Source organism: Haemaphysalis longicornis, unplaced genomic scaffold (assembly GCF_048455015.1).
Source record: "Haemaphysalis longicornis isolate Haplotype H1 unplaced genomic scaffold, Haemaphysalis longicornis Haplotype H1 scaffold_16, whole genome shotgun sequence".
Taxonomy (NCBI): domain Eukaryota; kingdom Metazoa; phylum Arthropoda; class Arachnida; order Ixodida; family Ixodidae; genus Haemaphysalis; species Haemaphysalis longicornis.
The window spans coordinates 12,801,637-12,873,725 of record NW_027526266.1 but is presented as its reverse complement, the minus strand read 5'-3'; the positions used below and the strand labels follow the sequence as shown (position 1 = coordinate 12,873,725).

At 49.5% G+C, this 72,089-nt stretch overlaps 1 protein-coding gene, 1 long non-coding RNA gene and 2 pseudogenes across 2 annotated transcripts; 3 read left to right on the top strand and 1 right to left on the bottom strand.

Annotated features, from left to right (window-relative positions):
• Window positions 1-6,775: 6,775 nt before the first annotated feature.
• On the top strand, window positions 6,776-9,771 carry LOC144166227 (uncharacterized; annotated as a pseudogene).
• An 11,387-nt stretch (window positions 9,772-21,158) lies between these two features.
• Window positions 21,159-22,586, top strand: LOC144166226 (uncharacterized; annotated as a pseudogene).
• Window positions 22,587-42,353: 19,767 nt separating this feature from the next.
• On the top strand, window positions 42,354-44,635 carry LOC144166224 (uncharacterized). The gene has a single exon (XM_077695804.1). The coding sequence runs from the start codon at window positions 42,354-42,356 to the stop codon at window positions 44,283-44,285; it is 1,932 nt and encodes a 643-aa protein (XP_077551930.1). The 3' UTR covers window positions 44,286-44,635.
• A 9,473-nt stretch (window positions 44,636-54,108) lies between these two features.
• LOC144166109 (uncharacterized) lies at window positions 54,109-62,267 on the bottom strand. Its single transcript, XR_013321576.1, has 3 exons — window positions 61,238-62,267; window positions 60,661-61,012; window positions 54,109-55,388 (listed from the first exon to the last, which is right to left on the bottom strand). It is a non-coding gene; the product is annotated as an uncharacterized LOC144166109 (long non-coding RNA).
• Between the last annotated feature and the right edge of the window lie 9,822 nt (window positions 62,268-72,089).

The following is a 72,089-nucleotide window of genomic DNA, read 5'->3' as shown; positions in this document are numbered from 1 at the left end:
ACTTATCCTATGTGGACACATTTAAAGGTGTTTGGTACGTGCCACCTGGGATAACATATTAAATTGCAATACCTTTCAAGAGAATTCCACAACTTATTCTTTATTTTTTAGAAACATAATAAGCGGCAAAAAACGAGCTAAACAAAAGTCCCATAATCTCAGACCTGGGCAGCGATGCACGTGTCACCCATGAAAAAAAAGGGTCAGGAGGAGGTCACACCAGTAGTCTCATTCGGAAGACACTAGAGTGCTATACACGACTGCTCTGCAAGTTCGAAACTTGTTGAGGTTGCCAAATAACTTTTCTTGGGGTAACTGATTGATATTGTAACATGAACCATGCATAGAAAATACAAAACGGGAGTGCTTCTTGTCTCAACTAAGTAATATTATATTTTCTCAACGATGCCATCTTTACACGGGTGCTTGGCAAGCAAGGTGCGACTGCTGTAAGGGCAGTGGCACTTAGATGTGCCTATCACTACCGAGAGTGGTATTTAATCATACATTGCATCCTCATGAAGGACAGCTTTTATGGCGATTCACGCATACCACAATCTTTCACAAGCACACCTTTTAGCTCTCCTTACGCCTTTTTTGTACATACAGCGCCAAAGTTCATTTTGAAGATGGTTACAGATTGTCACCCAGGTGTGACATCATAATTAGATAAATTATCTGAGCCTTCTAATAGGGCATGCGTCGTTGCATAGGTGTAGCTTCAGCACATTAAACCCCCCCTTTCACTTTTCATTTCAAACTGCAGTGCTTTGAAGTGGTTTGCACTGAAGCAGAACAACAGCTTCTCTGCATGTTTTGAAGGAGCGTACAGGAAACTAGGCTATCATTTTACCCAAAGTTTATCACCACACATAGAGAGTAATGCGAATCTAAGCAATTCGATAACATTGTCTGAGGGCCTTCTAGCAACGACATGGTAAGCGCACATGACTAGGCCCGTTTTACCAAACAACCATAAATTCAAGCATATGTCCATACGAGATATGCGAACACACACCACCACATGTGCAGCGAATCTAGCGGCTGTGTGAATTACACATGCAGTGCCATCTCTGTGCCAGTTGCGGTACACAAAATGGAAAATTTATTTCTGCCATCCAATAAACCCTGGCCAAGATGGCTCAGTGATCAGACGTTGTTCTACTAAACTGATTTTTAATTAAAAAGAAAACAAATACCGCCAAAGTGCTGCGACTATACGGAGTATATTACTGATCCCACAGAGGTAAAAATCGTACCGTAACGTCCACCGTGGCCTGCATGAAATCCCAAGGTGATATGGGCACATAAAACTCAACTCCTGATTTGATTGATCCATTACAGCACTGTGTTGAGATTGCTTTCATTCAATCATATGGCCAGCACCATAAGAAATGCGTTTTGCCATTTTAGTGAACACATTGGCATAGAGAGTTCTTTATTGCCAACATAAAACTATCCTAAATAAGACAGAACATAGCGTACAAAGCCAGGAAAGAAGGAGCCATTCCTACATGTGCACGTGAGTATTTTATGGTGTATTTTTTGTTCCATGTCTCATCAAGTGTTTTTTACAAAGTGCCCTTGTCCCCCTTTCATGATTAAAACCAATTCCCTACTCACACTGCAAAATTTCACCCTTGACCACTGCTAATGTTCAATAGGAGAAAGGTTGTCTTGACTACAATGACTTCCAATGCTTTTTCCCGCTGTTTGCCTCATACCACCTTGAGCATATGTCCCACGTCCTGAGCAGTGGGTGGTGTTCCGTGAACGTGTGGGCATCCATAACGAGAGAGAGCTTTGGTGCCATCAGGAGGCTTCCACGCCACTGTGCCACACTGACATGGAACTCGTAGCGTGCACCCGGGCCGGGCCCTTCAAGGATGCTTGCTACACCTTGTAGCAAGATCAATGTCTCATCCACGCTTTGGAAGCCATCTAAAGAGTGCAGTGTGCAGCTGCTCGACCGGTCTCCGCAAGGGGCCGACTTCAACCCCTGAAATACATTTGGGAAGCAATAAGGTTGAATGGGGTTGTTCAGCAGGTAGACCTTAGAGCACTAACAGGACAACGCACGCCCTTCGGTGGAATGGTCGTATCTTCGATGCTCCTTGGGCACCTTCGCCTCGACTAATGAACGTAGAGGAAGATGTGTGCACCACCACCGCAACATTACAGGACCCTTTCTATCAGCGGTACACCTGTGAAGGACCTTGGACCTAGATGTTTCAAACACTATGTACCATCAGCACAGAAGTGCAGGTGCCCACAGTTGCACTGCAACAGAAAAGCGACTTTCTCACAGCTTCTAAGAAGGATGCAAGGCCATGCTCTGCAACCCAGCATGCTTCATGGACCCCCAAAAACTGGCGTAGATTAATTTTTTTAGACGAGTCTACGTTCTGCATAACAGGGCCCGTTTACTTATGAATTCACTGCCATCTAAGAAGTGTCGAGTATCTGAGGTATTTTTATCATGCAGGAAATATTGAGATAACATTCACCGTGTTTCCGCCTAGAGCAGCGTCAGTGCATAAAATGTGCTACCACAACATGGCCTTGGTCCTCTCAACCATGCTGCAGGCAGACTTCCATGCAGTGCTGTGATACCCATGGCGGTGTGCTGAAAACGTATGCCCTAGGCTTATTCCCCATTGGGAATTTTCTTCAAGCCCTCCAGCTGGTTCGTACCTACCACCGACAGATGATTACCTGTACAGGATTACCTGACAAATACAACTGTTTGCATGGCATCCAAAAGGCATGGACCTCAACATTAAAAATCTATCTAGCAGTCTGAAAGCAGCCACGGTGCGTAGGCTGATTGATTAGGCCAGTGCAGGCCGGGTCAGAATAAGTGCGATTAAAAGCTTCTCAAAAGCAATGAGGTTTTTCTTTTGGCCATCTTCCACTCATTATCATCTTGTGTTGAAGCAGTCACTGCCAGAGATGGGGAGACGCCCTGTTACTGGGAAGAATGCTGTCCTATATTAATATACACGCATGAAAAAAAGCCCTGAAATGCGTGAATTGCGTGCTTCCTCGTGCATTTAGAATGCTTACGGTACGCACTTGCAAAACAGAAATGTCACGATTTAGGCTCGCAATCGTGAACGTGGGAGGGTGGGGGTACCCTCCAGCCGAGTGACGACCCGCAGCGTGCTGGTGGTGACGGTGACTGACCGAAAGCAGCCGTGCTCGTCGGTGTTTATTGGTCAGCCGTGCACAATGTTTCCCACCCAGCCTGGTGGGGCCACTGAACTTAGCGGCCAACGAATATTAGGGTCGGGGGGCGCCACACACTTGTCACACCCCTCACCCCCAAGTTTGTTTTTCCAACACAAACACAAAAACTCCACCTGTCACCCTGGCGAGTAGCTATCCGGCAGTGTCCACAGTCTTTCACTCCGCCTGAACACAGGTGTCGAAGCAGGTGTGGCAGCATTGGGTGCCGCCTGTGTATTCTCACACCGTCCGTCAGCCTTGCAGGTGTCACCGGACTTGCACGTGGTGCCACAGTGGCGCGAGTAGCACCAGGACGGCTCCTACGCCGTACGGCGACGCATTTACGGTCAGGACGAGAGGCTTGGCCGGATCGAAGTGCACCAGCACCGGAGCCTCGGTGATGAGCTCCTTGCTGCGCTGGAAGGCCAAGTCTTGTTCCTTCTTGCAGGCCCACTGCTGTCCATCTTGAAGCAGAAGGTGGAACGACTCTAGATGCGACAACAGGTTTGGCAGGAAGCTCCTGTAGAAGTTTACGAGGCCGAGGTAGCTCTGCAGCTCCTTCTTGTTCTGGGGCTTGAGCGCCTTGAGCACAGCCTCAACTTTGCAGGGTGCTGGGGCCAGGCCAGCCTGGGAAATGACGTGGCCCAGGTACTCAACGCTGTGGGCCAAGAAAAGGCACTCCTCCAGCTCGAGCTTCAGCCCGGCATCCTGCCATCGTGCCAGGACGTTGTGCAAGTTCTGCAGGTGGTCCTCATCGTCGGTACCGGTCACCAGGATGTCGTCCAAGTACACCACCACGTGCCTCATGCCCCTGAAAAGGTTGTCCATCTCCCTCTGGAAAGTGGCAGGAGCTGAGGCCACGCCAAACGGTAGGCGCGTGTACTGGAAGAGTCCCAACGTAGTCGATATGGTGACATACTTCCGGGACGACTCCTGGAGCACCAGCTGCTGGTACGCATCTCTCAGGTCGAGTTTCGTGAACGCTGTCTCCCGGACAACACCGACAAGAGATGTTCAGTACGTGGCAGCGGGTACTTCTCCACGGTAGTGACGGGGTTGATGGTGATCTTGAAGTCCCCACAGATCGTTAGATTGCCGTCTTGCTTCAGGACTGGCACGATGGGAGCGGCCCACTCTGAAGACTTCACGGGCACCAGGCTGTCGTCTCGCTGCCACTCTTGCAGCTCTTGGGTGACCCCGTCCTTCAGGGAGAACGGCAGCCAGCGCGGATTGAAAAACCGGGGCTGAGCACCCTCTGGGACATGTATGCTTGCCGCCGCGTTGGTGAATGTGCCCACCCAGGGCTGGAACAGGGCCTTGATCTTGGTCAGGAGGGGTGGGACGTCTTCCACTGCATGTACTGCTTCCTGGTACTCCTGCAGCCGCACACCCAAAGCCTGGATCCAGTTCCGGTCAAGCAGCATCGGTGACGACCCCTTGGTCAAGTACAGGAGCAGGGTGGCCTCGCCGCACACCCAAAGCCTGGATCCAGTTCCGGCCGAGCAGCATTGGTGACGACCCCTTGGTCAAGTACAGGAGCAGGGTGGCCTCCCTGTCGCCAAGGCGAACGCTGACCTGGGCTTGACCCTCGACCTGGGCGAGCTGTACGGAGTAGCTGCGCAGCATGACGCCCGACGCCTCGATGGACACTCCAGGGAAGGTGCGTTTGAAGGCTTTCCCAGATATGAACGACACGCTGGCCTCTGTCCAGCTTCATGGAATGGAGATGTGAGGAGATGCAGACTTCGACGGTCAGCATATACGGTGGCACAGACGACTGAAGTATGTCCATGTGCCACATGTCCAAAATCTGCGGGTCTTCAGCACGACGTGAAGTATAGCCGTTGATGAACCCGAAGCTGCTGCGGCACGCCCCCGCCGCCTACCCTTGGCCGTGGGCTGGCGCGGAACATGTGCTCGACACCGGCTGCTGCTTTCATCCGTTCGCAGTCCCCCCTCGGTAGGCCCGAGCAAGGTCCCTAGTTCTCCCCCACGCGAAGCACTCCACCTAAATGAAATGGCACTGTGAGGGGGTGTGGTCACCACCGCAACGACTGCACCTGCCATGCCGTGTCGCCATCTTGTTCACTGCCGCCTACGTCGACGGTGAGCCGGCTGCACGCGCTATCTCGCCCTCGTCCTTGGCCACAGCATCCATCGCCAGCACTGCCTTCATGGCATCGTCCAACGAGGGGTCTGGAAGCTCCAGGATTCGCGTCTGCATGGTGGGGTCGTTGATGCCGCAGACGAAACGGTCCCGGAGCAGCGAGTCGAGCTGTTCCCGAAGGCGCCGCAGTTCGCTAACTATCGCAGCGCTGCAACGAACTGCCCGAGAGTCTCCCCTTCTCAGCGGCTCCGGTTGTTGAAGCTGAAGCGCTCCATTAACGTGGGCGGAGCCGGGCTGAAGTGCAACCGCAGCGTCGCAAGCAGCTCACCCAGCGACTTGTGATCTGGTGTGGCCGGATTGAGGAGGTCGAGCAGGAGAGCAAAGACGCGGGTCCCACAGCTGGCCAGCAAAATGTCGCGCTGTTTTGCCTCGGGTGTGTCGTTCACCTGGAAAAAGACGCCGACTTGTTCCTCGTAGACCGGCCAGGCGGACCCTTCACCCTCGTACGGCTCGAGGCTCCTGTACAGCGGCATGGTGTAATGGCGGCCGGCGTGAGGGGGCGCTCCTGGCGCTATCGGTGGCTTCGGCCGCCTCGCGGGCTTCTTTCCTCGTCGCCAGTGTCACAATTTAGCCCCGCATTCGTAAACGTGGAAGGGTCGGTGTACCCTCCAGCCGAGTGATGACCCGCAGCGTGCTAATGGTGACTGTGACTGACCGAGAGCAGCCGTGCTCGTCGGTGTTTGTTGATCAGCCGTGCACAATGTTTCCCACCAAGCCTGGTGACTGACCGAGAGCAGCCGTGCTCGTCGGTGTTTGTTGATCAGCCGTGCACAATGTTTCCCACCAAGCCTGGTGGGGCCACCAAACTTAGCGGGCAACGAATATTAGGGTCGGGGGGGCGCCACATACTTGTCAAAAAGAAACTTGCTGTTAAAATCTGCGCGATCTTTTTATTGAGTCTGCGTGAAGCAAAGTGTCAAGTTACGCTGCTGTGACAAATTCATTGCAATATACTTGGCTCAAATCATGAAGTTTTTTTTGCATATTCTAGTTTCCGTTCATTCATACCGTGGCTGATAGCTCCATCACTACAAGCAATATAAAAACAGCAGACAATGTGCAGACGCTCCGATTACACACACATGCGTGATGCTTTGCATAGCCTACAGTAGGCTGTTCCAAGAATACCGATGGCCGCGCACTCTCGTGTTCACTAAAAAAGCTCACCACTGTACCCCATATCAGTGGCCAAAAACAGCGGCAGTGCAACTACAGTTCCTCTGTGCCTCTCTGTGAAAACAATGAGTGGACATGGCCCACATAAAAGGCCATCAAGAGAAGCACGAGCGCTTTTTTTGTATTGCATTATTCAATTTGAAAGTGTGGTGCTCGAAAGCAGTACGTGCACAATTCCAAGACGTGAGGTGCATGTTCGCATACATGATTGCGTGCGAGGGCAGCCACGGAAATGCAGATCCACCCAGTGCTTCAACGGACGCTGTTGATGAAAGTCTCAACCTCGGCGTCGAGGTGGTCAGATCGCTGCTCGGGGAAGCGTGCACGACCTATGCAACCATGCAGGTGGCGAGCACGGTACCACTGAAAATAAACAGGTGTAACCTGCTCGTTATAGTAGACCAAAGGGAGAAAACGTTTTACAAAGCGTTTGTGGAAAAAACCGTAGAGATAGCTGAGATCGCGCCTTTAACCCGGGGCCCGGCTGCTGTAGACCAATTTGTTATATCTGCAGCCTTTAATGCTTCACAGCGTGTTGTGCTTTTTATATAAAATGGCACATTTTGTCGCAGATGGCACCAAGAGCAGAAGCACCGGATCACAAGCACAACGGCCCACCGCAACAAAACAAGGAGGAAAGCATTTGAAACGCTCACAAATGTACCCACTGCGCCGCACCTAATCTTGGCGCAACACAACTTACAGTAAAGATTCATGTATGGGCTCACAAGCATAAACATTTGCTCTATCCGTCCCTTCTACTCGCAGTAATTAAGGTTCATAAATGCACATGAATAAACTAAATTTCATGAAAGAGGTTAAAACTTTCTCACGTAGAAGCTCCTCAGTCCACATAAACACACTTCTTTTTTCTTTTTGCAGGCAGAACCACCGAAGCCGAAGACAGGAGGGAGCTGTCAATGGCCCTTGAACTCCCTATACATGAGGTAATCATTCCGCGCATTCCTCAACAAAATCTGAACTTGTCTTGCCTCCCTTTCCTCGGCTGGTTGGACTCGTTGTACATCCAGAGCAGCCGTGGCTGTGTGGCAGTCCCGATGGGCTCGTTATCACCGGTGAAACAACCCACATGGTCGAAATTAAGTGCCCATTCATTTTGCGAGACAGCACACTCACAGATTACGAGAAAGGCATCAGCCACGTAAAGTTCCTTCAATACGTTGACGACAAGCTGACACTTAAGAGCAGCCACGCATATTACACCCAGCTCATGGTGATGCTCTGCGCATTAAACCTCAGTTATGCCTTTTTTGTATATTCCAAAAAACAAAGCATCAACGTTGAAGTTAAGCGAAACGACAAATTCCTGGACGAATACATTCCAAAGCTGGAATGTTTTTATTTTACACACCATCTAAAGGCCCTTGCAAAGGAGTAAAACAAGATGCAGAGAGTAGATTATGACGTTTAACACACACAAGCTACACCTGGGCTAAGACGTGTGCCATCGCAGATGGCTCTGGATTATTCCCGACCACGTGGGGAAACCGTGCGGCAGGAAAACCGTGCCGAGAAACTGGCAAAAAAAAATACAAGCTGTCGAAGAAGACAGTCCGCCTCCCTGAGGAGACAAATGCCAGTCAAAAAGAACTGGTGGGAATAATGCGCCAGTACTTCGCAGGCCAGCAGGAGCGTCCGCCTGACCTCAGCGTCGACAACCTGGAATAAAACTGAATGTGGATACGTGCCCTTGTTCTGTTCATTGTTCATAATTGCATGCCTGAAACAGCTTTTCAGACTAGTCATGGCTTCAGTGACAAGATGTGCTTGGCCAAAGCCCGTCGACCGGTTTCACCTGATGAGCTCGCTGAGTTGCTCACACGAACAGGCTGCGGAAGCTCACGGGCTGCTGCTTCGGCGCTCCACTGTGTGTCGCACAGGTGATGCATGTGCTCGTACGCAGCAAGCTTGCACAATGCTGTTGACATCGTCAATTTCGCACTCAAGTCCCTTCAAGACCCTGAATCTAGCCTTCAATCGCCCAAAGGCATTTTCGAAGACACGCCTTGCTTTTGAGAGAGTGTAGTTGAACGTTTGCACTGTGGGGTTGTTTGCACTGCGATGACGGAACGGCTTCATCAGATGACGCTGCAACAGAAAGGCCTGGTCACAGAGGAGGACTGCTCCTATTGGAATTCCATCAATGACTTGGCTAGGTACAGTAAAGATACCAGTCCCTACTACTTTCGGTAGTATGGAGGCCCTCTACACTGCTGCGTCGTGATTCTGCCCTGGAGACCCTACATTAGTGAACATTACTTGTAGTTTTGGTCAACAGCGAGCAGAATAAAAAGAGCACAACGCAGACAGTCTTGGCATCCAAGCCAAGACTATGTGTTGTACCCTTTTCACCTTTTGCACTCTTATTTTGCTATTTCCCATGAGTATACATACTGGCAATAAATAGTGGAAACATACTTCCAGTTATTAGTTCAGCGCTGTCTTCTGTCTCATCTTGACTTTGTCCTCATCTTGTCGGCTGTTTTAAACCATAAAATATGCTCTGTATACGTAACAGTGCCTGCTTTCTAGGTGGACGTGCCCAAGCCATGCTGCCAGACAAGAGAGGGTCGTCTGAAAGCAGACAAGGCCAAGCAGCTGCAGGACGCACTTGACGCAGAGCAGCAGACTGTGGCCAAAAAGACGAGAGTTTACATTAGAATTGCCGACTGCAGTTCCCATCAAAACCATGGTATTGAGGACATGGAAGCTTTCAGCCAAAACATGGACAGGAGCATCGCTGAGCGAATTCAGATGTTGGCAAGAGAAGTAATTACATCTGTATCAGATGTGAAAAAGCGCCTGCACTATTATGTGCACGACATACTTTTTGCAAACAAGGAAAAGCATGATAGCAGCTGCAGGGCCTTTTTTCCAACACATCGTGATACCAGCAACCAGATCCAAGCTGTGCTTAAGAAAGACCGCTTCAGCACAGTTGATCAAGAGAATGCTAGAATCTTAATTGAACAGATCAGGGGTGAGCAACCCGAATCCTCTGTTGTCCATCGGCCGTATTCAGTACGCAGCTGCATGGGTAGCAGCAACTTGAACAACGTGGGTGTTGCCAGCGAGTCTGAAGACACGTTGCTGTTCTGCTTCCAGACAAAATTCATGAGAAACATGCTTAAAAAGTATGGAGGCTCAGTAGTTTGCCAGGACGCAACACACAAGACTAGTGAGTATGCCCTACCACTTTTCTTGCTTGCTGTGAAAACACCTGTGAGTTGTGAAAACATGGAAAGTGTCTGTAAGCACAGCCATCACCGTTCCGTTTCCGCGGCCGTTATGACGCGGCCGTTTCCGCGGCCGTTATGGCAGTCGACCGGACTGCGGGTACGCCGATCCTGAAAAGATCCTGCGTTCCAGCGGCAGTCGCCCGGACTGCGGGAGCGCTACCCCAAGCACTGCTCGTGTTCCCGCCGACCAGCTTCTCGGGCAGACCAACGGTAACGTCGTCATGGCGCGGTGACTGCGCTCGGATGCCGGGGCCACGTCGCGTCAACGACAACAGCCGCCAGTGGTAGCCGCCTTCGACGGGAGCTTCTACTTGCCGCCGCTCCCGCCGCCGCCAAAAACTGTGAGGCCCTTCAGCAATTTCGCGCGGCTTGGACTCGGACCCTTCTGGCAGCGACGGCGTATTCGCGCGCTACGCCAGACTTCACGGCATCTTTATTCATTTTTTTTTCTCCTTCCTTTTCTGCCTTTTATTTTTTTTAATAAATATTTCCGTTGTTTGAATTTGGTCACCTGCCTCGTCACTTGTGAGCCGCTCCCCCTACGGCCCTGAACCTGCCATAACATCAGACCTAAGGAAGCCCGCGCACCAGTGGCTGGGGGCACGCCTGTACTTTTTAACCGGTGGGTGTCCGGCGGTAGGGTTTGAACCAGCCACCTCCCGCAGCCGCTGCCGTTGCAGGTGACCCCCTTTTGTTAATCGTGATCTCACCATGTGTTTGGACAGTTTGCCATGGGCATTTTCTGCTCTCGTAGCTGCACCTGTCACTGCCATGTCCGCAGCTCGTTACCCCAAACACCTGAGTGTGATAAAGATGTGACACGTGATAAAGATGAACAGAAAAAACATTCGCGAGAGAAAGGATGGCTATTTTCAATTGGTGAACTATGGTGGATTGATCAAACGGGTCATCAAGGGCTAAGACAGAGAGGCTGTTGGTGTAGATGCGAACCGGAGAAGAAGGTGCATTATGAAGTAAAAACAGAAATAGTTTGCCCAGGGCTATTGCTTCTACGTCGAACAAAGAGTTTGGGGTAACGATCCGGTAACGCCGCACTGCTGTAATAGAATCAGGCCCAGGCATGATAACAAAGCCAGCACCAGCTGAAGTAGAGGTATGCGATCCATTTGTGTGGGCGTGTAGGCCAGGGATTCCTTATCTTTGGTTAGCGTCGGCAGCATTAAGCCTCCCGCTCCTAATTCGAATCAATCTGGCTGGATGAGTGAGAGAGTCAATGAGAAGGTCTACGTTGGAAGGTTCTGTAGTAGTAGTAGTGTAGTGTAGTGTAGTAGTAGTAGTCGTGGTAAATGCCTTCAAACTCATAGACCTAAAGGCGGTTCTTCAGTGCATAAGGCATGCCAAACTGGACTTCATTAGGAAGTACTTGGCCAAGGAAAAGACATGGCCATTAGTGAATATCGGGGAGAACACCAGTCGGTGCCTGAAGATGGCTCGTTTTCTCAAGGCAGAGCCCCAAAGTGTTCCCCACCAGAATAAGTGCAAGCGTTTTGACATGGCAGAAATGGATCACGTCACAGTCCTCCTGAACATGAAGTTTGATTGGCTTAAAAACTTCATACCGTACATCAAGGATAGCCCGATTTGCTCGGCCGGTCCTCTGTGGTGAAACAGTACCTTGCTGATGACCGCTCCCGCCCTGCTGACTGGAAGGACACACGACTTCTTCTGTTCCACCTCCTCAAACCCGAAAGCAAAACTGACCCCCTGCCCTACATGGCTGTATATAATGCAGGAGACTGGGAGCAGATAGCTAACTACCTCGTAATTCGGGTGGTGCCGAAGGAAAAGGAGCACAAGATTGTGACGAGGGGGTTTGGGTGCAAAACTGCGGAGGACCGAGTGAGAGGCATTGGCCAGGAGGAGTACGCAGGGCGATTTCTCAATGCTTATTCCGACGAGCATGTGATGATGCTTGGGGAGATCCAGTTGGCCAAAAAGCTACTAGGATTCCGGAACCCGATGTCAGTCGATTCTAGTAGCTAGAACAACCAGTTTCGCGCAACAACAGTTGCACCCGTGGCTGGTGCAGTTCTTGATCCGGTATTTAACGTCCACATATTCGAGAAAACGCACACGGCTTACCAGAGATCACTCATTTATGTTCCAGATGCTGATCGGGTTTTCTGGTGGGACGGACAAGAGTGGGGCATCGAAGGACTTAAAAAAGATACCTGGGTGTATGTTTACCTCCAGCAGATGAAGGTTCGTATGGAAGACCAACCATACCCTTCCTACCTGCTGTGCAAGTGGGATGACCCCCGCATTGCAATGATGGTGCCACCACAGGTTCCTTAAGTCACGTCGCTTGGCCCCATTAAGAACGAGGCCCTGTCTCGGAGAAGGGCAAAAAGTACGGGCATGTCATTAAAGTAGAGGACCCGTACGTTTCCGAGACATACTTTGCATACTCCAAAGAAGCGTACGTTAAGAACGTCGAACAGCCACAGTCTTTCTGGAAGGTTAAAAAATGCTACGGCGCCAACAACGCATTCATGACTACCATCGATGACTACATTGGTAGCTGATCCTGGACAATAACATGTACACGGAAAACCACGACAAAGGGAGAACAGACTGACACTTTGAGCCCACCGTACCCCACTCCCACCACCGGCCAAACACGTCCACACCCGTAGGGTGGCCCCACCCCATCATGACAATGTTGCAATCCTGCTCTCCCACTTTCTGCAGTGCACAAGAACCTTCCAAGCACCCAGCAGCATTGCGCCGTTGCAGCTGGAAAAGGACATTATACACCACAGTGAAGATGAATCCTTTAGGTACAAATGCATGGACCTCAAGAGGACCATGACAAAGCAACGGCACTTGCAGCACTCAAGGTGAACTTGTCGCACAATGGGCTGCGCCTTGCAGATGTTGTAGTTGCCTGTGATGCCATGGGGGAACACCGGGAGCAGTGGAGTAGTGCAGATATGTCTTGCGTGAGCCCTGCCACTATCCGAATTAATCGGCCTCGTTGTTGGTACATCATTTAAATTCCCTCGGCAATTTATTGCCAAACCTCCTCCTGCATGCCGGGATACAAGTATTTTGAGGACCCAGGATGAAGAAGATTCTTCTTTTAGATGAGAAGAAGGTTATTCCTGGCAGAGGTGGCTCGGCTAGCCCCCAACCTACGAGTGCACCGGCCCTGTCCGCGCCTTGAATTCCACGGTGCTGCAGCAGCCAGTCTACCAACCCCAGGGGAACCAAGGGACTTCACCAGCCACGAATGGCAGACCACCGTTGTTTTCTCAACATGTGCCAGCGTATGCTAAGCAGTAGAGCAACAACAATGGCAGCTGGGACCAGGCACTTCGTTTCTGCACGAAACAACGAATGAAGAAAGCCCAGGCGATCCTCGAGCAGAAAAGAACACCTGACAAACGAAGGAACAAGAAATAGAGTTCTCAAAATGAGGTGTGCACACTGCTAGCGTCGAAGCTTAGGCAGGCTACAGCACTGGATGAGTTCAAAACAGCACCATGGGTCGCCCCAGTCTATGTTGGACGTATGTGGTACCATTTCGAAGCTCATGAAAAACACACACACAAAGGCAAGAAAGTCAGTTTGAGAATAACCAGAGATTACTGAAGTCTAACTACCATATCTTCGTACTTATAACCCACGCCAAAAATGCGAAAATTTCAGGGTTAAAGTAGAGGTGCGGATTATATGCAAGGTATTTCCTTCGGTGCAGCTTCACGGCAATGTGCATTGTGCAGCGAGGCCCCTACAGCAGTAACAGAAACTAGGCCACTCTTATCCCACGGACCGCGTTCATTCTGCACACATACGGCTAACAATATAACGACCTGACCAAAAATATTGGACAAGTCAACTAGAGTTTTCCGCAAAAAGAAAGGTTCCTTCAAGAGTAAAGAGTGTGAGTGCCAATGCTCAAAAACACCACGAAAACACGGCTCCATGCAACGGCACGTGGGGGTGCTGCATATGACCTAATATTGGGCTTCTTCGATTTGCCAGTCTCGGATAGTTCAAGGTGAGTCCGAACACTTCCTGTTTGGACAGGAAGTGACGTCACAGTGACGTATGCATACAGTTTTGGCGGCGAAGTTCTGCGCTCTCCGCCAGGAGCCGCCCGGCAAAAAACGAGAGGCGGGAAAACATGGCTGCTCTCGAAGATGTCGGCGGAAGATGTTCGCGCTCTTGGCGCTGTGCTTAAATTACCGGAATCTGAGAGTTCAGATTCCGATGGAAGTGACTGCGACAGCGACGACGAATATTCCGCCGACCTCTACGTTGCGCTGCTGATATTAACGAACCTGGTGAGGGTGCCTGGATGCGCGCGCACCCGCCTCCCCATTCAGAGTGGTGCCATTCTTTGACGGAGCCGATGTCACCAGAACTGGTTTGCTCTCGACGCCACCGCCATGCCCATGCTCGATGACGCCATGTTCATGCCCAGCTAGCACGCCGGCCGGTGCTGGTAGTGGGAAGTTGCTGCCTGCGAGCGTAGTTCGCCAGTAGTCGTCGGCACAAAATGCCCTGCTGCTGCATGCCGCAGTGCAGTAACCACTCCAGGAATGGTTTGCGAATGCTTCAGTTCCCAAGAGATCCGAAAAGAAGAATTGTATGGACTGCCAGTATGGACTGCCATCAAGCGGGGCAAGTGGCAGACTACGAACACCTCGTGTTTATGCAGTGTGAGTACAGCGGCGCATCCTCGGAATTGTTTTTTTTCGCGTGAATTTTATTAAGCGGGAAAGATGATCACAGTAGATTGCGGATAATATAGTAATGATTGGGCCGGCAATTAGATTACAAATTATGCAAATTAGTAGGAGTAACGTCAAACTGTTAAAAAAAAAAAACTCAACCGTCTCCTTCACGCTATCAAAAGCTATGTGCACGTCTGTATTATTTGTAATACGGTGTTTTACGCATTTGTAAGTGTATTTCAACTTTTCGGTGCTGCGAAAAAATCGGTACGAGTTGTGTATTTCGACCTTCCAGATGGGGCAGCTAAACTAGGAGAAAGCTGTGCTGAAGGGAGTGCCCACAGTTTACCAGATAATGTTTTGGCACCCGATAGTACAACGAATGTTCATTCACGGCTCTTGGGTGTCACTCGCATCTGCGGAACAGCTTGCAAATCATAAAAGTCCGGTTTTAAACACAGCAACGTTGGTGTGCGAACACGGGTGATATCTCGCGAAGGAAATAAATTTGCGACCTTTCATGAACGCGCAGGCTCATTTTGAAGGGGACAGGTTCGAGCAAAACCGGGCGGATGGTTGGAAAAAGATAAAGCCAAATGCCGTGCCTACAGTGTTTTCCTTCAGACGTCAGTTATTACTTCCTTTTTTCCGCGTGCTTTTACAGAGAATTTAGCATAATTTGCAACTGCAATCTTATGACTTCATTGTGTGGCCGTGTACGCATGCAGCGCTTTTTCGTGTTGATAGCAGCGCTTATAATTCCAATTGTGCACTAAAAAAGCAGGTCGAACTTTGTTTTGTTTCCAGATGTTAGAGTTGCGGTGGCGGAACTTTGCCATTTGTTTTTGCTTTTAAATATAACGAACGTAAGCCCATAGGAGTTGATTTTTTTTCTTGGACGCTGTCGGATGTGACGTTGGATCACAGCTCTCTGGAAGAAGGGGGAGGGGCGGCATTCTTATGCTGTTTTTGCGGACGTAAACTAGTAAAAAAGGCGCCGGGAACGAAGTTTGTGACCTTGCCCAAAAATGACGTTTTGTCTCTTTGCAAAGTACTACAGGCGTTTTAAATGTGCAGCAAAGGTAGCGTGCGGATGTTCAGACATGGAAATGTAAAGACATTAGAAAGCCAGTCGCGGCATGCCTAATGCTGTTTATGGGATGCAGTTTGATGCTCTCCTTTGCTTTTGCAGCTTTTCCTCATCGCAGAAAGGCACCAAAGTAAAGAACTGGGACCGCTCTCGTCTCAGCTCTACATGGAGATCAGCACGACGTAATCACTGATGGTCATGCAGTTGCGATCGACGCAATGCCGTCGCCGGGCAGCCTTGGGCTGCCTGAAGGACAGAATTGCAGCTCACATGAAGCCTGCTCAACTGCACCGGTAGCGCACGAAACAGGTCTGCAAGGCTCAGCCAGTGGAATGAAGGCTGGGGTGTCTGACCCGCAGTCTGCTAATAAGCTGCTGGCAGACCTGACACGGAAATGCAGCAAACTTCAAGACTTGCATACCCAGGGAAACTCAATGATCCAAGGCCTCCGAAAAAAGGTTAAGAAGCTCGAAGGTAACATAGAAACCTTTGGAAAGAACATGAAATTTCTGAACGAGGACCAAATACATCCACTGTCGCGCGACAGCAACATAAGGTCTCCACAAACTGTAAAGCAAGCGCCTCAAAATTAAATTTTCATGCCGGACGTCCGGCTATGAAACCTTAAGGAAACTCCAGTACCCGCTGCCGGCTAACAGGATTCTTGCGCATCGAGTACAGGGTCTCAAGTTTCTGCCTGGGATACTCACAGACGTTAGAGCACTGCACGGGCCCGGGCCGGCCCGAAAGCCCGGGCCCGACCCGGCCCGCGGGCCGGGCCGGGCCGCCCGAAGTAGATTATCGGCGGGCCCGGGCCGGGCCCGGGCTGAGTGCCGCGGGCCCGGGCTGGGCTCGGGCTCAGTGCCGCGGGCCCGGACCGGGCTCGGGCTCGACGCCATGGGCCCGAGCCAGGCTCAGGCTTGAATTCATAGGCCCGGCCGTTATTAGTTTCGACTTGAAGTGTAGAAAAGAGCATAAAATTGAAGATTCTGAGTTTACTCTTACGGGCTTCTTCATGTTAGGTGCACACATTGTTTTAAAAACGTGTTTTGCTAGGGCTGATAGTCACTATACTGTAACTTTAATGACATTTCATGTACTGCATCAAGATTTTATATTTTGGTGTATAATAAATCAAAGATACGGTTACAAGGAATGCCCTAGCGGCGAAGGAATTAATTAAGCCACCCTGGAGCTGTGCACCTATGTCTATGTACGTGTGTTTTAGATGTCGAACCAATCTAAATGCGTCTGCCGTGGCTGGAAATCAAACTCGCGTGCTAGAGAAGCACCACCGCTTAACAACCACTCCAGGGAAAATATTTCAACGCACGCACATACTCGTGGATTCAAATGGAAAGCAAGAAATTTCATTACCGTAAAATTCCGAGCAAGCGCCCCCACCCGTGCAAGCGCCCCCCCACCACTTCAGGGCTAATTTCAAATTTCTGCGCCGTTCCGGGAAAGCGCCCCCCCCCCCCCCCCCCCTCCGCGCAGTTATCACGAACCGCGTGCAGGCAACACTGGCTTGCCGGAGCCAGTCTAAGAATCCAATCCAATCCAATCCTGCTTCAACTGAACGCTACGCGCCATTTGTTACTTTGTTTTGGCGGTGGTAGGTCATGCATTCCTACACAGTTGCAAAGAAAATCGAGGTGATCCGGTGGCACCGAGAGCACGGGAAAAACGTGCACCAGACCTCTCGACAGTTCAAGCTTGACCGAAAGCGCATACGGAAATGGGTGAAGAATTTCGACAATCTCCTTCAGCAAAACTTCGGAAAAGCAAAACTTCGACGGAAGCTAAGCAACAGCGTCCCAGTGTTCAGCGAGTACGTGGAAAATGCGCTGTTCGAGTTCTGAGAGGGCGAAAGAAGCGCGGGACGCGCCGTTAGCAACCGGCTGCTGTCTGAAGAGGCTGTGAAAATAGCAAGCAGCATGCAGTTGAGTAACTTTGTAGCTTCCAGCCACTACATAAGCAGGTGGAAGCAGCGGTTTGGCGTTGCAGTGCGCCGCGCCATGAACGAGGGCCAGAGGACGCCCGAGGAATCTGCGGAAGCAGTAAGCGCCTTCCGGACTGCCGCGACTCCCTGCGATGGCGAAACGACGCCAAAAGGCAACTTTAAGAAGCCGTCGTGGCAGCAGGTCCTTGATTTTGTTGCCGAGGCGTGGGCTGCTGTACCGGAGGAAACAGTGGCGCGCTGCTTCAAGGGGAAACGCACTCGAGCTCCGAGGACGGCGACCTGCACGCCGGGCTGGCAGATGTCGGAGCCGTGATGCCAGAAGACTGGGGCGGACTGGAAGACGAGTGCGCCGAACTTTTTTTTTTTTTTGCTACAGACTCTGAGGAGTCTTTCGATGGTTTCGAAAGTGACGAACAGCAGTAAGATCAAGCCGTGGCACCCGAAGACGGGCAGCAGAGTGCTGCGAACAATTTTTCTTTTTTTGCTGCTAAGTTTTGCAATGGTTTCCAAAGTAACTAACAGTAACATCTTTTGCGTAATAAAGTTAATCTTCCTAATGAAAGTTTAAAACCACGCGCACTGCGTTTTTTTTTTCGTAAAAGAATTGTCGCCGCCATCTTGAATTTCCGTGCCGTTCCGGGATAGCGCCCCCCCTCCACTTTGCCGGTAATTCCGACTTGCTGAGGGGGGGGCGCTTGCTCGGAATTTTACGGTAATACCAACTTTTGACCGAAACAACCACATGAAGTTGCCAAGAGTTTGGCCTTCAAAGGTGATGTTGTCTCTCGTGTAAGAATACGACCTCTTATTACGCCCATGTGGCGTGAACTGCAGACAGTGTGAGCTAAACTACATGTACTTTTAAACCCTTATTTTTTGCGTTACAATTCAGGGCGTGCTTGTACAGACAAGATGATCCGTCTGATTTCCCACTACGAAGACACTCGACCAAATATAATAAACAAATTTTCTTCAACGTCGAAGACCAGGCCTGGTCACACACATGCGGGCCCTCCCTAGGCTCAAAAAAAGAAAAGAAAGACCGTGCCCGGGCTGGGCGCGGGCTTGAGACGACGGGCCCGGGCCGGGCCTGGGATTGAGACGACGGGCCCAGGCCGGGCCTGGGCTTGAGATGACGGGCCCGGGCCGGGTCCGGGCTAGGCACACTTATGAATGCCCGGGCCCGGGCCGGGCCCGGGCTCGGTGTTACGGGCCCGGGTCGGGCTCGGGCTCCACAAAGTGGGCTCGGGCCGGGCTCGGGCCTTAAAATTAGGCCCGTGCAGTGCTCTAACAGACGTGGTAGACCTGCTGAAAAAGAAAGCAGAAGGCATGCAAGACATTGAAAGCGACTGTGTTATTTTACTAAATGAGATGAAGATCTCCCAGGGCTATGAGCTCGATCTCAACGCTCGAACTTCTTATGCAACGCGAATTTTTAGGGCTGCATAATAACCTGTTTACAAGCAATACAGGTTCATCGTGCAACTCTGGCCGAAGAACAGCAATGCTAGAAGCGAAGAAATTTTCTCACTCCTCTATACTAACGCTTGCGTTGAACGCGATATTTCTGGCTGGGAAAGAAAATCACCGAGCGCCGTACAACTGCATTTCTGTAGTTACATATGTTAAAAAAAAAAAAAACACACGCCACGCTGACCAGCATTTGTAACGCGTTTTAAACTGTTAATTTCAGGTGACAGCGTTGCATAATAGTGTGAGACAGCTAACCTTCAGGTATTGTTAAATTAAACGCCACCAAAAATATTGCCTACTTCACTGTAATGCCGCCGTAGTGCCCTTTGTGCAGTGTTATCGTCCGCACAAAGGCGCATCGCTTCCAACATACCGCTCGACACGCGAGCGCCACACGGAGTGGGCACGAGCACGGCGGCCGTCGTAGCAGACGACGCGGTTGTCTCCACCCTGAACGGGGAGGTGGGTGCGCGCATCCAGGCACCCTAAAGCTGCTGAGGGAGGAGCGCCACCGAGTGAGCCTGTACGTTAAGCGGGTCGTCTCCACGTACTTGGAGTTTGAATTTCGCAAAATGTTCAGGCTCTCACGGTCCACGGTCGCTCAGCTTGGTGCTGAATTTGAGAGTTCTGAATTCTACCCTGCTGGGCACCGTGGACGAAGAAAAATGAGCTCCGAGAAGACACTGCTCATCGCCCTCACGTACATCAGTACGCAGAGTGCGATGTACCGGATTGCGGACAAGTTCGACGTCGCCGAATCCAGCGTGCACCTTGCCATCAACCGGGTGTTGGCATTCCTCTATTCCATCAGCGCCCGAGAGATCCGGTGGCCGGACGCCGACGAGCACGGAAGGATGAAGCGGGCGTTTTTGTCACTCGGTCATCGTGGTGCCCTGCCGGGCGTCACTGGGGCCGTCGATGGATGCCACATCCGCATTTCCACACCATCTGAGTCGGAGGAAAGCTATTATAACAGAAAGAAGTTCCACTCGATCATCCTGCAGGGGATCTGTGATGTGGATATGCTGTTCACCGATGTGTTCGCCAGGTTTCCAGGGAGTGCCCACGACGCCCGTGTGTTGCAGGAAAGCTTCTTCTTCAAGAACGCGACGTCCAAATGCGAAGGTAAGGACTGGTGACCTAATAACTGCAAACTGTCTGCCGCAAATACAGAGCCATACATAGGTCACTTGTGAAGTGCTGATTAATAATTCCATGTAAACCATCTCCCTGTTTCGGGCCGATGCCATATCGGCGATAATGTGCACGTTTCGTTGGGCCAGATGTTCTAGCTGCCACGCATGCTGAGCTTAATACCTTTTGAGGTGGAAAAGCTCAAGGAAAGGTCATGATAGAGAAATGGTAATGAGGTAGGTAGATATTTACCCATTAAAGTATGTACTACAGTACGCAGCACTTCTATAAATTCGATTGAAATTTGCAATGTAATAATTTGCCAACAATGCAGTTCTGTGGTGATAGCGACTATACCGCGTATCATGAGCCTGTGTTATCTGCTGCTTTCGCCCCGACGCGCCACGTGCAGTTTGTACGTGACGTCACTGGTCACGTGTGTTTGTTAGATATTGTCACTGGACGTGGCGGACAATCCCCGTGGCGCCATGGCCCACCACCAAGGATGGTGACGACGAAGAAGAGTTGTGTGCGCCGCGCTGCCAGGCCGGGCTCCGTTTTTGGCATTATGTAAATAGTTCTTAAACCATTATGTAAATACATCGCTTCATCGCTACATAGTACGTGTCATCTGCCGCCACGTAACAATATGTACGCAGGTGGCATGGAATAAAGGCTGTCATTATCTCGCCCGCATCGTCGGCAGCTCTCTCCCTTTCCCGGTTATTGCGGCAGCCCAGCTGCACTCGGCAATACCTCTAGGCCGCAACACGACATGGTGTCAGAAGATGGCGTCTTCTGATATTCAAGGGGCGTTGCACCAATCTTCAAGCGCCGCCATGTCAGAAGACAACAGAGTCAAGCCATTCCACGACATGTTCACTGTTCCAGCTCCGCCAATGTTTGACTTCGACCGGACATCCGAATGGCCTTCTTGGATCCAGCTCTTCGATCACTACCGCTTTGCCTAGGGCTTAAACGAGCGAAGTGAAGAAGCACAAGTCCGGACTCTGCTTTATACAATGGGAAGGCAAGCCAGACAAATCTTCTCAACTTTCGCTTTATCTGAAGAGCAACAGAAGCAGTACGAAGTCGTCAAAAAGAAGTTCGACAACCACTTCGTGTCCGCACGGAACCTAGTTTATGAGAGCGCATGTTTTCACCGACGCATTCAACAACCTGGCGAATCAGTCGCCCAATTCATCACTGCATTGCACACGCCGGCGGACCGGTGCGACTACCAGGAAAAGGAACGCATGATCCGCGACACGTTTGTCGTCGGCCTCAGTGATGCGAATCTCTCCGAGTCTCTACAAATGGATGCAAATTTGACACTCGCTCGTGCTTTAGCAAAAGCTCACTTGAAGGAGACCGTCCAACAACAGCAGCAGCAGCTGCGAGAAACCAGCGATGAACCTTCGGCAGCGGCAGCCAGCAACCTGGACGCGGTCAGCAACCAAGGGCAGCCCCGGAAGAACACTTCAGGACAGCGTCCCGGCAGCTCGTCAAGGAACAGTGCACCTGGCATACAAGGTCAGCACACCAGAGAACAGCCCTACCGACCACGCACCCATGGTCCATGCCCCAATTGCGGTCAAGGAGCGCACCCCAGGACCTCCTGCCCGGCAAAAGCTGCGAAATGCAACTGCTGTGGTTGTTCCCGACATTTTGCAGTGGTATGTCAGAAAAGGGCTGCAGGCGACCGAAAGGAGGTACAACTTTCTTCTCTCCATATGGAAAAGGGGGCGTATTTTGTTGGCGCGGTGCACGGGGAGCACTCTAATTCTTGGTATGCTTAGGTCGTCATAAACGGCACTCTGGTGTGCGCTAAACTAGACTCGGGTGCAGAAGTTTCCGTGGTACCCTCAACGTTTTCTGGATTGCCTACCAGGTTAGACAAGTGCGACATAACCTTAACAGGACCCGCGAATGAGCCACTCCATGTTCTCGGAAAGTTTGTTGCCAATATCCAGTGGAAACAAAGCACGGTCCGACAAACTGTGTACGTTGTCTCACCCTTACGCTCCATACTTTTGGGTCTCCCAGCGCTCGAAGCTCTCGATCTTATTAAGTTCGCTGACTCGGTCAGTTGCGCGTCAGCCATCGAGGCTTCCTACCCAAGCAACTCAAGCAACTCTGCCGCATTGTACGGAAGGTGAGCTGGCTTTTTCCAGGTGATGACGGGAAACCTCATCGAGGTTCTCAAGCAACTCTGTGCCGCATTGTACGGAAGGTGACAGAGCTGCCAGCAAGCCACCTCTTCTAATGGCTGGTGCACTTTGCAGAAGCTGTGGCGCTGACAAAAGTCATGAGGGTCTTTCACAGCATTGCCCGCTTTCCGGCAGTCACCGGCTGTATCGACTGCATGCACATCAAAGTAATCCGGCGGTGACAACTTCAAAATCTACAGGAACCAGAAGGGCTATTTCTCAATCAACATGCAGGTACCGTATTTATTTAAATATAAGGCGAGGTTTTCTTTCCAAAATCCGTAGACTCAAAGTCATACATCGCCTGATACTCGAAGCTCAGGAATACTTTTTTGATTTTGGACTCTCAAAACCGCACCCTCGCCTTATAATCGAATATGGTAAGTGGCAAATCGTGTGCTGTAGAAAATGCTATTCGGCCAGCATTAGGAATCCCTATTAACGCACCGCACCTTTCCTGTTAGCATGTAGCTCACTTAGGTTGGGCAAATACTTCCTGTCCTGCTGTTCGGGTGGAGGGACTACATTACGATGACCAAGCCACAAGGAAGGAGGGCAGTGCCACTCGATGACAGCGACGAAGAATGGGCCGCATGTACGGGGTCTAAGGCAGCGGCTATCTTACAGGCCGCACTCTTAAGCACCCGAAAGGAAGCCAACGAGGCTTAGAGCTATGATTGTATTGTTTGCGCTAGACTGCGCTTGCTGGAAAAGGAAACAGAGCAGGATGATGCACAGGAAGCGAAAGAGGAGTGGACGCAGCGCTTTCAAGCTTTGAAGGCGCAGATAGCCGCACAACGGGAGGAGTTTTACAAACGACAGGAGGAACTCCGTATTGGCTGCGACAGAAGGCACAGGAGAAAGCAGTGCTGGTTGCTACAGCTACGGAAGATGGAAACAGGAATGGAGGCAGGCCGCGAGGCACATGGACAGCTCAAAAAACAAGTGAAGGATGTGTCAGCTCTGCCACAGCTACGGATTAATCTAGTACAGGAGGAAGCCATAGGAGCCAGTGCGACAGAGGAACATGTGGTTGACAATACGGAAGGCAGTTCTGATGTCGACCTACGCTTACAGTTGCAACCATGGGACCCAGGGGCACTGGGACATCAAGGATGAGAGTGCCAGCCAAGCTGCAATTGCACTGAATCGGGTGGACAGCCACCATGCACGTTCTGACAGCCAGGTGCACAACCTACAAGCCGTGGTGAAGGTGGCCAGAGACACAGCTGATCTGGTGAAGGGGAAACAAGAACAGACAAGACCAGTGGTTTCTGGGGGCAGAGCATCGCCAGCAAAGACAAAGCCAGAAGCGTACGCCACACAAAGTGAGGCAAGAAGCCATTAGCACGGCTGCACGCTTTGTTGTTGTTGTGGACCAACAACATACCGGTGGAACAACAAGTGGAACAATTGTGGAACAAAAACATACAACACAGTGGAACAACAAGATACAACCTACAGTGGAACAACAACATGCAGTTCCATACAACGCCTCAAGCCACACTGAAGCAGGTATGCGATGCCATGGAGCCCAGACCAGAAGTATGGTGCAACGACAAGTTCCTAGTGGCTTCCCCCCCCCCCGGGCAAACAGAATATTGCAGAATTAGGACAAACACCCGAAGAAAACGCCGAGGCCTTCCTGGCCTTCGTGAGCGTATGGCTCTGGTCTGTCCTAGCTGGTGCATAATCTACGGTGGGAATCAGCTTGAATGTAAATGAACACAAAGGAAGAGGGATCGGCAGAGCGTCATGTTTCTTCCTCTCCCTTTTTGTTCATTTACATTCAAGCTGACCCATCGAAGATTCCCGAGCGAATCTTCAAACCAAGGTTGACGTGCAGGCGGAAGTCACCCAGAAAACCTCCTCATGCTTCAGCAGCTGTGCTCAACGAAACTTGCAGCTACGCTGAAGCTTGCGTGAGTGATACATCCAGAGACAGTGCTGGAAAGACGACGCCTCCCTACTCGTTTGATTTGCCATGAGATTCGACGACTTGACGGCCGCAACCCAGCCTTCCAAAACCTGGAGGCTCGAGTTGACTGACCATGAGACCAGTGGAAGAACGTGTGGCGTTTTCTACATGTGGGAGCTCGTGGCAGAGTAGCTACAAGTTACTCAAACAGCAACCATAGGTGAAAACAGAATATGTGTCGTGAATGGTTCCAACAAGCAGCATAAGCAGCTACTGCGAACAGCAACCAGTCTGAAAGCGATGGTCTGGGTGACCATGGTTACTAGAAAGCAGGAATTCATGGTATGGTAGTGTATTACACCTTGTTGGTTATGTCCAGAAGAAGGTGACGAAAAATATCTATTGTGAGGATAGCCAGAGTATACTGACAGCTTCCCCGAGAAACTGAACTTAGGTCATACAAGCCAGGGTGTCTTCGAGAACCGTCGTTGAAGCTGTACACAGTAGTCAAAAGGATGGAGAAAACTGTTTCCCAAAAACTGAACAAGTTTCCTGTGTTTGATGACCTGTTTTGGGAAAAGATAGACAAGTTGGAAAAGGCTTCTCTGCCTGCATTGGGATGTGATGAGCACTGTCAGGAAGTTAGCACCATGGCCATCAAGTTTTATGTTATCACGTGAATTAACTTCCATTCAAGGAAGGAAAACGGTGAAATGTTGGTCACTCAGCCAGTACAGCAAGCAAGGAAAAAGGCAAAGCTGCTTTAAGCCATCTTGTTAGACTAGTGCTCTCCAAGAATGGCATGCTCAATAAAGAATATTCCTGCCATGAATCTGTTTTTTTTTTATTCAACTGATAAGAAGCATAGCTGCTGGACACTTGTAAGCTATAACATGATTCTTGAGTGCCAGCGCTGAAATACCATGTTTTCAGCTCCAAACACATGTAACAATGTTGCACTGACTGGCGTGCAATGCTGGGTGGAAAAGTAAAACCCATACGCAAGTGCCCACCCAGCCCGCCACTTAATGCATTGAAAAGAAAGTAATATAAACGAGTGGGAGATGAAAGCGCGTACGACTTTATACACAACATAATCACACACTCAGGTTTGCACATATTGAATGCCCAAACCCGAGCCTTATCTCGTCGCAAAACCTGTTCAACCACGTGAAAAAAATAAAGCGCCGTGATTAATCACCCCGCAAACGCACATTAGAAGCATGCATTCGCAAATATTTGAAGTTATTTACGTTTGGTTGGTAAGTGCCCGTCAAGCAGTCATTTTAATCATGGGCAAATCCCCACTACACAAGCTAAAGCAACGAGAGCAAACGAGATAGTTGCAAGTCAGCGCCGTCTTTAGCATTCTTCTCCGTCGTTCTCCCGTTTGCACTCACGCTTTCACATGACCACTCATTTGTTAGATTTGAAGGTTCGTCTTAAGTTGTCTGACCTGGGAAGGGTGGGGGCTAGCAGATGCACGACACACACACTGGGGTACGTCGCCGCCTTTCTATCCTAACAGACGACGCGCCAGCTGCTGAGCAAGACTCAACTGCATCGCCGTTAGTTCCCCTGACGACTGTTCCAGCCGCGCCGAAGACAGGGCGCGTATGGGAAGCTGCGAAATTAAAGTGGTCTAGAAACGTTGCTCTAAGCGCCATTACTAGTTTTTCTCGTGACTGGGTCAGTTCGACCATGCATTCCTACAAGGTGGCCAAAGAAATCGAGGTCGAACAGTTGTTTTTGTATTACTTCAAAAGCAGTTTTAACCCTTAATTGCGTATCAAGCAAAAAAGCAGCAGTTTTACTATTACCTCAACTGCAAAACAAGCTAAAACTAGTACCGTACCTAGCATATCCAAAGCCGAGCATACAAAGATGGTGGAACTTGACAGTGTCAATGACAACGAGTGTGAATGGAAACGCGTTAGTTGCATACATGTTAGTCTGAGCTTAGTGCTTGCGCGAAGTGCAGGCATTTCAAGTGGAAATGGAGTAGTCCATGTCAATATCAAAGGATATTGAAGATCGCATTTGTGCAAACAACTTCGTCACCACCATGGTGTGGACCGAGGCTTTAGCACGTCCCAAACCAAAACTCCTGTGCCTGCCTCACCTGATATTTCGGACGGCGGACTCTTTATCTGCAAACTGAGAAAATCACCAGTGGCCAGGTGGTATGGCCCAACATCAATGCAAGCCCACCTGCCTCATCTGCAGTGAGAATCCCCTCACGGGATCTCAAGCCTGCATAGGAAAATTCAGGCAAATCCAGCACGCACCCCCGAAATCAACCAAAAACCGTCCCCCGGGCCGGCGGTGATAATAAGTGACCCGGAGTGAGCCGGGGAACAGGCAGGCGGGCACCAGCCAGCCAGAAAAAAAACATCACAGCAGCAGCTCAAGATAGCACGGGACCACAACGGTCCTGCACTCAGCAGCGGTGATTTCCCTGCTCTTGGAAGCAGTGGCTGAGCCACGTCATCTCCAGATACGGCTTCCCAAGCAGAGATAAACACGGTAGGCAGCTAGGCTGGGGTAGCCTCTCGCTTTCTTTGCCCTCCTCCCTCCCGTGAACTCAATGAACTTTGCCAAGAGCTAGTGGCACTTTGAGCAAAAAACGCAAAACTAATAAGATATCTGCACTGGAAATAAGATTACCATCCCTGAAGGAGATTCCTGCAGTCGAGGTGGAGCACATGCGCGAAATCCCTCAGCTGGAGGAATATCTAAACCTTGACTGTCTGAAAACATGGGTCATAGCCCTCAAAGGCGGCATGGAAAGCAGCGGTCACCCTCGCAGTTTCCCACGGTTCGTCTAAATCCATCCTTTTGGATTCGAGAGGAGCGTTTCGGAATTTCGAGCTGGGTTGGATCACCATCACCACTCAGGCAATACTGCGAAGAGCTTGTCGGGACAAGGACCCCACCTTGCGATATCTCGTTTGGACTCCAGGTCATCAGGGCTTACCAGGGAATGAGGCTGCCAACTCGGACGTCCACACACTCATCTACCAGGAACCCGGAAATTTCCTAGGGGACCTAAAGCCAGACAGTTATCCAGTATTATCATTTAAAGACATCTCCGCCCAATACAGGGGCAACTATGGTTTTATGGGTAAGATGCGTGAATTGTCAACCAGTTATTTAACAGATCGAAGTCAGCACGTAACAATTGGGGACTTCATATCTGACCCACCAACAGTGTTAACCGGTATACCCCAGGGCTCAGTCTTGGGCCCGATTCTATTCTCTTTGCACATAAACGATTTTCCATCAGGAAACATTCACAGGCATTAATGTTTGCCGATGACACGGCTCTTATATTCACAGGTGCGACAATCGACGAAATTCAGCCTAAGATAAATCCCGATTTCGGAAGTGTAGTGGCGTGGCTCAGCAAGTTACCTCTCCCTTAATCTTGATAAAACCAAATACATCATTTTCCACTCAAGGAGAAAGCAATTAGGTTCCAACTGGTTACCTATTTCCTTAACTCTTTCGTTACCACGCCTATTCAAATCGATCACCCGTGATCGATGATTTATATTGCCTATTTCGACATGTTGTAGTCGTTTCTCGTACACCTAATGCGGCCAGTGATTAGTCTAGGCGCTGCCCCTTTAGAATCAGTTTAAATTTTCCCGCTCCGGCGACATTAAGATTTTTGGCGGCGTTTTTTGCGAGCTGAGGTGCGCGTGTTTTTGAGGAAGGGGGCGTGGCTGCTTCACTTGAGAAAAAAGGATGCAGGTCGTGGTTAGGCTGCATTACCATAATATTTTTTTTTGTCAAAAGGCTCCTGGCAAGTCAAATACCAAATAATGGGGTCAGCTTTGTAATCGGACAGCGTTGAGAGGTGACAATTACTTGAAAATGGCCCCAGCTATTCACTAATGATTTTTGGTTCGGACAAAGGGCAGCTTTATTCTCCCAAAGCTTATTTCTGATGGTCCCCCGCATGTCTAGCAAGTGTTCCTGACATTTTCAACCAGTTTACAGCAGTTTCGGTTTGGTTTTCGCATTGCGAAATTCATATTTGGCGCTACTACGCAGTCACCCAACTACACGCTCATTTGCCATGGCGCCTCCGTTGCCCGCTACTGCTCCTCAAAACAAGCATGCCGCTCGCGCTTCCACTTTATCTACGCCTTGCTTCTGCGATAAGAGCTTCCGCTGAAAGTCAAACGATAACACCAAGTCGTCGGATATCAGTTCAGACGAGGAGAACGCTTCCAATTGGCCTTGAACACCGCCAGCTGTTCACCGGCCAGTTTCGTTTTTATAAGAGGGTATTTCCGGAGGTCTAGTGTCGCTTCTTAGTAGTACTGTCTATTCTGACAGTCTCCAACAGCCTTGTATTTGTTTCTTTTCGAAATTGTTAGGTGGCGCTGCAATGTAGTAGGCTCGTAGTGCTGAACTCGCTTCACAGCCCGACGGCGGCTTGGTGAAAGCTTGCTGGGCATGATTCTAGCGCATCGTACCTTATTCCTGCAAGCAGGGCTACGATAGCGAGTCAGAACATGATAATAAACCGCAAATGAAAGTTCTGACTTATAAGTAATCATCAGAACGTCAACAAGCATCCACCAAAGAGTTTGGTTCTCAACTCCAAGCGGATTTTTTCACATTGCTTGCTTGCCTTCAATATTGTGCTGGTCATAATCATTGACAAGGTGTTTTTACATCACGTGGAGGCTAATTTGGGTCTTTAATATGTCAAACCACCAGATTTCTTCTAGAGAACTATCCAAAATAGCAAAACTTGAAATAGAGGTTGGGCTTCACCACATGGCAAGGGCACCACGTGGGCCAACATTTTCTTTTATATCTGACAAATTGTACTCCGCAACTCAATTTTTTTTCTAGGACGGGTTTTTGAAATGTCTACCTACAAAATGTATATTCTAAATTTTTTCTACTACAGGTGGTTTATTATACACAACTTACTTTTTTCTTATTTTCTTCGACGTGTGAACAAAAATTTCGAATTCCATCATTTTTTTCGGAATCATTATTTAGGAAAACATTATTAAAGCTGGTGTCATTGGAAAGCGCGTGGAATAATCTGCGTTTTATGTCACTGCAATGTGTGCCTAACCAATATGTATAGCACAAAAAAATGTTTTGTTAGACCCTTCAAAATTGGTCAATTTCCCGCGGTAACGAAAGAGTTAAACAACAAACAAACTCGGCTGCTCGGCTGCCTGGACCTACTGGCTCAACAGGCCCTGGTTCAGCATGCTTGAACAGCGGTCACGACTAACAGGGTCCCCCAATTGCGATTTCGCCTACTTTTGTGAAAGGTGTGCTACCCAATAATCTCTCTAAGCTACCTTTCTATAACATATCAGTTAATAAATGTTCATCATCATCGTACCCGCAGCAGTGGTGGCTGAAAGTTTGTTTCATGCAAGAATGACTTTTTAAAGGAATGAACGGTGGTTCGAACGAACCTTGCGACACCTGCGTGGCTACCACTTTAAACAAGCTTTCCGGGTAACGCCCGTTACATTCAGGTACTTGGTTGAGTCCTGTCGACCTACCCTGGAGGCCCAAACAACTGTGATGAAGGACCCAATCTCCATTGAAAACGCGTGGCCATGGCCTCTACAACCTGTGTTGTTATGCCGAGGACAGGACGATCGTCAACCTGTTCAGTATCGGGCGATCAGCTGTGAATGTGCTATTAAGGGAGTTCTGTAATCAACATTCTTCAAGACGACTGGGTGGGGATGGTTCCTGCAGATGGAATGGCCGCACACATGCGCGAATCCCATGCAGTCACAGGCTTCGCCTAAGCAGGTAGTGGCTGAAATGGGTACCACTTTCCCGTCTCACTTCCGAAAGAGTCAGCAGCTGACTACTACAACTACCAGGGCTGGTAGGTTCTTCAGTTTTTCTGTAGTTCAATTGCTGAAACTTATTTTGATGTGCCTCATAAAAATGGCCTTACTTGCAGCAACACTAAATGACTGCATGTTTCTAAATTCCATTTCATTTAATTAAACCATTCTGTGTAACCCCGAATTGGTCTGTACTGCCAATCTAAAGTAAATAAGTAACTATTTTCGGTTTGGTGAACTGATTGTCAAAGATGTTTACTGATTTAAAGGATCAGAACTTGCAAGTGTTTTCCCTAGCAGGTATAGCGATCATACCTGCCCCGGTCGACCACCGCAACCAGTTCCAGTATGTGAACATTAGCCGGCCAGGTGGATGTCATGATGCTAGTGTTTACGGCGCTTCAAAACGGTGTACAACCATGTAGAGTGAGAACTACAGTTCCCCAGTTGCTCTCATGAGCGGCACTGAGGTGCCAGTCATTATTTTGTGCGACCAAGCATTCCCATTGGGCAGCCATACGCACACACTGCCAGCAACTCAAAAGAGGTCCCATACAGCTACAATTTGTCAAATACTAGGCGTATTGTAGAGAACGCGTTCGGGCGACTCAAGACACGGTTTTGTTTCATTTGAGAAGCGTTTTGAATGCCAAACAGGATATCAAAGCTGCGTGCATTCTGCACATGTGGGAGTCCCCGAAGGACAGTTTGGAGCGACTGCGGGAAAATGAGGCAAGTGCTCTGCACGCAAAGCCCGCTTGTACCACACAGGCGTCCAGTGACAGGGGGCACCAACTCCGGGACACCCTTGCCAATAACAGGCCGAGCGCATCGCTTAAGCCCACATTACATCCAAAGAAATGGAAAAGTGCAATCGTCCAGTGTCAATCCTACATATCCGTTCTGGTCTACCAAAGAGAACTTGCACCAGTGATTCTTGGTGTGCTTGATTTTTCTCTTATAGTTTAATCATTTTCGTATTATTGTGTGGTGCTGGTATTAGTGCCTCCTTTTGTACTTATTTTTAATTAGGCACAGTCAAACCCGACTATACCGAACCTGTTCAAATCGGATTATCCTTTATATCGAACTATTTCTGGACACAGTACAATTACAATGAGAATATAGAGCAAAAACTATTCTTATATCGAACAAAAACACCAGCGACAGCCAATATATTGAACGTAGGCTTGTGCGAATATTCGACGCTTCGAATAATCGAACGAATATCACAGTATTCGAATTCACTTCGACACGAGTGTAAACTTTCGGATATTTTGGAGTATTCAGGGTGAACGAAAATCAAAACTGCGTTAAAGTACTCTCAGGAGTTTTGGTTTTGTTACGCAAGCCGCAGTGCCATTGACATCAGGCCTACATCTTGACTACATGTGGAGCCAAGACAAGCTAAGCCACATTCAGGGCGTTCTAGCCATCTTAAGAGCTCCCCTTTCACCGTTTCGAGCAATGAACCGTAACTTAACAACTTTGTGGCACGCATGCAGTGACCAGACGTTGATCGCACTCCGCGCTTGACTTCAGTGTGCCTCAATTGTTCCAAGTGACACGGCCAATGCGCCCATGGGTGCCAACCCAATATGGAACTTTTTTGTGAAGGTCCCGCCAGGCCAGGAAGCTCGGTGTCTCGAATGCAACGCTGTTTTGAAGATGCCAACGGAGACTACGACAACTTTGGCGACGTGTTTGAAGAGGCATTCGGATGCCTTAGTGGCGTATGAAAAGGAGCGTTGTGCACGGAAAAGTGCCAAGTGTGATGAGGTAGAGGACAGTGGTGGTGCGCGCATCGGAGACAGCCTCGACGACGACGAAGTTAAACCATTAAACGTGGACAATCACTTTGTGGGGGTATGTTCCGGCTAGGTGTCGCCCAAAGAGAACTTGCATAATAGCTTAGGCAATAATGTGACGGCGGAGAAGAAGAAGAGAGCGTGTCTGGGTAACAGTGGATGATTCGGGAGAACACGGTTCTCAGGGCTACCCACAAGACGCGGTAGCCGTGCTCCACCGAGGCCGTCGTCAGGACGCCCGAGAAACCAGCAAGGCTGCAGTGCCATCCGTGCCTTACCTGTGTCGACCGCGCATTGAATCGCCGGAATCGACTGTGACGTCGTGTTCCCCCATACCGACCTACCGACCGCCTCCGAGAACTGGGACTGGCCAATACCTTATCATTAAGTGCGCCCTAACAAGTGAGACGTTTTATCGATCACGGGTGTCCTTTCAAGCGTAACTGTGAACTGTTGATTCCTTTACGCGCATACAGAGCTTGGTGTCTGTAGGATTGACTTTAGTGTTGCAGCCTGTTTGTAGCGGTAGCGTACTGTGAGATCGTTAGCTCGTCTCGTCTCGATAAATGTCCGTCTTCGTCTTATGCGTCATAGTTTCTCAAGTGCCTGTGTCGTTTGTGCGACGTTAATCCTGAGTCCTAGCCACCAATACCATCACACAAGCCTACTCCTGCTGCTAAGCCTAACGTGCAACCGCCATCAGTAGGCTGTAGCTGACTGTTTCCAGCCCAAGCTGAAACATACGGTGCCAAAAGCACAGCAAATGACAGAGGCTATTGCCGGATTTATACTGCGCGGGATGCATTCCTACAGTATTGTTGAGTAGCCAGGCTTTGTGGCTGTTATGAACACTGCTATGCCCGAGTACGTTGAGCCGTCGCGAATGTTTTCCAGAGCAATCATTCCAGAGCTCTACGGTTCGAAGAAGCAAAACTTGATGAGCAGCCTCAAGGCGGTGATTGACAGTGGAGTAAAGGCGACTTCAATAACGACGAACGGTTGGAAATCGCGTGCTAATGAAAGCTACCTGTCGGTAACATGCCACGTCATGGACAGCTCATTTCAACTGCATGTGCAAACACTGGCATGTACAGAGATGGCGGACACTTCCCGATCCAGGTACTGTGCCAGTGTAGATTGTTACAGATAATGGGAGAAATTTCACTGCAGCAATTGCTCAGTGTTCTTGGATAGGCATAAAATGTTTTGAGCACACGCTGCAGTAGTGCGTGAGCAATGTCAAGCAGGATGTACCTGCACTTTCCCAACTGTGCACAAAAGCCAGGGCTATCGTTGGCTGCTATAAGAGAAGCTTAAAGGAGCCATGAAGACAGAACAAAAGTTCGTTTTATTCGAGACATTACGTGTTTCATAGTGCCCCAAGCGCTTTCCCGGAAGCAAACGATGCTTTATTCACTGAGAAACAAGGCAATTAAAGCCAAAATTTTAAATCCCCAGCTAAATTGTACATTTCGTGACATGAACAATGGCATCATATGAGCCGGTACATGAAACAGATGCTTAGTATGTCGACTCCATTTAGCAGCCACACGCGGGAATCAAACAGAAACCGAAACTCGCGCCGAAACCGAGACGGCGGCTATTTTAAAAATACTAGTACCGTATATTGCCGCGTATAAGTCGACCTTTTTTTTAAAAAATGACCTTCGAAAATTAGGGGGGTCGACTTATACGCGGAGTCGACCTATACATGGGCTGCCATCCGCTAGAAATTCAAATTTGCCGCCGCTCAAATGTTTCTGGAGCCGACTAGAGCCACTACGAAGCCTTATCTAGCCAACACTAGCCAGTCACATGAGTCGCTCGCCATTTTGGGAAGCGCTCTTTGTGTTCTGTTGCGGGCGGCACGGGGCATTAGTGACCTTTCCTGACCAGCCGTAGCAATGCCTCCGCAAGCTCGGCGCCAGTACAGCGCAACATTCAAGCGCAAGGTAATTTTGTTTGCCGAAGACAACAACAACGTCGCGGCAGAACGAGAGTTCGGCGTCTCCGAAAAGTGTGTTCGGGGATGGCGGCAGCAGAAAGACCACATCTTCGCGTGCGCTGGTACGCGTCGGTCGTTTCGCGGGCCGAAGCAGGGACGTTACCCCGTCGTTGAAGAGAAGGTGCTCGAGTGGGTACAGCTGCAGAGGAATGAAAGCCTCAGCATGTCGTATGAGGACATTGAAATGAAGTTGCGGAACGTCGCAACTGAGCTAAACATCCACCGCGAGGAGTTCAAAATATCCAAAAAATGGATAACGAACTTTATGAAGCGTAACGGGCTGAGTCTCCGGCGTCGCACAACGGTTGCGCAAAAGCTGCCGGAGTCGTATGATGAAAAGCGGCTCGAGTTTCGGCGGTACGTCGAGGACCTGAGGAGGCGGCGGGGGTTCCTGCTCGGCCAGATCGGCAATGCCGACCAAACACCGGTCTGGTTCGATATGCCAAGCAGGAGAACCGTCGCCGAAAAGGGAGAGCGTCGGGTCCGCCTCCTAACAACAGGGAATGAGCACAACCGCTTCACCGTCATGTTGTGCTGCACGGCTGACGGCCACAAGTTGCCACCCTTCATTGTTTTTAAACGTAAAACCCTGCCGAAGGAGACATTCCCGCCCAAGGTCATTGTGCGAGTGAACGAGAAGGGTTTCTTCAACGAAGAAACCGTGCTGGAATGGTTTCGGATGGTGTGGTGCAGGCGTCCCGGAGCTCTGCTGAAGCCCCAGAGCATGCTTGTGCTAGACTCTTTCCGCGGCCACATGACGGACCGGGTCAAGAAGGCTGTGGCCAACGCCGAGTGCGACCTTGTCGTAATCCCGGGGGGGGGGGGGGGATGACGTCGATGCTTCAGCCGATCAACGTATCCCTCAACAAGCCCTTCAAGGACCGCCTCGGGGCTCTGTACAACGACTGGATGAAACAGGCGGACAAAACCACAACACCCACCGGCCGTGTGAAGCGCCCGACCCTGAGCACGGTAGCCCAGTGGGTGAACGATGCCTGGTACGGCCTACCTGACGACATGGTGCGTGACGCCTTCGTGAAGTGTTCGATTTTGGCCCCGCTTGTGCCAGCTACCTCCGACGACGACGAGAGCGACGACGACAGCGACGAGTAGGCTTAGGCTTCGAGCCACCGCTCTGGAACTGGTCGCTGTTTGGTTGTCACCAATCACTTGTTGATATTTTTGCTTTGTTTCGTTCGCTCGGCGACGGCAGTGACGGCCGGGGCTACGCCCGCAGCATCCACAGTGGGAATAAAAGTCAGTATTTTTGGTCCTTCAGAAATTGCTTTTCCTTTTTTTTTGCGTTGGCGGAAATGAAAACTAGGGGGGTCAACTTATTTTCGGAGTCGACTAATACGCGGCAATATACGGTAAAACCAAGTACACCCGCAGCCCTAGTCATGGAATCGTCTGATCCGAACAACAAAGCTCTCATCGAGGAGCTCGGGCTTTCATTCAACCTCACACCACTTGAACACTCAATGCTTCTAAATGCACGACCGGCAGGAGTTGTGGGATACAAGGATGGACCGGAAAGTGACCATTCCGCGATACCCACAACAGCCGAACGCCCAGACGTCAGCACTGCTGCCTCATCAGCCCCGTCGCGACGGACAAACACAGACTGGTACATATGTGCCATATTTTTATTATTAAGGTTATTAAGAGTTCAATTTCAGTAGCAGTATCGCTTATGCCAGTTGGCCGGTGTCGTGTATGGAAAGCCATTCGGTCGAGCTCTCTGCTCCGACCAGAAAGATACGAGCGTCAATGCGCAATGTGTACGGTATTTTTTTTTCCAAGTGCACAGCACTTTGACGGCGATTTCACGAAGTGGGCGAAGAGTGCCGCGTGTCCCAGGAGTAAGCTAACCCAAGTGTCCCTTCCATAATCACTTCGTCGGAAATGAAGCAAGCACACTCGTACTTCCTTTAGCTCCCTTTCTCCTCCATTTGCAAAGTTCACAAAACGTAGCCACTTGCTTCGCCGAGGTTCGTTGTTGGGCAGCCCATGAAAGGAGATCTCTTCAACAGCGGGGATGTCACACTCCCTCGACGATTTGCCCGTACTACATGGGCATTTCAGAATGCAGCAACGAAATTTCATTGCAAAGTACTCGGACAAACTGAAGTTTTCAGTGGTTGTAAACTCAGGGCTGGGCAGTATCGCGATACCAGGATATCGCGATAGTATCTTAGAGCTACTTTTGAGTATCTGTTTTTCAGCATCGAAATACATTTGAAAAATGTATTTGTATCTCGGTAGTGAAATACTTTTACGGTGTATCGAATATATCGCGATACTCCGGCGCCGAAAAGTACCTCGTTACATTCATTTTCTTGTCTCATAAGAAGTCGGCTTTTTTTTAGGTTGGCGCCACGCCGCCTGGCTTCCTTCTGTGGGCGGCAGTGTTAGCCTAGACATTCCGGACGCGGCGGCGATTAGGCAGCCGGGTAGATAATTTCCACCACAAGGCACATGTGTTGGCTGTAGCTCTGATTAACCAAATGGTCGACGCTCCCTTTATATTAAAAATTGCGAGGGCATACTTACAAAGAGCTTCGTCACCGCTCATTTTGGTGTCAGTGAGTGTGGCGTTTCGCACGATAGCGATAGCCACACGTCGCCCCGCGCCCGATCCCTCTAAAGAAAGCGCATGCTTCGTTCCGTTGAACTGCGGAATGGGCGTGAACTTCCAGGAAGGGGCGTGTTAGATGTACAAGAGATTTCGTCGACACTTAATTTGGTGTTTACGCACTGGGGCGGCTCGGACGACATGGTGTATTTAAGGGCTGGCTGTGGAAAACGAGGATTACTGGCGTGTTGACCGTTGCTTTCGTCAGTGGCGAACGATGGCGGCCGCTGAAGGCCGTGAAGCACGGTCTATCCTGGATGGCACATTCTTTGAACCCTTGGAAAACGAGTCAACTGGTTCAACTCTCAAAGCAGAATGCAAGCTTTGTGGAAAAGTACTTTCGGGTTCGAGGACGTCGACACTTCAAGATACATCTGAAGGTAAGCGGGCACATTTACTTTAAACGGGCTTTTACTTTAAACTTTAAGTATTGTAAATGACTTTTAGATCCTTACGTCGCTGAAATAAAAAAAGTATTTCAGTATCTGTATCTGTACCTTGTATCTGTATTCCAGAATACTTTTTTGTGCAAATTGCGCAAGTATCTCAGAAATATCCCGTTACGTCTAATTTACATGTATCTTAGTATCTGTATTTTAGGCGCCAGCGCATGTATCGCGATATCTGTATTCCAGAATACATTTTGAAGTATCTCTGCCCAGCCCTGCACAAAAGTAAATGCATTGCAAAGCTCGAGCAATACCAGCAGTCATTCACCCACTGACACGACTTTCCCGAAATTTCTGGTGATGAAATCTGACGATGTTCAGAAGCCCCTGAGGAAAGTTTCGCCGTTTGCCGTAGCCAGAGAGCTGAGCAATCTACTTGGACCGAGATACAGCGTTAAAGATGCCGACCAAGGATCTCCTGGTGGAAGCCCAAGCGAAATTTCAGTCAGATGCCCTGCTGTCAATGAAAGAGCTTGCAACACACAAGGTTCACGTAACTGCCCACCACACCCTAAACACTAGGTTGGGGGTAGCGTCGGGCAAGGACCTGATGGATGTGTCTGAAGAAGAGATTCTGGAGGGGTTCAAAGAAGAGCAAACAAATGTTATTGCAGTGCGAAGAATAAAGATCCGCAGGAAAGATGAGGAAATTGCCACGAAACATTTGGTTCTCACCTTCAACTCCACCACTTTACCCAACAATGTACACCTAGGCTACCTGAATCTACGCGTCAGACCGTACGTACCAAACCCCAGGCGCTTTTTGCGCTGCCAGAGGTATGGGCACACACAGCAGCCATGCCGTGGAAAATCGACCTGCGCACTGTGCGCTAGCACTGAACATAGAAATGACGCCTGTGATGTAGAAGATGTCAAATGTGTGAATGTAGAAGATGTCAAATGTGTGAATGTCAAATGTGTGAATGATGTAGAAGATGTCAAAAGCGGTGAACAACCTGCATACTCCAGGAAGTGCCCACGCTTCAGGCGGGAGAAAGAGCTGCTAGCGATCCAGGTGAAAGAGAATGTGTTCTTCCTGGAGGCCAAACGATGCCTGGCCTTCGCTCAAAAAGGGTCCTTTGCTAAGGTAGCCCGTCAGGGGGTGGGGCTGCATCAATTTCCGGCACTGGCGCAGTCCACTCAGGGGAACTGCACAGAGCCACAGCCCCCAAAACAAGTCAAGCCGGCAGCCAAGCTCCCAGCCACCGAAGTGGTGTGGCTTCCAAGCTGCCAAAAGACGGTGCAGGCTCCGCCCCTGCGACACCATCTACCTCCTCTCCTCGAGTGACGGTCGACGTGCCACAGAGGAGGGCGCCCTCAGGAAGTGGCACTGCTGCAGGTGCTGCTCCTGGGCAGCAACAACCTGGGGACCCCCCCCCCGACCCTCGACAGAAGCCAAAGGGCCGGGGAAAACCGCCTTGTCCCCTTAATGGTATTCACGGAAATGAAGGCAGTGCAGGAGGTAGGGGAGGAGATGGAGGTGTGCCCTAGTGCCTCTTCGAGCGTGTCTTCGTCCACACCTACTTGACCCGAAAAACGACAATTCTAGAAGACACCTGTATGGTGCAAATGGTCCAATGGAACTGCCGTGGGTTATTGCACAATGTAGATGGTATTCACGCAATTATACACAAATATGAACCCAAAATAATAGCTTTGCAGGAGACAAATTTAACAAAAAGACATGACATCCTTCGCAATTTTCACCTCCTTAGGAAAGACAGAGAAAACTGCACTCACGCCTCAGGCACAATTCTCAAGTCTATACAACTTAACACTACGCTGGAGGCTGTAGCAGCGCAAGTCTATATTAACAAGCTTGTCCCTGTTGTTTCACTGTACTTGCCACCATCAGATCATGTGTCCTTACAGGAACTGAATGACCTCGTTGAACAACTTCCTGCTCCAATAATTATTATGGCAGACTTCAATGCTCATCACTTCCTGTTGGGAGGTGAAAGAATAGACAGCCGCGGAAAACTCATTGAACAGTGGGTTAATACCAACAGCTTAGTGGTTTTCAAAAACGGAGAGAAGACGCATTTTTCTGCATGCAATGGAAGCGTTTCTGTTGGGTCACCGAACCTCCAGATTGATTATGAGTGGAGTGTTGTGAATAATTTGTATGGAAGTGGCCACTTTCCTGCCTTGCTGCGCGAAGTGCAAACCCTTCCTTCCCTCAAGAGCTGTGCACCCCGATGGAAGCTCGAGAGGACACATTGGGAAAGATTTAAGGAGTTAGTTTCCTTTGATCGATTTGACAGCAGCATGTCCATTGATGAGGCAAATACCTTCTTGCAGCTGCAAAAGTTGCAATCCCCCAGACACCTGGACGGATTCCCAAGCAACCAAAGGCGTGGTGGAACAATGCATGTCGCACATCCCGGAAAAAGCAGAACAAGGCTTGGGGTGTATTTAGACGGTACCCCACCTTAGAGGACTGCCTGAGCTTTAAAGCAGCCTGTGCTGCGCCCGGAAAATCAGAAAAGTGGCCAAAAGGAATTCATGGCAAAGCTTTGTAAGTACAATAAATACTGCCACTCCCGATTCTATTCTCTTTGTACTGTGGACCACCTCGGCGCAGGGGGTGGTGCACATGCACGCAGGACGCCCGCAGGGCACAGAGCATTACACACGACGAAGCCCTGATAGTTCACAGCCGGCAGGAGATACCAATCTTCTACGCAGAATGCGCGCGCAGCATAGGCAGATAGTGGCGCCCATAAGAGGGGGCCAGACAAGCCGAGGGGGCAGTCAGTCGCGCGTAGTCGAGCGGTGGTGTTTGACCCGTGGAAGTGAGTGACGAGAGGCCCGTACCTACTCAGACGGAAGGACAACAGCACGACGCAAGGTCGCCGAGGAAAACGAGTAAGTGTCTGCTTCGCTTGACCATGGCTGGTTAAATTGTCGAAGCTCCCCGACAAGCGAGTTCAGGATAGAGCGTTTTTTGCTGGTGATCACTGTTCCACTGCTCCGCCCAGCCACCTGTTATCATGAGACGGTGTCTGTCGGCTTGTTATCCTAGGGTTGTGTTCTGTTATTTTCACTGCCCTGGGGAAGGGCCGGCTAATTTTGAATTTTTATTCTCGGGGCGTAGAATAAAACTTGTTCATTTATTACTGCCATGTCTTGGTGTTTCCTCATCACGCGAAACGCGGCTCGCGTACCCACTTTACAAGAAGGCTAGTTCCTTCAGTACATAAACAATTTTCCATCAGTTTGGAAGCATTCACAGGCACTAATGTATGCTGATGACACAGCTCTTATATTCACAGGCGCGACAATCGACGAAATTCAACCTAAAATAAATCATGATTTCTGAAGTGTAGTGGCGTGGTTCAGCAACCTCAATCCCTTAATCTTGATAAAACCAAATACACCATTTTCCACTCAAGGAGAAAGCAATTACGTTCCATCTAGTTATCTGTTTCCTCAAACAACAAACAACTCGGCTGCTCGGCTGTCTGGACCTACAAGTTCAACAGGGTCTGGTTCAGTGTGCTCAGACAGCGGTCACGGCCAATGGAGCCCCCGAATAGGAACTTCACCTAGTTTTGTGAGGGGGTGCTGCCCAATAGGGATGGCTCTCCCCAAGCTACCTTTCTGTAATGCATCAGTTAACAAATGTTCATCATCATCATCGTCGTCCCGGCAGAAGAATGTCTTGTCGGAAGAATGAACAGAGGTTCAAACAAACCTTGCCACACTTGCGTGGCTACCACCTTAAACAAGCTTTCCAGGCAACGCCAGTTACACTCAGGTACTTAATCGAGTCCTGCCAACCTACCCAGGAGCCCCAAACAACCTCAATGAAGAACCCAATCTCCATTGAAAAACGCGTGGCCGTGGCCTCTACAACCTGCGTTGTTATGCCGATGACAGGACGATCGCCCACTTGTTCAGTATCGGGCGAACAACTTCTCGGCATGTGGGGGTCCGTGCTGACCAGTCTCAGAATCGGGGCGACAGAGCGTCGGAGGTCAACGGTGAATGCATTGTTCACGGAGTTCTGTGCTGCGGAAATCAACATTCCTGAAGATGACCGGGTGGCGATGTTTTATCCAGATGGAATGGCTGCACATATGCATGAATCCCATAGAGTCACAGGCTTCCCCCAAGCAGGTAGTGCCCAAAATGGGTACCACTTTCCCGTCTCATTTCCGAAAGGGTCAGCAGCTGACTACTACAGCCACCAGGGCTGGTAGGTTCTTTTGCTTCTCTGTAGTGCGAGTGCTGAAACTGAATTTTATGGGCCGCATAAGAATGGCCTTATCGACAAAAGTCACGCTTTTCCCACCGTTCATGATTAAAAACACACGATAAAAAAAATAGAAAAGATAGCGCGAAGTAGCGAACGGAACGATGCAGGCGATGGCGACTCACAAGCGGTAAGAGCCAATGGCGGTTCCGATTTTGCGTCACGTGATTTAAATACCCAGTAGGAGCTCGCAAAACAAGCAGGAAGAATTTTTTTTTTTATGCGGAGATACGAAGCTGGCGAGCGGCTCAATCAAGAGAAGGCTTGATCTACCTCTCTGAAGTGACTGAAATGGCGGCGGGCCACACTGCTGTGCGAAAAAAATTCTCAAACACGGCCGAAATTCGGCTTGATTGCGCGATTTCTTGGGTCACCGCGAGTCATTCCGACACATTTTTCCCCAAGTTCTTATTCGTATTTCGTTTTCATTTTTTTTACGCGTGAAGGAAGGATAGTCAAAAATGATAATGCAAGCAAAAACAAAAAATCGGAATATCTCGAAAAAATCACGTTTTTTCAACCCGCGTGTCCCCTTAAGGGGGGACACGGCTCTTAGACTCGGAAAATCGGCCCAAAAATCAAGTTTTCAGTTGCCGCATTTTCGGGTTTCAAACACCCTTCTGCACCTACGCGCGAAGTTTCATTCGAATGCATGAAGTATTCGCTGAGTTATAGCGATTTAAAAATGCAATATCGCACCCACAGCTCTTTAAATTGAGGTCAATTTGCAGCCAACTTCGGCCGCCCGGATCTCGGAAACTACGCGCTTCACCACGGCTTTGTTGGTCTCGTTCGAAAGAGCGCGTTTTCAAATTTGTTTACCGCGCAAAATGCAAGCCTAACCCGTCCCTAGCGCGAACAAAACAAACGCAAAAATAGGAGCGAGCGCGAGCGGCTATTGGCCGGTTTTTGCACGTGACCAAAATGGCGCCTTCTGGTTGGCTCCCGGGAACTTGCTTTGAAAAACTGACCGCTGGTGTAGCCATCTTGTTTGGGAGCCGACCACGCTAACCACGCCGAGGTGATGATGCCGGGGGGTGCTAAAAAGTTCCACTCTCTGCACCGATACGGCAAGAAGCGAGCAAAACCCAAGAAATACGATACCGACGTGACCTTGGCGCTTCCTACGCCTTATCAGCAACCAGCCGCCGATGCTGACAGCGTCTCGGCCGACGGAGCTCCACCGACTCAACTCGAGGACAGCGGGCCGATTTGCGCGAACTCCGGTCGCGTAAGAATGGACTCGCGACCAGTGACGACCAGTGACATTGCCCAAGCGAGTGCGCGTGAGAAGGCTATTCTTGATAGGCTCGAGTCCACGCCGGCAACTACGCGAAAGACGACGCCTTTCACGGAGCCCGCTGGTGCCTCCGCAACGTCGGCCACAGACGACGCGCCTTCGTACGGAATTGTGCACATGGCCCTTCTAAACACACTGTTCGACGCCTTGAGTTGCAAGACATGCAATGGACGTGTAGAATTGGTGAGTGGCGAGCGTAATTATGGCCTTGCCACGAAGCTGTCTGTGCGGTGTGTGAACTGCGGCGAGATCGCGGCAGAGTGGAGCTCGCCGAGGGTTGACAGAGGAAAGACGTGCAACCCTTTTGAGGTGAACCTGCTAGCTGGTCGTGCAATGATATCGACCGGGAACGGCCAAACAGCGATGAACGACATCTTTGCCACAATGGGGTTATCCCGCCGGGGACTGCACAACAAGACGTTTCAGCGGCATCTGAAAAAGACTTTTCAGCCTGCTGCCACCCGTGCAGCCGAGGCCGCAATGACTCAGTGCGCCCAAGAAGTGGCGGCAGTGTACGATGACTTGTGTTTTGGACACAAGGGAAACATTGCCGTGTGCTACGATGGCACGTGGATGACGCGGGGGCATTCTTCGCACGTAGGTGTCGGCACTGTGGTGGAACTGTTCACTGGCTATGTGCTGGACTATGTTGTTCTTTCAAACTTTTGTTTGGGCTGTGAAAATGGCCCCAAGCCCGGCAGTAAGGACTATGACAAATGGAAGTCCAGCCACCAATGCCAAAAAAACACCTCTTCCAAAGCAGGCCAAATGGAGGTGGAGGCTGGGAAAATGCTGTTCGAAAGGTCCCTGCAGAAACGAAACCTGCGGTACACCACCGTCGTCTGTGATGGTGACAGCCGTACCTACAATGCTGTTCGGGATGCAAAAGTGTACGGCTATGTCGAAGTGCAGAAGGAGGACTGCATAAACCATGTGCAGAAGCGCATGCGGACGGCGGCACGCAACTTGTTGCAAACACACAGAGGTGCAGGCAAGCGAAGCCTTGGTGGCCGGGGGAGGCTAACAGCTGACCTTATTGACAAGCTAGCCCTGTACTATGGTCGAGCACTGAAGTCACACGTGGGTGACGTAGATGCCATGCACCGGGCAGTGATGGCTACATACTATCACGTTACATCCACTGATGGCAGCCCCAACCACACTTTCTGCCCCTCAGGTGAGCAGTCTTGGTGCCGTCACAATGCCGCAACAGCTAAAGGAGAGCCGCAGCCTAAGCACAACTACAACCTGCCAAGTGACGTGGCTGAAGCACTTTTGCCTGTTTACAAGCGCCTGTCGGAGAAGAGCCTGCTGCAGAGGTGTGTGCGGGGGAAGACCCAGAACTCAAATGAGAGCTTCCACTCGGTGATTTGGAGTCTGATCAGCAAGGACCAGCACTCGTCGCTGTTTGCCGTTGAAGCCGCTGTTGCCGAAGCTGTGCTGCGCTTCAACACTGGCAACATGCACGCGGCTACAGCAATCTTGGGAGAGATGAACATGAATGCTATGGTCACTAATTCCAAGAGAGCACAAGAAAAGGACTTGCGTCGCAGCACGGGTTCTGCTAAGAAGCGGGCAGCTTCCCTTGGGATTGCCAACATCGTGAGGAGAAGGCACCGTGACGGGATGCACGCCGACTACGCTCCAGGGGCTTTTTAGTTGCACTTGAATTTTTCGTCTATCTTCTTGAGACCGTGACGCTCACAGCCCCATGTCCGGATGTGCACAGTCTGTGCTCCCGAGTTTGTCAAACTTCCAAAGTTTCAAGTTTTTTTTTTTTTTTGCCAAAATATACTGTGAGACTGTGACCCTCACAGACCCATGACAGGATGCACACTGCCCATGCTCCTGGGGTTTTTTTTAGTCACACTTCAAAAGTTTCATGTTTGTTTCCTTCGGTGAAATATACTGTGAAACTGTTTCTCGCAGCCCCATATTTTCATGTTGTAGCAGTTACAGGAGTTAAAATCTCTTGCCCTACAAGGTAGCAATTATCATAATTCTTCTTTATGAGGGATTTAAAGTCTCTACAAGCGCAACAGGACCAAGATAAAGTGGTTAGCTTTATACAATAAACTCCACAAAAAAATCTGTCGGAAATGCCAAATCACGCATTACATTGCAAATGTAACATGCAATAACTTTTGTTCAGGTTGGTGGAGAATATTTATTCTTGTTTTGTTTCACTCCCTGATCACAACTGATCATTTTGATATGCTAGATGTGTGTGTAAACTCCTTGGAAAAGTTCTGAAACGTTTTTCCTCGTTTTCTCAAAACTGCAATTTTCATGATAGTGCGATTTTGGAGGGTCGATATCTTTGGTGCTATTGCCATAATTCTTTTTTTACTAGAAAGATACACTTTTGGAGAGTGCAATCAGGCTAAATTATGCATAATTATTAGTTTTAAAAAATTAGAAAAGTGGCGATTTATTTTTGATCCAAACAAGCATTTTCACACGCAAACATTTGACTTGCTGTAACTCTGGTTCAAATTGACCTAGAACACTCATTCTTCATTTTTGCACTCTTTGATCACTCTAGATTAGTTCTATATGGTAATTTTCTTTATACTTTATTTTGTTTAGGAAATAACTCTCCTCCAAACAAAGAACATAAATTTGCTAATATCTTAAAAAATTCATATTCCAGGACAAAATAGATAACATATTTAGAATCAGCATGTTGAAATACATAAACCATGCAATTTATATGCAAATCGGTCCATAAATAAAAAAAAAAGTTCTAAGAGGGGTGTCCCCCCTTAAACACTAGGTTGGGAGTGGTGTAGGACGAGACCTGATGGATGTATCTGAAGACGAGATTCTGGAGGGGTTTAAAGAAGAGCAGACAAATGTTATTGCAGTGCGAAGAATAAAGATCCGCAGGAAAGTTGAGGAAATGCCCACAAAACATTTGGTTCTCACCTTCAACTCCACCACTTTGCCCAACAATGTACACCTAGGCTACCTGAATCTACGCGTCAGACCGTACGTACCAAACCCCAGGCGTGCTTCCGCTGCCAGAGGTATGGGCACACGCAGCAGTCATGCCACGGAAAATCGACCTGTGCACTGTGTGCTAGCACCGAGCATGGAAATGACGCCTGTGATGTAGAAGAAGTCAAATGTGTGAATTGCAGCGGTGAACACCCTGCATACTCCAGGAAGTGCCCACGCTTCAGGCAGGACAAAGGGCTGCTAGCGATCAAGGTGAAAGAGAATGTGTCCTTCCCGGAGGCCAAACGACGCCTGGCCTTCGCTCAGAAAGGGTCCTTTGCTGAGGTAGCCCGTCAGGGGGCGGGGCTGCCTCAATTTCCGGCACTGGCACAGTCCACTCAGGGGAACTGCACACAGCCACAGCCCCCTAATTGAGTCAAGCCGGCAGCCAAGCTCCCGGCCACCAAAGAAAGTGGTGTGGCAGCCACCAAAAGACTGTGCAGGCCCCGCCCCTGCCACACCATCGACCTCCTCTCCTCGGGTGACGGTCGACGCACCTCAGAGGAAGGCGCCTTCAGAAAGTGGCCTTGCTGCAGGTGCTGCTCCAGGGCAGCAACGACCTGGGGACCCCCCCCGACCCTCGACAGAAGCCAAAGGGCCCCCTAATGGTATTCACGGAACTGAAGGCAGTGCGAGAGGTAGGGGAGGAGATGGAGGTGTGCCCTAGTGCCTCTGCGAGCATGTCTTCGTCCACACCTACTTGACCCAAAAAACGGCAGCTCTAGAAGACACCCGTATGGTGCAAATGGTCCAATGGAACTGCCGTGGGTTATTGCACAGTATAGATGATATTCACGCAATTATACACAAATATGAACCCAAAATAATAGCTGTGCAGGAGACAAATTTAACGAAAAGACATGACAACATCTTTCGCAATTTTCACCTCCTTAGGAAAGACAGAGAAGACTGCACTCGTGCCTCAGGCGGAGCTCTGGCACTAGGCCCAATTCTCAAGTCTATACAACTTAACACTATGCTAGAGCCTGTAGCAGCGCAAGTCTATATTAACAAGCTTGTCCCTGTTGTTTCACTGTACTTGCCACCATCAGATCATGTGTCCTTACAGAAACTGAATGACCTCATTGAACAACTTCCTGCTCCAATAATTATTATGGGAGACTTCAATGCTCATCACTTCCTGTGGGGAGGTGAAAGAATAGACAGCCGGGGAAAACTCATTGAACAGTGGGTTAATACCAACAGATTAGTGGTTTTCAAAAACAGAGACAAGACGCATTTTTCTGCATGCAATGAAAGCTTTTCTGTTGGGTTGCCGAACCTCCAGATGGATGATGAGTGGACTGTTGTGAATGATCCGTATGGAAGTGGCCACTTTCCTGCCTTGCTGCGCGAAGTGCAAACCCTTCCTTCCCTCAAGAGCTGTGCACCCCGATGGAAGCTCGAGAGGACACATTGGGAAAGATTTAAGGAGTTAGTTTCCTTTGATCGATTTGACAGCAGCATGTCCATTGATGAGGCAAATACCTTCTTGCAGCTGCAAAAGTTGCAATCCCCCAGACACCTGGACGGATTCCCAAGCAACCAAAGGCGTGGTGGAACAATGCATGTCGCACATCCCGGAAAAAGCAGAACAAGGCTTGGGGTGTATTTAGACGGTACCCCACCTTAGAGGACTGCCTGAGCTTTAAAGCAGCCTGTGCTGCGCCCGGAAAATCAGAAAAGTGGCCAAAAGGAATTCATGGCAAAGCTTTGTAAGTACAATAAATACTGCCACTCCCGATTCTATTCTCTTTGTACTGTGGACCACCTCGGCGCAGGGGGTGGTGCACATGCACGCAGGACGCCCGCAGGGCACAGAGCATTACACACGACGAAGTCCTGATAGTTCACAGCCGGCAGGAGATACCAATCTTCTACGCAGAATGCGCGCGCAGCATAGGCAGATAGTGGCGCCCATAAGAGGGGGCCAGACAAGCCGAGGGGGCGGTCAGTCGTGCGTAGTCGAGCGGTGGTGTTTGACCCGTGAAAGTGAGTGACGAGAGGCCCGTACCTACTCGGACGGAAGGACAACAGCACGACGCAAGGTCGCCGAGGAAAACGAGTAAGTGTCCGCTTCGCTTGACCATGGCTGGTTGAATTGTCGAAGCTTCCCGACAAGCCAGTTCAGGATAGAGCGTTTTTTGCTGGTGATCACTGTTCCACTGCTCCGCCCAGCCACCTGTTATCATGAGACGGTGTCTGTCGGCTTGTTATCCTAGGGTTGTGTTCTGTTATTTTCACTGCCCTGGGGAAGGGCCGGCTAATTTTGAATTTTTATTCTCGGGGCGTAGAATAAAACTTGTTCATTTATTACTGCCATGCCTTGGTGTTTCCTCATCACGTGAAACGCGGCTCGCGTACCCACTTTACAAGAAGGCTAGTTCCTTCAGTACATAAACAATTTTCCATCAGTTTGGAAGCATTCACAGGCACTAATGTATGCTGATGACACAGCTCTTATATTCACAGGCGCGACAATCGACGAAATTCAACCTAAAATAAATCATGATTTCTGAAGTGTAGTGGCGTGGTTCAGCAACCTCAATCCCTTAATCTTGATAAAACCAAATACACCATTTTCCACTCAAGGAGAAAGCAATTACGTTCCATCTAGTTATCTGTTTCCTCAAACAACAAACAACTCGGCTGCTCGGCTGTCTGGACCTACAAGTTCAACAGGGTCTGGTTCAGTGTGCTCAGACAGCGGTCACGACCAATGGAGCCCCCGAATAGGAACTTCACCTAGTTTTGTGAACGGGTGCTACCCAATAGGGATGGCTCTCCCCAAGCTACCTTTCTGTAATGCATCAGTTAACAAATGTTCATCATCATCATCGTCGTCCCGGCAGAAGAATGTCTTGTCAGAAGAATGAACAGAGGTTCAAACAAACCTTGCCACACTTGCGTGGCTACCACCTTAAACAAGCTTTCCAGGCAACGCCAGTTACACTCAGGTACTTAATCGAGTCCTGCCAACCTACCCAGGAGCCCCAAACAACCTCAATGAAGAACCCAATCTCCATTGAAAAACGCGTGGCCGTGGCCTCTACAACCTGCGTTGTTATGCCGATGACAGGACGATCGCCCACTTGTTCAGTATCGGGCGAACAACTTCTCGGCATGTGGGGGTCCGTGCTGACCAGTCTCAGAATCGGGGCGACAGAGCGTCGGAGGTCAACGGTGAATGCATTGTTCACGGAGTTCTGTGCTGCGGAAATCAACATTCCTGAAGATGACCGGGTGGGGATGTTTCATCCAGATGGAATGGCTGCACATATGCATGAATCCCATAGAGTCACAGGCTTCCCCCAAGCAGGTAGTGCCCAAAATGGGTACCACTTTCCCATCTCATTTCCGAAAGGGTCAGCAGCTGACTACTACAGCCACCAGGGCTGGTAGGTTCTTTTGCTTCTCTGTAGTGCGAGTGCTGAAACTGAATTTTATGGGCCGCATAAGAATGGCCTTATCGACAAAAGTCACGCTTTTCCCACCGTTCATGATCAAAAACACACGATAAAAAAAATAGAAAAGATAGCGCGAAGTAGCGAACGGAACGATGCAGGCGATGGCGACTCACAAGCGGTAAGAGCCAATGGCGGTTCCGATTTTGCGTCACGTGATTTAAATACCCAGTAGGAGCTCGCAAAACAAGCAGGAAGAATTTTTTTTTTTTATGCGGAGATACGAAGCTGGCGAGCGGCTCAATCAAGAGAAGGCTTGATCTACCTCTCTGAAGTGACTGAAATGGCGGCGGGCCACACTGCTGTGCGAAAAAAATTCTCAAACACGGCCGAAATTCGGCTTGATTGCGCGATTTCTTGGGTCACCGCGAGTCATTCCGACACATTTTTCCCCAAGTTCTTATTCGTATTTCGTTTCATTTTTTTTACGCGTGAAGGAAGGATAGTCAAAAATGATAATGCAAGCAAAAACAAAAAATCGGAATATCTCGAAAAAATCACGTTTTTTCAACCCGCGTGTCCCCTTAAGGGGGTATGGTAGGGTAAACCGGCCAACAAATCAAATTTGCAATTTTGGCGCAGAAAAATCGAGCGCACTACGAGGAACAACCCTGTGGAAGCGCGGCACAATATCGTTGGCAAAGTGATCAGCGGGGAATGCGCAGAGGCAAATGCAGTTGGAGCCACAGACTGGCTTCATGACCGCGTTCCTGGCATTCTCGCCCCGTATGACCGCCGCAACATCTACTAAGCCGACGAGACGGCCTTGTTCTATCGTCTTCTGCCCAAGAGGACCCTGGGCCTCAAGAACGAATGCTGCCACGGCGGAAAGCAATCCAAGCAATGGCTGACCGTGTTGTTGTGCGCCAACATGGATGGCAGCGACAAATGGAAGCCGCTTGTGCTAGGAATGAGTGGACGGCCGCGTTGCTTCCGAGCAACGCGAAGGCCTGGATGACGCGAGCCTTATTCAGCGACTGGCTTGAGGAGCTGGACGAAGATATGGTGCAGCAGAACCGGAAAATCTGCCTGCTTTTAGACAACTGCTCGGCTCACCATGTTGACATGCAGCTCTCTAATGTCGAGCTGGAATATTTTCCCGCACACTGCACTTCGCTGATCCAGCCGTTGGATCAAGGTGTGATCAACAGTGTTAAGTGTGCGTACAAGAAGCGCATCATCCAAAGGATTCTGCTCAACATGCAGCATGAACGCGACACCAAGATTGACGTGTTTATGGCCATTGAAATGTTGTCTGCATCATGGCAGTCAACGAACAAGGACATCGTCGTCAACTGCTTCAGAAAGGCTGGCATTCCGGGACTCTACCATGGTGCGCGTTTCGCGGCCTCTTTTACCTCGAACCATCAGTCAAGATTTCGAAATAACTTCCCTATACAACGCTCGCCGGTCGGTTCGTTAATAGTTTTGTCTAAAATGATTTGTAAAATCAATATCTTCATGATTACATCATTTGTGTCACTGAAAGGCAAAAATATTGATGCAACGAAGTTCGCGATAGAACGAATTTTTTTCCGGAAAGTACTACTTTGTTATATTGAGGTTCGACTTTATTACTTTGCCTGGTGCAGCAACTTAGTACTCATACGTGCAGGTGTTCATTGCCAAAAGTTTGCATACCACAAGGATGCAAATGAGCTACTTTGAAGATTGGCATAATATTGTGCATAACTCCAACTTTGATGGAAGGGTTTTTTTTTTTTTTTTTTCATTACTTTTGACGTTCAAGGCATCTAATATTTCTCACAGCACAGTCAGTATGCCCTACCCCATAGATTATATGCATTGGTATCAATAATTTCCTTGAAAAAATCACTGTTAAATGCTGCGACAGTAGGGTAAATTTTAAGTGATGCACTTCTTAAGCGAGCCTGAATCGTCCGCCGCCGTCGTCCGCATAGCAACAGCTGCAGGTGCGCGCGCTCCTCGTCTTCCCTAGCAGCGGGGGGAGATGGGCACGCGCTACTCTCCTCCTCCTCTCTCCGCTCAGTGACTGCGGGTGTTGGGCGCCTCCTCTCCACTTCGGGCGGGAGAGCTCTCGCTCGCGTAGCAGGCGCTCCACATTCCAACGCGTGAGGGCGCTCGTGTAGCCCTCGCCGTAACGGCGGGCGCTACTCTCCTCCTCCTCTCTCCGCTCAGTGACTGCGGGTGTTGGGCGCCTCCTCTCCACTCCAAGATCACGATATCCACCGTAATCGCGCAATCAACAACCGTGCATTCGCACTTACACACTCTCCCCCTCGGGGAAGTGCGAGGGAATTTTTTTAACGCAGAGAACATATTTTTATTCCTATTTCAAACCTGTTTGCATGATTATTAAAAGTGCACGGGAAATGTTGCGCAAGAAAGGCGATATGGCTCGCGCGCATCGCAGCGCACGCTTACCGCGACATATCGTACTTTGATTATCCCTGATATGGCTTGTCAGGTCTCTTTTAAGATTAAATCTAACGTCGCAGGCATTAATTACAACTACTGGCGTTCAACAGTAACCGGTTGCGCAGACATGTCATGCTCCAATGCGCATCGGCTATGCCGTGCGCGCCGCAGCGTTTGATGCGTCGACCGTTTCTTTCCCAAGGCTAGCGAGCCCACAGTCAAAACACAGCAATAACTAAGCGTGTAAACATCGCAAATCCGACTAAAAGTTCACTTCACGAACCGCTATCGCAAGCGCACACACCGCGTCACCCTCCGCGGTCCGGCGACGGTAGAGTCATGCGCACCACGAAGCGTTCGATGACCTCCGCCTTTCGAGCCACACAACTTCCCGTAATCTGGCCCGTGATCTCAGGCCTTCCCATCGCGACAACGTCCGTGTTTAATATTACAGACTGAACACAAACTTGGCCGAGCGAAGCAGCGAAAATAAACTCAAACCGCCCATGCTACGCAGTTCAGGCGACCGCCATCTTGCTTATGCACCTTGACACCCAATCAGGAGGGTCGTCTAAGCCCGCCCCGACCGGAGGACGAATAGCGCTTCAGCATCTATTTCTAGCTTCGTTTGTGCGTCGTTTCTTTTCTGCCGTTCGTGCATTTGTGAATGAACGGCTATTTGTGAATGAATAAAAGAGACGAGCGGAACCAGAAAGACGAACGCTCGGCCGATCTAACGATATCGAAATGGTCGCGCTCGGTGACATCGCGGCGGAGATACAGCGCTCCGAAAATTGCCGTTTTTTCGCCACTTTGTGACGCTTTTCAGCGGAAAAACTTTGCAGATGCACAGAATAGGAAACATAGAAGCCGAATATGTGGCTTTCAAAAAAACGATGTTTTGGCCATTTTTGTGAAGTTGAAAGCCGCGTCCCCCCTTAATGAAGCGCTTTCAGCAGTCGATGTTCTCAGCCGATATTGCTTTTGAGATTGAAGGACACGGACTCAAACTCTCGTGTAGAGAATATTGTGCTCGCTGACGCCGCCAAAATGAACGTTCCAAAAAAAATCACCGCTTTCTTTGCGAAGTAGGCAAATAGCTTTAGTAGCTTTATTGCTTAATAAATGGGCTGTTTTGAGTGTGGCAAGTGGCATACTTAATTGTGTTCCCAGCCGCGCCCGGTCAGAATGCTGACTCCCGAGCTCCCGCTGGTCCAGATGGAGGCAGAGGTCCACGCCCTCGCCATTGAGGCCTTCGCCGCAGCCATCGTAGCACGAGTCTTCGCTATGCCCGCCTCCGCTGCTGTGGAGCTTGAAGACGTCATTATGGTGCCCCAGGCCTCGCAGCCCCAATAAAGTACGCATGCATACCCCCTTTCCCCTCCTTGCCTGTTCCTGCCTTTTGGCGGCTGAGTTGCCCGGTCCGTTCAGACCGAGCTCGGTCTTGAGGAGGGGAGGATGTGGGGATCCGTTTGATCCCCTTTTACTCTTCCTGCGAGAGTAGCCTTCAAACTTGCGTGCTTTCCCGCGCACGTGACGGCACCTCGTGGGCCAACGCACCCACGGGCACCAACCGCCCCGCTGCCGCTCCTCCACGCCCAGCAACCTGCCTCCTTTCCCCGTGCACCTTTTGGCATGCGCATTTGGCCGCTCTGTTGGCTCTCTTGCCCCACGGATAGGCGAGATGGGAGATTGAGGAGATTGGAGCCGGATAACCGGGACGCTGTTCGTCTTACCTTGCGAGTGGCCGACATGCAACCTTGGCCATGGCCGCCCCTTGGGGCGAGGCCTTGAGACGTGCGTCGGTACAGTGCAGTTGTTAAACCTGTCTTGGCGTTCATTATGCGCTGTACCACTCGGCCAATAAACCCCCTCGTTCATCCTGGCCCTTTGGAGCCTGTCGTCGCCATTGTCACCGAGTCGAACCCGTCGCGGCGTCTATTCTGGCGACGTTGCTAGTCTGGCAACACGGGAAGCTTTTGGCTTTCTCTCTTCGCATTTCGCCCGTTTCGCGCATTTGCAGTGTATTCTGGCTCTCATCAAATTTCATGCTTTCAACATTTGATCTGTGCACACTGGGAACATAGACGGGACTCCTCCGCGAAGTTCTCGCGGTGCAATATGGAACTTCTTCGATCATTCTGTTCAGACTGTGAAGTGTTGCACATGTAAGACGTGTTTGAAAACACCAACGGAGACCACCAAAACCCTTGTGAATCCCTTGCGGCTTCACCCGGGACCATTTAAGGAGTACGAGAAGATCCGTGCTTCTGAGTGTGCTGACAGCACTAAGAAATCGGCAGACAACAAAAGGTCAAACGTGAGTTCTGCAAGCACTCCCCCCCCACTTCAAGCCTCTGTTAAGTAATGACAGCCAGCGGGCTAAGATGCTCACAAAAACGGTTGCTCAATTTGCTGCAACTGCGCTGTTTTCATACTCACTCCTTGAAGAGCAAGGGTTTTCGGTGTTAATGCATGCCGCCGTACCAGAGTACAAAGTACCGTCAAGAACCACATTTTCCCGAACTGTTGTTCCAGATCTTTACACTAAAGAAAAGGAAAAAGTGCTAAGCGGGTTGCGCAATCAATTTGAGAAGGGGACGCCGTGCTAATCCCTAGCACTGACGGATGGACGTCCTTCCAAGATGGACCCATTTGTATTCAAAAGGCGCGCGCATGCAAGCTTCTAAGCGTTGTCGATAGATGGCGCACGCCGTGTTGTCTCTCATGTTTGCTTGCCTTCTAGGAGCGTTTACGTTGTGGCACGATGGGCAAGCCCCTGAATAGCTACACGGCTGGTCGAGCACAGGAAACAAGCCACCGGCAGGAAATTAGACGTTGACGAAAAGTGTGTTCAACGATGGAAGCTTTGGAAAAGGAAGAAAAGGAAGCTTTGGAAAACACCAACAGCAAAAAGCGTGCTTTCCGAGGAAAGCTGTGCAAGTTTCTGGAACTGGAAGAAGACTTGTTCCGCTATGTGACTGAACTGCGGAACAATGGTTTTGCACTCACAACAGACATGCTGTGTGTGAAGGCATGAGCCTTGGCATGTGCGAAGAACATACTGGCTGGGACTTTCAAGGCTAGTGCTGGCTGGGTGCAAATATTTCCGAAAAGGAAGGGGCTCTCCTATTGGCGAAGGACCACGTTGCGCCAGCGGATGTTGTATCCCGAAGCTTTAAGGTCACCGGTATAGCCAACAGCATGGATGGTGCTGAAGATGACTGCTTGTGGGAGGACGATGCTCCGCAACACACCATCTCGGACTCCGAGTCTGAGGACTCGTTGAGTGACGACGATTAAGCACATATGCTGTGAGCTGCAATAAACGCTCCTCGTTCGGTAGCTGGTATGTTCTTTTTACTTTCAAAAAAATGCATGTCGCATGTATGGGCCGCACCCTGAAAATTGGCCCTCATTTCTTCAAGAAAAAGTGCCGCCTTTGCATGCATTTATACGGTAGCTACATTCTGCAGAAACCTTAATAATCAAGCAATATTACGCATGTTTGCATAATGCTAGCAGGTGCATGCTATGATAACCAGGTTGCAAGCTTCAGAAAAAAAAAATAGCTTCCTCAGAGCTTGATATGCTGCTGTGGACAACTAAGACTGCTACATCACAGAGTGCCCACACTGCCTCAGAAAAAGAACACCAAGAAAAGGAGTGTGTGTGTGTGTGTGTTGATAGGCAAAGCCTGGGCATGTGCAGAGCCATGTGAAGGAGCAGAGCTTTCACCCATCTGTCAAAGCGGCGACTCCTCCAGCAGGAGCTTCGCACACCTGCCAATGCGTCCTCCTTCGACGCAGCCGTCATCAGCACCCAGGGGAGCAGCACTTGGCATAGCACACTGCCGCACTCCCTCCCGGCGTTGTAGCCCCTGCTGCACCTCTTGGCACTGAGGGAGATGGTGGGGGACACAAGACCAGCCCAAGCTTTAATACATGCTCGAACGTCACCCAAAAACACTGCACACACGAAACTATAATGCTGTTCTACCACTACACGTAGGCAGTTTCAAGTGTCTTCACTGGGTCTTAAAGACGATAGCCTTTCTTTGGGCTACTTAAACGCGAGAATTTTGGTCTGTCTCTCTGTGTGTGTCTGTGAGTCGATTCGGCCACCTCGCCAAAGTGAAAATGAATCTCCGCAATAGTCTTATATACCCACAGCCAAATCTAAATGTCTAAGTACAGAGGAAATGTTCATACTAATTACTTGTTACCATTGTTGAACAAGTACAAGAGAGTACGCAAATATACGGCAGAAAATCAATGCATAAATGATATTTGCAGAGTTCCTTTATAAAGAAATTCATGGATGCTTGATTTTTGCGATGGCAAATGAAATACTACATCCACCGCAGAAAAAAATTAATTCCGTCGCCTGCTGTCACCCACGCCACAACAGCTCCTGGCGACATTTGAAAAAATATTAAACGGCAAACACAATGAAAGTTTCCACCAGATAGGTACCACGTTCCACTTGGAATGCACATGGACTAGGGCAAAGTCGTTATATACAGTTGAACCCCGCAATAACGAAACCGCCGAGGAAAGCCAAAAAATTCGCTTTTGCGGTAATTTCATTGCTGCGAGAATGAAACATAAACGACAGGAAAATTGGCCACAAGCCAAAATTTATTTCCGAAAGTTGGTTATAATTACTTTGCGAGCCTTACCTTGCAGCAACTTCCCATCCCAGTTCTCACACTACAGTGAGTGCTTCACTGCTAGTCGTCGTGTGTGCCTAAGAACGACCGGATCGTATCATATGCATCCAAAACAACCCGCAGGTTCGCCTTCTCTGCATGTTTTTCTCCTTTTTGCGCACTTGTGCCATTAAAATGTGACGGCCTTGCTTTTCAAAATGGTAAAACTAGGTTCCGGCAGTTCTAAACTCGTCATCGCTATCCACCCTTTCTCCACTTCGGCCACTGACTTGGGCCTTATCTTGTAGCTATAAAAACTTCCGCTTTTGGCCTGGCAGAGGCATCTTACTGAGAGCAAACACGCCGATCGCCGCACACACAACAAATGCGTGCGTGCTGCTCAGTGGTAGCAAGCTAGCATAGCCCAAGCCAAAGCCATACGGCCGCACCATGAGTCACCATGTGTCGCCCCCTGGTGGTGTTGCTGCGAGGTTGCCTCCACGACCACCTGCTGCATGGCCTTTAGTAAACAAACATGGCAACGGCCATGCAAGCGCGCTTTGGCAAAAGTTTATGCACTTGGAGTCCGAAAAAAAGGAATTTGAGCACGTTTTGGTCACTGTTAGCCTCAAATGCGTAGGTATAGTGCCGGCCGAACTTGCAGCAAATTTCGTCAACGCGGGATTGATTTCCAAAAACATTTCGTTGCCGTGAGATATGATATACATTGGCATCTATAGACGTTCGCCGGGGATCCTAAAATATTTTGTTGCGACGGGAATTTCGTACTTGTCAGATTTCGTTATCGCGGGGTTTGACTGTAAACATTGTAGTAAGGTGCCTAGATTCACATGTATCTCCACCGTACGGCAGCGCTGGTATCGAGGCACCCGACTTAGAGCAGTCGAACGCGGTAAATTTAAACTGACTTGAGCAAACCTCTGGCGTGCTATCCTGGGAGGAATGAGATGGGAGAGTAACAGCACGAGAGTTGACCAGGAAAGAGAAGGGAGGCCTTTACTTGGCAGGGGTGCCAGTCAACTATCCTCTTCCGTCAACATTTGCAACAAAAGGAGCAGATACGCAGACATTTTTTTTAACATGAAAGTGTTTTATGCCGGGATACACAAAGATTTCAGTGACATCATATCCGTCGCGGAGATGACGCGAGTACACCTTTGTCGAAGCGACCCGCCATCAGGACGTCGCTCGCCAAGCACACCCACAAGACAGCCACCGACCCGCGAATCATGCTCAGCTGCAGATTTCGCTGCACATTTCACTTTCGTATTTTACCAATTCCTATGACAGAGGAATCTTTGTTTGTCAGCCCCACTCTAATTAAGGCAGTGTTTTTTCTCGCCAGGAAATGATTATTGCACTCGCTGACATACTAAGATGTTATTCATGTTCATCAGGCCTACTGCACATCAAAAAGTAAAAAATTTGAGCAATTGTTTTTCGATGGGCAATCAGGACAGGCAAACTTTTCCGAATGTAAATAAAAATCAGTACATGCTGCCCATCATGGAGACTGGTTGTGTATGTCCCGTAGGAATAAGTTATGAGAATTTGCATCCAACCTTGCTATGAAAAGGCCATTGTTCACATTGTGAGCATTTTAATCTAGCCCACAGCCACGTTTGGCGCCCACTCACGCTGTTGTTGACAAACTTCAATGCTGCATAGAATGAAAGCGGCACACGTCACTATAATTTCAATGTTTAATTCTGAGCCCAACACTCCAAAAAAGGTCTGCCCGACATTCACAGCATTCAAAATGCCATTTTGTTCAATAAAAAGCAAGAATGCCCGTGTGTACAAGATTTCGGCGCACGTTATACATGCCCAGGTGGTAAAAATTAATCTGGAGCCTACATGCCTCATCACCCATGAGGCATGCTGTGGCATCACCCATGAGGCCATCATCATCTGTCAGCACATTAAGCCTCACAATCAAATCAATTGATGGATCATGATCATTGAGAAGAGGCCTCTTGATTGATTGATTGTAGATTTTAACACGCCGATGGAATGCAGGCGATGAGGCGCGCCATAGTGGAGGGCTCCGGATTAATTTTCAGCATCTGGGGATCTCTAACGTGCGCTGAAATCTTATACACGTGGGAGTTTTTTTTTTCTTTTCACGTTTATGAGAAAAGCGGCCGCCGCAGCGGGGAGTCGAACCCGTGTCCTCGTGCTCAGCAACAGAATGCCTTAGCAACTGAGCCACCGCGCCAAGTAGGAGTCGACCCCACATTCTTGTTCTACTCCTCACGACACCTAATCAACAAAATAATGAGTAGTAGTTCTACACAGTTAATGACGCGCTGGTTGCGATACGTTGACGAGCTGAAATGCACACACAAATAAACAAATTTTCCTTCCCACCCAGGCAACATGATACAGTCGAACACGGATATATCGAACTCCAAGGGGATCGCGAATTAGTTTGATATATGAAAAATTCGATATAAAAAATATGGGCTCTGAGACCTCACTTATGGCGGACGATCACTTACCGATCGTCGCATTCAAGAATGACAACTAATTCCGCACTCACGACGCAACAGGACGCTTTATTTCCGTGAAAAAAAAATCGCTGATCTTAGCCTGCTTCTTCGTCCAGGAAATGAAATCAAAGACGCTGGTCTCGATCTTCTCGAGGCTGCACAACTAGGAAATTCCAGCAGTACGCTGCGCCTTCGCACACCATGCACAACACGCACGCAAAAGAAGAACAGCGCGCACGTACCACAATAACTTTGAAGGTAACAATTCCAAGGCTCTCTGAACGGACTCCAACAAAGTGCTCGCGATGGTCATCTCCCAGAGAAACAGTGATCTCCAAAAGGTTCGGGACAACTCGCCAAACAGCAGCAACAGCAGCAAAATGCAAAAGAAGGAGGAGGCCGCCAGAGCCTTCGTTCCCTCTTCCCTTTCCCGAGACGACATCAGGGGAAGACAGACCCAGAGAGAGAGAGAAAAAAAAACTCTCTTTCGGCAAGCCAAGGAACGTACGCAGCCGCGAAAAAAAAAAAGAAAAAGAAAAAGAAAAGGACGTGTGCAGCCGGGGCATCCCTACCTCGCACTGTCACATTTTCCGAGCGTTCGGGCTTGTGTGCCTAGAGAGATTTAGCATACCGGGCTCCGTCCGCTAACGCTACGGCGGCCGGTAGCGAGGCCCGACTGGGCAAGCGCGAATTCGTTCCGGTAGGGGGAATTAGTCCCGCGAGCCAGTCTTCGCCATGCCCACGCATTCCTCCACATCCTCCTCAACCTCAATCGGGGGTGCAGCGACCGCCGAAGAGCACCTTCCAGCTCGCGCGGCGTTCGATATACCCAATGTTGGGAAAAATACGGTTCGATATAAACGTACGAATTCCTATACTTTTACACAGAAATTTCAAGGGGATAATTTATGAGTTCGATATAGACAATAATTCGATATACCCGTGTTCGATATATCCGTGTTCGACTGTATTCTATTATAAAACATTCGGTCTGTTTTTGTACTGCTGCTGTTCTGGCGCCTTGGCAGGGCTCTAAGGAGTTCTAATTGATTTTGATTGACTACGAGATTTAACGCACCTGCGCTACACAGGTAATGAGGTGCGCCATGGCAGAGGGCTCCGGATTACTTTTGAACATTTGGAGATCTTTAACTGGCGCTGCAATCTGGAACGCACGGGTGTTATTGTTTTTCACCTACATTAGAAAAGGTAAGGAATTCTAGAGACTGATATTGCATGGCTGTAGGCCCCGGTTTTGATAACGTGACCGAAAGAATTTTGGGCGGCACTGTCATGACAGGAGCCAGGCCTGCACAGCTTTAGGCTGCACACACATCTGTGCAGGAAGTTCATGCCCCTTCAAGAGAAGCGAGGGAACTGATGCTTTGACAGCTTTGGGAAACACACACCTAACTGCTGGGGAAGAAAACAAATTGGCACATCGATAAACTGCAGCAGCAAAAACACAAACGCACACTGTCCGATGTTTGGAGCATACCACATGAGGCAGGCACTGAAGAACAAAATGATACAGTCAACAAGTGCAACAAGGCGTGCAACAGACCTGTGTTCGCAACAAGCTCGGGTACCTTTTTTGAGGACGTTAAGCAGACAGCGTAGCTGTGATTGCATGCATGCTTCTGTAAAAATGTAAAGAAAGAAAACCATCCCCGTTTACCAAACGTCATTTTATAAGGGCATCTTATCAAGATTGTTTTTCCCAGCCTTTTCGCGGTATGTTTTTAATTTCCCCAATGCTACGTAACTAGCAAAGCTTGTCTCCACAGGAGGTTTGTCTTATTCAACAAACTTTGTAGCATTTGTCTTGTACTTCCGGCGTGCTTTTTAAATTTTTGGGATGTGCAAAGTTTGTCTCTACAATTTTTTTTGTTTTGTTCATTGTACAGATAGAACTGCCTTAACAAATCTCTCTGTAGTCCTCCCCCAGATTCACAGCTTACGATGGCACTGCCGGATAGTCTAGGATGCCGTAATATGCTTCGCACCTTTTTTCACAGAAGCTGCGGGGCTTCATCGAGGCATCGGTGGTGGCCGCAGATGTGGTACCCCGCAGGGCTGAGTCATCAACAGCCACTTCCTCTTCAACCTGGTAATGGTAGCACTGCAAGACTGCCTGCCTAGAGGTGGGGCACACAGGGTGTCCGTCTGTGTACACCATCGACGTGGCCCAGAGGCACTGGGCCCCAAAGGGGCCATCAAGGTGTCGTGCTACAGCTGCAGGCGGCCCTGGGTCCGGTGCGGGCCAAGCTGGCCAGCGTCGCCCTGCAGCTGTTGGCCAGCAAGACGGAGGTGATGCTGGCGCACCCGAACACCCAGTCCCGTCGCATGGACAGGTGCCTGCACATTGATGGCAAGGAGCTCAGCTAGAAAACCTGGGCATTCTACAGTACAGCCCACTTATAGCGAACCCGGTCTTAAAAAATTCCCGGCTATAAAGAACAAATATTCGTTCCCCGCTACCTTTTGTATACATATATTTTATGTCCAGATATAGTGAAAAATGGATATAACGCGTTGATTTCTGCTTCCCGGTGTGTTTGTTACAAGTGGGCTAGACTGTACCTGGGGCTCACACTGGACCACCGCGTCAACTTCCACCAGGCCACCAAGGAGCTCTGAGCCAGGGCCTAGATGGCCACCACAGCCCTGAAGAAGGTGGCCACCCGGGACTGCGGCTGCTCGTAGCGGATGGCCCTGCAGCTGTACAATGCCTCGGCCGTGGGGCACTCATGTACGTGCTAACACTGGTCACTCTGCACAAGCCAGAGCAGCGCACCCTGGGTCACACTGACTGGCTGCGGTGGGATGAGGGTTGCAGCCCTCTGCTGCAGCGGCTGCACACGCCGCCACTCGTGCATGAGGCTCATGCGGGCACCCCAGCCAGCCGCGCCCCTGCTCTGGTGGCCGAGGTGCACATGGAGATCCTAGGCCTGCGCAGCAGGCGGCGGACGTCGCACTGCGGGCGGCTGCAGCGGACCCAGGCCGTCGTCCTTGGAGGGCCGCACCACAGCCTACACCGACTGCTCCATGCAGCAGCGGGGCAGCAGTGCTGGGGGAGGCCACCAGGCAGGCCCAGCTGCACGACGCCGCATCCTGCGCCACGGCCAAGCTGGTAGGCGTAAACCTTGGCCTGAACCTGGTCCTCTATATACGTACAAATGTATCGTCCCCCAACTGCTTGTTGTGGTTGTTTTTGTTTGTGTTTCCCTAGTGTGTAGTCCCTATACATACATCCTCTCCCCGTATTTCTTGTTCTCCCCTTCCCGTCAGCCTGTGTTCCCACACCCCCACACCAGCACGCGTTCCGGTGTCCACCTTTAGGGGAGACAAACTACGCCTGCTGGTGGACTTCCCTCTCCATAGGAACAATAAATTCATTCATTCATTCATTCATTCATTCATTCATTCATTCATTTGGTGGGCTCACTACTTCTGCTCTGGCCTGACTTTCACCATTGGAAACCCCCCGTCTATCCATGTAGCACTAATCTTTTCAAAGTTCTGGGCACACTTATTCCTCTAAAAAGGCGTGAGTCACACTGTTTATGTCTGCCGCTGCTAGACTGCCTCGCGACACCAACGTTCAGGGACGTGTTTCGTGACGAAGCGGGACGAGCCCACACCGACACCGCGTTGAGCGAGCTTCTGCAATGACACTTTAAAGGGGCACTGACACAAAAATTTTGCATCTTGTTTTTTTTGTTGCGATAAGTAGCTAGTGACCTACTTATAACCTGTAGAAACCTCATTTGCTTCAGCGTGCGACGGTTGTTTAATTAGAGGCATTTTCAATGCGGCCAGTCGCAGTTTCGGTTTCAGCGAGTGCCGCGAAACGATGGATTTTGTGGATTTTGTGTGAACAAAGTTGACCACGTGACCGTCGGAGGGATATCACAGAGCAGAGCCGCCGTAGCACTGTCGAATCCGCATCGACGGCAGTTTCTGCGAATGCCCCCACGTACTGATCTCGTGAGGCGCTTAATTAAAAAGCGACCGTGGATGTGACGCAGGCGCTGCGAGTGCAAATGCTACCGCGGCTAAAGAACGACGCGCGACGCTCGAGACGGTGGGTGGCAAGACGCGCGCTGGGAGCTGCCGGCCGGTCTGCCTACAGGTCCGCCTACAGATGTGTTCGGCTCAGCACTGCGGCGGATATTCGAGTGCCGCTCTCGTAAGCGGTGCAGATGACAATTTTTAATGCAACCCGCCATCGCATCATTAACTCCTTTCTCATGTAAGCCACCATGGTCGGGACTTGGGGACAATTTCGTGCAGCGGTAACAAGCTATCACTCGAGCTACCTGCGCCGGCCTGGGCCACTTCGCGGCCGTGGCCGCCGCCTGCACAGCGACCGTGCGGCTAGCTCAGTGAGCTTTTCGTGCCTCCGGCACGTTTTCGCATCCAATGGTAATAAACAGTAATAGAAACAGAGTGCCTGGAATCGCTGTAGAACTTTGGTCGCGGCCAGCTGCCCGATTAGCTGACGAAATCACGGCGCCTCCGCCGCCAACGATCGGGTCGTTCGTTCTCGAGAGCAGAAGCTCCGCCCTCCGGCCCTCCGATTGGAGCGGCGAGCCGGGCGAACCGGCAAAAAACGCCGGTAGGGCGGAAGCGGCAAACACAAACTCGTGACGTGTTTGGATGTTGTTTATTTACAATTGCGCGTGGTCCTCTGCTGGCTGCTCGGTTGCGTTTCGCACACTTCAAAATTGATTTTAAATATGTTCTAGGCTGTATTCGCCGCTGATATTTTGCAGACGATGTATATGTGTCCCCACCAATCTATCTCCGAAGTTATCTCGCCTTCAAAATTTTGTGTCAGTGCCCCTTTAAGGGGGGACATGGCTCTTTTTATAGCTTCCTCTAATTGTTAAGTAAACTCCGCGAAACTTGTCAGTTTTGCTGGTTCTTTCCCACTGATTTCAAATGTGGCACTATTTTTTGAGTCAGTAAATTAGCTACCAAGAAAATTAGACATAATTAGCCATTTTTGGAGGAACAATATACAGAACAGGGCTGGTCATAAAACTGTAATCTTTATATTTTCGAACACTATGAACCCTGGTGGGTGCAATAAGAGAATCCCCTTTTTTTTGTGCACTGCTTAAAACTAACTTTACAGCTCATTAAACTTTGGTGTTTGAAATGGGTGTTCGAAATGGTCCCTTGCCACTGGTGCCACCAAAGTTTAAAGAGCTCTAAAATTAGTTTTAAGCAGTGCACCAAAAAAGCGATTCTCTTATTGCACTTACCAGGGTTCATAGTATTTGAAAATATAAAGATTACAGTTTTATGACCAGCCCTGTTCTGTATATTGTTCCTCCAAAAATGGCTAATTATGTCTAATTTTCTTGGTAGCTAATTTACTGACTCAAAAAATAGTGCCACATTTTAAATCAGTGGGAAAGAACCAGCAAGACTGACAAGTTTCGCGGAGTTTACTTAACAATTAGAGGAAGCTGTTTTAAGAGCAGTGTCTCCCCCACTTAAGATGAAGCAGGGCAGTTGGTGTGATGAATCTTTTTCCAGTATCAATCTGCGCATGTGCAGGCTGCTAGTCCGCCATTCTTGGCAGTACCTCGGGCGAAATAAACAAAAAGTGCCCCCTCAGCTTGCTTCTCAGGGAGCAGCTATGCTTCCTAGGGTTGCCCACTTTCATTTCCTGTTTTCAGACAGTTCGCAGTGAGCTTGTACCACATTCCAGTTGATGTTGGTTCGTACGTGCACACAAAAAAGGCTTTCAAAGGAAAGGGGCAAGCTTCGGCCACTGCAGAATTGTCACGCAAGCACGTGCCTGCTACCGTGACACTCATGTGAAAGGCACAAGAGACGGGTGGGTGCGCGAGGGACTGCAGGACCAGAAAGTTTCGTGCACGAGTTCCCCGAAAGCTGAACATTTAGGGGGGCATGCCTTACTGCCAGTTTAGGTGCGCCGTGGTGTCTGCTAGGAAGACTGGTACTGGAAACAGGTCCACTGGTTTTGCCGAGATTTTTTTGTCGTCGTAGATTCTCTACATCGGAAGCTTGTTAACGCGACCCCGCATTGACAAAATTCACAAAAACTGTCGTACTGCCGTGCAGGCCCACACGGCCACCCCACGTGTTTTTTTCGTGGAGCAATATGGCGGGCGCAGGCATCAACAGCAGGGCTCCACCTCCATCCCACAAGTTTTTTTTTTTTAACCTCCTTTGGCAAGTTATTGTGCCAACTGAAGGAACAACCGGTGCAACTGCTTTTCTCAGCAGGATTGTGAGCATCAGGACCGTATATCTGAAAAAGTGGTGCATATGCAGCGTATGCGGCATAATGCTGCGTAACTGCTGCATGTCTTTATGCACAAGAAACGCCAAAAAAGATCCTGGCACCCGCTACCACGAGTTCCTGTGCGACGCTGAACGACGGGCCGTGAGGCTGAACAACATTTCCCGGCAAGGCACCGTGGGAAAAGCAGCGAGATGGGAGCCCAGTGACCGGTCGTTGGCATTCTCTCTTCGTTTCAAGAATGAGGATTACAAAAGTACAACAAAATACAGAGCGTTGTTGCCAAATGCCGTTTCTACAATAATTCCAATCTATCCGACCCACATACGGAGAGATATCGCACCAAGAAGCAGCCTCGGGGAGATGCTCCACCATGTGCGACCGGTGAATTAGCAGAAGATGGCGAATTAAGTGGTCGCACGAACTCGGACCTTGCCACCCACTTAGAACTCATAACTTCCGAAATGAATGTAGACTTGTGTCAAGACACTGACAGATACCAGCGGCGTGTTTACATCATTAGTAGACGGGATGTAGCAAACCGACTTGGATTTTCAGCGCAGCGCACGATGGAGAACATGAAGAGAACAACTCACCGTTTCGTGATGAAATTCTTTCGCCTCAAGCAAGCATTACAAGCACTACGACAAAAGCACGATGAAGCGCCCGAGTGCCTGCAACACTATGATGACAGCAAAGAAATCCAGCAGTTCCTGTATGTGCCGGAGGCCGCTGAACAAGGCGACAAGAAGGATTTGTTCATTAAAAATCAAGTTTCGTGCTGCAATGTGAAGAAGCCGACGTACAGTGAGACCGTCATCAGAGAATGCGTCCTTTGGAAGGCATGCTCCAACAAAGGGTATGGTCATGTCCGATACTGAGGCCTTTTCACACTGCCCTGTCGTTCGACGCTACAAAAGTATGTGGGCAAGTCTGCAGGAGAAATCGGAATCAAGTAATCATAGAACGCCTCCGCGTGGAAGTGGAAGGGCTGAGCCTCGAACAAGAGCAATTTTGCTCACTCATATTAGACGAAATGTCGATTCAACAGAAGGTCATCTACGATCGGCAAATCGACAAAATTTTTGGCCTTGTCGACATGGCTTCTGAAGATGGTCCGGAAGAATACTCTGCAACAACCCCTGGAGTTGCGAATCGATTGTTGTGTTTCGTTCTGAGAGGCCTCTCCACCCGATATGTCATTCCGGTTGGTTATATTTTGACTCAATATTTGAAGGGCGACCAGCTTTATTTCATGGCCATCAAAGTGATGAAGGCCATTCAAGAAGCGGGGTTTCACGCAGTGAGAGTTGTGACCGACAATCACCAAACGAAAGTTTCCTACTTCAAGAGCCTTTCAGGCGAGGACACACTTGCGCACGTGGTACCTCACATCCCATGCATGAAGGCGATTCACTTTTTCTCTCGCTTGACCCGAATTCCCTGATCAAAAATCTGCACAGCAATTTCCTTGAACAGGAGATTTTAGATGCAGGGCAGCTAATTCAAGGTCGTGTGTACCTGAAGAAGCTGTTTACGAGATGCAAACCTGGCTACTTGTGAAGCCAGCCAGATTCCTTACGCGGGCTCATGGGGAACCTGGATAAAATGAAAGTAGCTAGAGCAACACAGACCTCAGCTGAAGTGATAGCCACTTTCGATTCTTCAGCAAAACAGAGTGCCAGTCAGACGCTGAATATTTTCAGGACAGCCTGCCCACCATTGCTTTCATGAAGATGGTTTCCAAGTGATACACCCTTCATGACATTAGTTCTGTGAGAGCTTGCCAACGGCAAGAACCATTCTCTACGTCAGACGACGAGCGGCTTTCATGGCTAGAGGTAGAATTCATCACCTGTCTTGAGGACCTCCAGCTCTCCGGTGGCCCATTGAGAAACAAGATGACGAACGAAACGTACGAGGCGACACTGCTAATGACAAGGTCGACAGTCGCAACAGTTGAGTACCTTCTCGACCATGCAAAGTAAGTTTCTTCTCTCATCACACTTTCTGCTCTTTCCTTTTGAACCAAGATTTTAAAACTGACTTTTTTTTTTCGAATTCCAGCTTTTGCTACTTATTGACCCATAGCTTCAACAGTGAACCTGTAGAGTCGTCGTTCAGCTGTGTGAGGCAATTCAATGGCAGCAATGACCGAATAGATGCCAGGACAGCAGTGTTCACAGTGGAGAACTAAAGGTACGAAATACGGTGATGGCTTGGCACAAAAGAAAAGCTCATTTCGCATCTCCTTCCAGGTTGGCATCCTCCACGCTGCAAAGAGTGGGAACGCCTCCTCCAGCTCAGAGACCAGGACAACCCTCAGTTTAGCAGTTCAAGATGACGACCTTGCTGCCCGACCTGCTGTGGTAGAATGGGCCTTGAGAGAGAGCTTGCAGACGAGCTGGAGTTCGTGAATTACTCTTCCAAAGCAAAAGCTGACTGAGATTTTCCCACTAGCCTTTTTGGCTGGCTACATCGTTCAGGCTTGCGAAGAAAAGGTATGGAATTTTGATTCTGATGATGATGGTTGGATGTTTATGGCGCAAGGCCAACTAGGACAAAGAGCGCCAGAACAGTGGTTATGTATGAAGGATATAGACGTAAACTCTGAAATCGTTCAACAAAAACAAAAAGTAAAATCAGTAAAAGACAATGCAGATGGCTGGTGTAAAAGGCCAGGTTGTGATTGTGCGTGGCATGAAATTAGGTTTAAGAAAACTACGCGTGATAGCAAATGAGGTGTGAAAACTTGATGTCGCAAAGAAACATAAAGGTGCGTTGTAGAGGAATCGCGGGATCATCTGCTAAAAAGTGCTGGATGTAGTGGAATGTGTTGTCTGTAGAGTTGAGGGAAGTGTTTGCGTCTTGTTGTGTTGAGTGCTTTGCATGTAATGAGAATGTGAATTACGGATAGGCCCTCCCCACACCTGCTACAAGGGTCTTGGAGATCCAGTGAGCAGATGGGAGTGTGTGGCATATCCGCAATCTAGCTAGGGCAACTTCGGTGAATCTGTTGTGTGGTCAGTAGTGTATCGTCGTATGTGTGGTTTTATGATGTGTAACTTCTTCTCTGTCTGTGTACTCCAGTTGGCTTGCCATGTATTGCGAAGGTGTTGTCTTATGTGTGGCTTGATGTCGGTGTAGGGTATTGTTGTTACGTCCACTGTGTTCGTATGTGCAGCAGAGATGGCCATTTAATCCGCGGTCTCATTCCCCGGGATTCCAGCATGTCCTGGAACCCAGCACAGGATTAGTTGAAAATTTTTAGCATATACAGACATTATGGCATTAAAAACTAGACTGACAATGTGGTTTTTCTGGGTCTCTGTGACAACACTCGCACAACGCTCAAACCATCTGTAAAGATGACAGACTTGGGAATTTGTTTTTGATTTCTGTTCAATCTCACGCTATCATTTTGTCCTTCTCTTGTGGCGATCAGACTAATCCTGTCGACCTTTTCTTCTTAGTTTGGGCATTACTGTTCCTTCAGTTCAATTTGAATCTGTGCAGCCGTAAGCTTCACAAAACTATGTTGGGCAGTTCAGTTCAGTGCTGGTAGCAAAACTCAATTAACACTAACATTAACTCGTGGTGAGGCTGACTCCCATTCTGCTTGTATTTGTTTTTGCCATTTGCGATTCCAAGGTGCAGTGCAACAAAGCATGCAAGGCTCTGCTGCAGGCGCAGAACCCTACTGCAGGACTCTACAGCATGATAGAGCGGCTGGATAATGGTCACCTGAAGTACCCTTCCACTGAAATTATCAGCATCTGCAAGCTGATGTGCACATTTGTTAGCAAGGTCATGAAGTCACGAGAGTTCAAACAGAGCGGTAAATTGTGCAGTCTTCTTCTTTCAGCATTCCTGCCGCACTTCCCGCAGTGTTCCGTTTTGACCTGCAACGTGGATGACGCCAACCCCACTTTCCAAAGTTCTCAAAAATCTACTACAACCTTTGCTGGGCAACTGGGTAAGAAATGTCAATGCAACCTAGGATTGGATTGTAAAGCTAGCCCAAAAGCCCTTCTCATGAAAGGTGCTGAGACTTTGATGTCTTGTGGAATCGCTTTTCATTCAACTTTGTGAAGGGCCGTAGGATGATCTGCGAGGTCCAAATAAAGCACGTACATTACCCTGAATGAGTGCGGAAACACATGGGAGTTATGCGTTCTACTGTAAATTGATTATTATCTGTGTACGCATTTCCTCATGGCAATTTTGTAGAGTTTGTATACGCAGATGCAAGTTCTGCAGGACATTCCCACGCTTATAGTTGCACACTAACAATGGCCCTATTGTTGCTCTGTGTGTATATTTCAACTGTGGTGTCAAAATAAAAGCAAAGTTCCGACATAACTATCAAAGCAATGTCACTGTGTTTCACCAAACAACGCACAATCAAGTCTTGTGCGTCTAACGGGGGCGTTTTATTTAGTGCACTAGGAAAAATGTATACAATCGTAAGTTACGCCATGTATTCTCTTAAACATTCAAAATAGTGCCTTTACATACTCTCATGTAGTCACAGCACGCTACCAAAACGCGAATCGCTGCCGGTTCTCACGACACAAAGAGCATGCCTGGCAATGCGAGACACAGCAATGCTAGTAGAGTAGGAGGGTAACACCATGTAATACTGCTGGCGCGAACGGAATTTCAACTACCGTCTTGTTCGAAACAAGCTCGGCAGCCGTTAATCATCCCAGGCTTGTAACAAGCATAACATGAGCACAGGGAAATAATGCCTTCTCTTAAGCCTATAACGCCGGTAATAAGCACACATTTCGAAACCACGACCGCCACGAGTGCGCGAAACTTGCCCGAACACGAACCACGTCCCGCAACCGCCGCAACCAGTCCCGAAACGGTAGCGCTGCGGTGGTAGTGATGGGCACTAGGCGCCCTCACGCAGCTTTGGGGGCACACGGCACGCCTCTCATCCAGCGGTCGTGCACATGGTCAGGGTAGGAATAGCAAACAAACCACACGACTAGAAATATTGGAGGAAGACAAGGTTCCGAACCACGTGATCATGAGCAATAAGTCGGAGTAGGTATTTAATGATTTCTGGACGACAATCAAGTTAAAATCCAGTAAGCGAACACGATGGCAGCGAAATTCAAATGAAGCTAACGAAAACTGTACGCCAAAAGGAAAAAGCTCTGTGCTGATGGGCACAGTTATGCTGTGCACGAGAAGGTGAACGCCAAGTATTACGGGGAAATGTAAATGCTACGAAAAGTGTGGCAGTTGTATAGTGACCCCGTGATAAGACGTAAAAGGTCACCACTTTGAGAAAGGGTAAAAGGAGCGCAAATTTTCCAAACTCTATGAGGGCAGAGGTGTTGCAGGCCAAAGGAGCACTCCAAGACATGGCTGTGGCGTTTGCCTATGCAAATTATACAGGCAAGGATTGTAGTTCGGACCTCTATTAAATGTAACTAAGGTTCTTGACCTTTTTTTTTTTTCTTTTTCCAGAATGTTTCAATCCCTACGTCAGCAGAAACACGCCACTCTCTGGGATGCCCAGACATGCTGTACAAAGTGATAGTCTCTGCTCGCACTGCCCACTTTCCCCTTGAGCCTTTAGCTTGATGTGAGAACAGTTTTGGGGTACATTTTATTAAAATGATCAATGACAAGAACTTTCTGCAGTATAATGGCGTCCCTACAGGCAGAACAAGGATCCTGCTTTTCGCAACTTCTGGGAGACCAAAACACCTTGCAGACATAAGTGCGCTTGCCGAACGCTGGTTTTTCTCAACTTTTCTTTTGCGTCAGTCCCCTACCATGCCCTGTGATGGAACATTGAAAACAGTGCCATGGCAGTTTAGCAACTTTACACCTTTGATGGTGAAAAGGAAATTGGCGACTCCCCTTCCATTCGCATATGCTCTGATGTCCTCTAAGAGTGAGGAGGCCTACATTCATTTATTCGCAGTGAGTAGCTCCTTCACTTTACTTATTTTAGATATGCACAGCTGCTCAACACCCGTGTTGTTACTTTTGTGCATTTTAATCCACGCAGGAACTCATAAACGCGGCCAGCCACCAAGGATTATACAAGTGTATACAAGATAACGGCCACCAAGTGCATACAGGATAACGGTGTCGCGTTGCGAATTCACTCAGCCTAATCCGTTGCCGTCACAAAGGCTACCTTTTTCTACGATACCCGGTGTTTCGGCTCCATTACTCGCGCTGCTGCGCTTTAAAGGCTGCTGTATCATCACCTCCACCCCTTCTTTGACGGCGAGCTGTTGATGACTTTCACTCCTACGTGAGCCTCTCGTGTGTTGCACTTGCGCCGCTGGAGAATGTCCTTATCATGACCAATTACTTCCAGAGAAAAAGTACGGGTGAAGCTCTTTTTTTCACCTTGCCCCAGTACCTGGCAGAGATGCCCACACGATGCAATGGGTGGCTGACGATTATCGTCTCGTGCAAGGAAGACCTGAAGTCCTGCATGGAGTTGTGACAAGTGTGTGGCGCCCCCCAACCCTGATATTCGTTGGCCGCTAAGTTCAGTGGCCCCACCAGGCTCAGTGGGCAACATTGTGGGTGGCCGGGGAACCATCCGTTGGCAAATGGATCATCCGCTGGCAAATTGCGGATCATGGCGGCAGCCTGGCAGCGTGTTTGTTTTGTGAAAAAAACATGCCCGCTTTTGACTTTTGACTGAGTGTTAGTGAATCGAATGTGTCAGTGAATCGACGGTTTATTTTTCCCCTGGTTTTCCCGAGTCTCCCTCTCAGCAATGGGTAAATCGAAGCGAGATGCGTCGGCAAACGGTCCCCCGAGGAGTCCCGTGCGCAGCGAGACGCCTGATGAATGGGTGATGTGTGCACAGTGCAACATGTGGTGCAGCCTGGCTCAGACCCCTTTCCGATCGATGGAGGAGGCCAAGGCGGCGCCCCCTTACACGTGCCCGCGCTGCAAAGCCGTAGCCAAACTCCGCGCGGAGTTTGAATCGAGGATGCAGGAGGAGTCGGAAGGACGGAGGTTGGCAATCGCGGATGCGTCAGCCCGTCTGGAAGAAATGTTCAACGCAAGCACCAAGGAGCTGAAGGTGTTGGAGGCTCAGCTTGGCGAAGAGAAGGAAATGCTCCGTGAGGAAAGGAAGGCCAGAGAAGCATCGGAGATAGA

Bases quoted from the DNA above. Each gene is read 5' to 3' on its own strand.
- LOC144166224 (XM_077695804.1), top strand. From the start codon at position 42,354: ATGCCGGGGGGTGCTAAAAAGTTCCACTCTCTGCACCGATACGGCAAG.